Consider the following 72089-nt stretch of genomic DNA (forward strand, 5'->3'; position numbering starts at 1 on the left):
TTTTTGGTATTTTTATTCCAAATAAATAATTAAATATGATTTTTTTACCAAAATTTTTTTGGAAAAAAAAAAGTTCCGTGTCTGACCACCTTAATTAATAGAAAATTTTACCAAATTTAATTTTATTTTATTTTTTCTTATACTAGGCGAAGCATAGAATGTGACGCAACTTTTAGATTTAAAAAATGTTATACCGTTTGAAAATTATAGATGTTTTTCAATCAGTATGTCAATCAGCACTTTACAATAATCTTCATTGATAATTAACTAATAAATAGTTATCGATCTCAGAATTTGACAAAAATTATATTGATGGAATCTTCAGAGCGATATTAAAAAACCCTTTTCATTTCATTCAATTTCAATCAAAATAACATTGTCAGACGACTACCCAAAGTCTGAGTATCACTAAAACCCTCTTCAAACATGTCTTTTGGGTTGACCGGGTAGGCTTGGTAAATACCAAGCCTAATCGGATATCGAATTTGAAATCGGATATCAAATTTCAAATCGGATATCGAATTTCAAATCGGATATCGGAATTAAAATCGGATATCGGATTTCAAATCGGATATCCGATATGGCTAGGTGAATTTTGGTGAGAAATTTGAAATCCCAACCCATTTTGGAGGGAAAACCGGATTTAAGACTTATAGCTTATGATTTATAAATTATTTTTGTTATATTACTATGTAAATATGTATTATAATATTATATATATATATATACAATAATGTAATGTAAAGATATAACATATAATATATTAATATATAATAATATATTATATTATTCTCATTATAATCTATAAATATAATTTATATTATTATTATTTTTACTAAAGATAATAACGTTATATATATATATATATATATAAGTATGTTATTAATATATATATATATAATAACGTAATATTTTTATTAAATATAATAACCATATATATATATATAGATATATAGATATATATATATATGTGTGTGTGTGTGTGTGTGTGTGTGTGTGAGTGTGTGTTATTAATATATATTATTATATTAATATGTATGTTATTAATATATATGAGTCAAAGGGGCTCATAGGTTGACCTATGACCCCCTTCGACCCATTACATAACAACATATTTTCCTAGGGGTCTTAGGAACCCTAGTGACATATTAGAATCGTTCTTATGGGTCGAAGGAGGTCACAGGTTGACCTATGAACCCTTTCGACGCATTACATTACGACATATGTCCCTAGGGGTCCTAGGACCCCTAAGGACATATTAGAATCGTTCTTATGGGTCAAAGGGGGTCATAGGTTGACCTATGACCTCATTCAACCCATTAAATGATGACATATGTCCCTAGGGGTTTAGGACCCATAGGGACATATTAGAATCGTTCTTATGGGTCAAAGGGGGTCATAGGTTGACCTATGACCCCCTTCGACCCATTAAATGATGACATATGTCCCTAGGGGTCCTAGGACCCCTAGGGACATATTAGAATCGTCCATATGGGTCAAAGGGCATCATAGGTTGACCTATGGCCCCCTTTGACCCATTACATGACGACATATGTCCCTAGGGGTCCTAGCACCCCTAGGGACATATTAGAATCATTCATATGGGTTGAAGGGGCTCATAGGTTGACTTATGATCCCCTTCGACCCATTACATAATGACATATGTCCCTAGAGGTCCTAGGACCCCTAGGGACATATTATAATCATTCTTATAGGTCGAAGGGGGTCATAGATTGACCTATGACCCGCTACGACACATTACATGATGACATATGTCCCTAGGGGTCCTCAAAACCCTAGGGACATATTAAAATTGTTCTTATGGGTCAAAGGGGGTCATAAGTTGACAATTGACCCACTTCGACACATTACATGATGACATATGTCCCTAGGGGTCCTAGGACCCCTAAGAACATGTAAGAATGCATCATATGGATCAAAGGGTGTCATAGGTTTACCTATGACGCCCTTCGACCCATTAAATGATGACATATGTACATAGGAGTCCCAGGACACCTAGGGACATATTGTAATCATTCTTATGGGTCAAAGGCGGTCATAGGTTGACCTATGATCCCCTTCGATCCATTAAATGATAACATATGTTCTTAGGGGTCCTAGGACCTCCAAGGACATATTAGAATCGTTCTTATGAGTCAAAGGGGGTCATAGGTTGACCTATGACCCCCTTTGACCAATTACATGACCACATATGTCCCTAGGGGTCCTAGGACCCCTAGGGACATATTAGAATCGTTCTTATGGGTCAAAGGGGCTCATAGGGTGACCTATGACCCCCTTCGACCCATTAGATGATGACATATGTCCTTATCGATCAAAGGAGGTCATAGGTTGACTTATGACCCTCTTCGACACATTACATGACGACATATGTCCCTAGGGGTCCTAGGACACCTAGGGACATATTAGAATGCTTCATATGGGTCAAAGGGTGTCATAGGTTGACCTATGACCTCTTTCGACCCCTTAAATGATGACATATATAGCAAGGGGTCCTAGAACCCCTAAGGACGTATTAGAATCGTTCATATGGGTCAAAGGGGGTCATAGGGTGACCTATCGCCCCCTTCGACCAATTACATGACGACATATGTCCCTAGGGTTCCTAAGACCCCTAGGGACATATAAGAATCGTTCTTATGGATCTAAGGGGGTCATAGGTTGACCTATGACCCCCTTCGATCCATTACATGATGACATATGTCCCTAAGGGGTCCTAGGAACCCTAGGCACATATTAGAATCATTCTTATGGGTCAAAGGGGCCCATAGGGGTACCTATGATCCCCTTTGACCTATTAAATGATGACATATGTTCTTAGGGGTCCTAGGACCCCTAGGTAGATATTAGAATCATTTTTATGGGTCAAAGAGGGTCATAAATCCACATATGAGCCACTTTGACCCATATGAATGATTCTAATATGTCCCTAGGGATCGTAAGACCCCTAGGGACATATGTCATCATGTAATGGGTCGAAGGGGGTCATAGGTCAAACTATGACCCCATTTGACCCATATGAACAATTCTAATATGTCCCTAGGGGTCCTAGGACACCTAAGGACATATGTCATCATGTAATCTGTCGAAGGGGGTCATAGGGGTCATAGTTCAACCTATGACGCCCTTGAACCTATAAGAATGATTCTAATATGTCTCTAGGGGTCCTAGGACCACTAGGGACATATGTCGTCATTTAAAGGATCAAAGGGGGTCATAGGACAACGTATGACCCCCTTTGACCCATAAGAATGATTCTAATATGTCCCTAGAGGTCCTAGGACCGCTAGGTACATATGTCATCATTTAATGGGTCAAAGGGGGTCATAGGTTGACCCATATGAAGCATTCTAATATGTTCGTAGGGGTCCTAGGATCCCTAAGGACATATGTCGTCATGTAATGGTTCAAAGGGGGTCATAGGTCACCCTATGACCCCCTTTGACCCATAAGAACAATTCTAATATGTCCCTAGGGGTCCTAGGACCCCTAGGGACATATCTTGTCATTTAATGGGTAAAAGGGGGTCATAGGTCATCATATGACCCCGTTTGACCCATATGAAGCATTCTAATATGTCCCTAAGGGTCTTAGGACCCCTAGGGACATATGTCATCATGTAATGTGTTGAAGGTGGTCATAGGACAACCTATGACCCCCTTTGACCCATAAGAATGATTCTAATATGTCCCTAGGGGTTCTAGGGATATATGTCATCATTTAATGGGTCGAAGGGGGTCATAGGTCAACCTATGACACCCTTTGACCCATATGAAGCATTCTAATATGTCCCTAGGTGTCCTAGGACCCCTAGGGACATATGCCATCATTTAATGGGTTGATGGGGGTCATAGGTCACCCTATGACCCCCTTTGACCCATAAGAACGATTCATATGTCGTCATGTAATTGGTCGAAGGGGGTCATAGGTCATCCTATGACCCCCTTTGACCCATAAGAACGATTCTAATATGTCCCTAGGGGTCCTAAGACCCCTAGGGACATATGTCATCATTTAATGGGTCGGAGGGGGTCATAGGTCAACCTATGACCCCCTTTGACCCATATGAAGCATTCTAATATGTTCGTAGGGGTCCTAGGATCCCTAAGGACATATGTCATCATGTAATGGCTAGAGGGGGGTCATAGGTCACCCTATGACCCCCTTTGACCCATAAGAACAATTCTAATATGTCCCTAGGGGTTTTAGGACCCATAGGGACATATCTTGTCATTTAATGGGTAAAAGGGGGTCATAGGTCATCATATGACCCCATTTGACCCATATGAAGCATTCTAATATGTCCCTAAGGGTCTTAGGACCCCTAGGGACATATGTCATCATGTAATGTGTCGAAGGTGGTCATAGGTCAACCTATGACTCCCTTTGACCCATATGAACGATTCTAATATGTCCCTAGGGGTCCTAAGACCCCTAAGAACATATGTCATCATTTAATGGGTCGAAGGGGGTCATAGGTCAACCTATGACCCCCTTTGATCCATATGAACGATTCTAATATGTCTCTACGGGTCCTAGGACCCCTAGGGACATATGTCATCATATAATGGGTCGAAAGAGGTCATAGGTCAACCTATGACCCCCTTAGACCCATATGAAAGATTCTAATATGTCCCTAGGGGTCCTAGGACCCCTAGGGAATATGTCATCATGTAATGGGTCGTGAACAATTCTAAGACGTAATTGGTCAAAGGGGGTCATAGGTCAACCTATGACCCCCTTTGACTCATAAGAATGATTCTAATATGTCCCTAGGGCTCCTAGGACCCCTAGAGACATATGTCATCATTTAATGGTTCGAAGGGGGTCGTAGGTCAACCTATGACCCCTTTTGACCCATATGAACAAATCTAATATGTTCCTAGGGGTCCTAAGACCCTTAGGGACATACGTCGTCATGTAATATGTCAAAGGGGGTTAGAGGTTAACCTGTGACCTCCTTTGAGCCATAAAAATGATTCTAATATGTCCCTAGGGGTTCTAGGACCCCTAGGGAGATATGTCGTCATTTGATGGGTTGAAGAGGGTCATATGTCAACCTATGACCCGCTTTGACCCATATGAAGTATTCTAATATGTCCCTAGGGGTCCTAAGACCCCTATGGACATATGTCGTCAAGTAATGGGTCGAAGGGGGTCATAGGTCACCCTATGACTCCCTTTGACCAATTAGAAGGATTCTAATATGTCCCTAGGGGTCTTAGGACCCCTAGGGACATATGTAGTCATGTAATGGGTCAAAGGGGGTTATAGGTCAACCTATGACCCCCTTTGACCCATAAGAATGATTGTAATATGTCCTTAGGGGTCCTAGAACCCCTAGGGACAAATGTCATCATTAAATGGGTTGAAGGGGGTCATAGGTCAACCTATGACCCCCGTTGATCCATAAGAACAGTTCTAATATGTCCCTAGGGGTCCTAGGATCGGTAGGGACATATGTTGTCATTTAATGGGTCAAAGGGGGTCATTGGTAAACCTATGACCTCCTTTGACCCATATGAACGATTTTAATATGTCCTGAGGGATCCTAGGACCCCTGGGGACATATGTCATCATGTAATGGGTCGAATAGGGTCATAGGTCAATCTATGATCCCCTTTAACCCATATGAATGATTCTAATATGTCCCTAGGGATCCTAGGACCCCTGGGGACATATGTCGTCATGTAATGGGTTGAAGATTCTAATATGTCCCTAGGGGTCCTAGGACCCCTAGGGATATATGTTGTCATTTAATGGGTCAAAGGGGGTCATAGGTCAACCTATGACCCCCTTTGACCCATATGAAACATTCTAATATGTCCCTAGGGGTCCTAGGACCCCTAGGGACATATGTCATCATGTAATAGGTCAGAGGAGGTTAGAGGTCAACCTATGACCCCCTGTGACCCATAAGAATGATTGTAATATGTCCCTAGGGGTCCTAGGACCCCTAGCTATATATGTCATCATTTAATCCGTCGAAGGGGGTCATAGGTTAACCTATGACACTGTTTGACCCAAATGAAGCATTCTAATATGTCCCTAGGTGTCCTAAGACCCCTAGGGACATATTTCGTCATGTAATGTGTCAAAGAGGGTCATATATCAACGTATGACCCCCTTTGACCCATAAGAACGATTCTAATATGTCCTTAGGGGTCCTAGGACCCCTAGGGACATATGTCATCATCTAATGGGTCGAAAGGGGTCATAGGTCACCCTACGAGCCCCTTTGACCCATAAGAATGATTCTAATATGTCCCTAGGGGTCCTAGGACCCCTACAGACATATGTCATCATTTAGAGGGTCATAGGTCAACCTATGACCCCCTTTGACCCATATGAAGCATTCTAATATGTCCCTAGGTGTCCTAGGACCCCTAGGGACATATGTCATCATGTAATGTGTCGAAGGGGGTCATAGTTCACCCTATGACCCCCTTCAAACCATATGAAAGATTCTAATATGTCCTTAGGGGTCTTAGGACCCTTAGGGACATATGTCATCGTGGAATGTGTCGAAGGGGGTCATATGTCACCCTATGATTCCCTTCGACCCATATGAATGATTCTAATATATCCCTAGGGGTCTTAGGACCCCTAAGGACATATGTCATCGTGGAATGTGTTGAAGGTGTTCATTGGTCACCCTATGACCCCCTTCGACCCATATGAATGATTCTAATATGTCCCTAAGGGTCCTAGGACCCCTAGGGACAAATGTCGTCTTGTAATATGTCGAAAGGGTTCATAGGTCATCCTATGACCCCCTTCGACCCATATAAACTATTCTAATATGTCCCTAGGGGTTCTAGGATCCCTTAGGGACATATGTCATCATAGAATGTGTCGAAAGGGGTCATAGGTCATCCTGTGAGCCCTTTTGACCTATATAAATGACTCCACTAGAAATAATATAGTAAAAATAATAATAATATAGTATAAAAATCATATATATATATATATATATATAATTTATAGATTATAATAATAATAACATAATATATTATATATTATAATTTACATATGATAATAATAATAATAATATATTATAGATTATAATTTATATATGATAATAATAATAATATGTATTAATAACATATATAATATATTACGTTATTATATTTAATAAAAATATAGTAAATATAATAATAATATATTATAATAATATATATTATATTTATAGATAATAATAATAATAACATAATATATTATTATATATTAATAGATAATATATTATATCTTTACATTACGTTATATATATATAATATTATATTATATTATTATATAATATATAGATTATATATTATTTTATATATAATAGTTATGTTATTATATTATATATTTATAGATTATATATTATATCTTTACATATTTCATAACTCAAATTAGTTATATCACTTACAAATTTGTTTTTCCCTCTAATTTTTGTCCCTTTTCCCTCCAATTTTTATGCCGCCGATATCGGATATTGGATCTCATATCGGATATCCGATACGAGATCCGATATCCGATATGAGATCCGATATCCGATCTCATATCGGATATCCGATAAGGCTTGGGTCTTACTTTCTAGGTTTGGTACCTGGATAGGTGAAAAAAAGTCAGAGCAGATTTTGAAGCGCTTTTAGACGTGTTCAAACTCTATTTTTTTCACATTGCCACTTTTTGGCACACCATGATCCTGCACATACCCATTGCAAGGGAGGAGTTTCTAGAGAGTGCATTAATTATTGGAAGGGGGAAGCTTCTAGCACTTGCAATTAATTAATGTTTTAGTTCCTTCTAGAAGGGTGAAGGAAAAGGATAAATAGGGTTGAGAGTCTCATTGTTGAGCATCGAATTTTTGTGAATGACATTTGATAAGAGCTTGGATGTGTGAATCACATATCTTTCTTAGCAATAGAGGACATTCATCCTCTCTTGTAACATTCTAGACATCATTCCCTTGGGGTTTGGCCTTTGGAATACATTGCTTTGTACTTGATTTCATCATTTTGAGAATTAATATAATTTCAGTATCGGTTCCATCTCTAGTTTGCATAAAAAAATCTATTTTGGCAGTTGGTTTAGTTTTTTGGGCATTTCAGGGTGCCCATTATAGTGAAATACTTAGCTCCACTAAAACAATCCATAATATCATCCATCCTTGGCAATGGAAATTTATACTTTATTGTGATCTTGTTGATAGTGTGAGAATCTGTGCACATCCTCCATTCTCCATTCTTTTTTGGTGCTAATACTATTGGTACATCATGGACTCAGACTCTTAAATCAACCCCTTTTGCAACAACTCATGAAATTGCCTATTCGACTGTTCACTTTTTACTGGTGTCATTCTGTGTGCTACCTTGCTTGACAAAGTGGCTCCTAGAAAAAAATCTATTTGGTGACTGATCTTCCTCATTAGGGGCAATCCATCAAGTACATTATCTGATACAATATCAGAAAACTCTTCCAACATATATGTAACTTCTATAGGTACCTCCTTTACTTCTTCTTTACTATCTTTAAGAATTATAGCAAAACACATGTGCTCATGCTTCATACCTTTAAGGAACTCTTTTCCATCCACAAAACATATTCTAGTAGCACTACATACCTTTTCTTCTTTATCCTTCAATGGCTTCAACTTATGTTTCACTCCATCCTTAGTTCAAGTGTGGGTATTTGCTCACCCATCATATACAACACGCTTGTCAAACTGCCATGGCCTACCCAACAACATATGACATATGTCCATAGGTATGATATCACATAGTACCTCATCCTAGTAACTTCCAATCTTGACCTTTACTGAGCACTGCTAATTGACCATAACCATGTGGTCATCTTGCACCCAAGCAATATGGTATGGATGTGGGTGTTTCTGCCTCTATAGCTTCAACTTGGTGACCATTATTTCTGACACCAGATTGTTAGTACTTCCACCATCAATAATCACATCACAACACTTATCTTCACATTTGCACCTTGTGTGAAACAAAATCCTTCTTTGATTAGGTTCATTCTCACCACTTAGTAGGACTCTTTTGTTAACTAGGATTTTTCCTCTTTTAGCATCTTCAAAATGTGAAGATCTGGCAGCTTCATCAACATGTGCAACTCTTGCCTAACCTTCTGTCCTTCCTTGGCATTGGGTACATTCAAATGCTCTATGCCCTTCTTCTCCAAAGTGAAAACATTTTCCATGGAAGCCTTCTCTTCTAGATCCTTGTCCTCTGCCTCTTCCTCTCTGATCTCTATTGTTCTGATCATGGAAATGATTGGAATTGTTTCCCCTTTGGTTCTAATTACTACTTCCAACCTCATCCTTGTTCTTTTGATCATCATTACGACCTCCATAAGATCATCCACTAGATCTTCCACCATGACCTCTTCCACTATTCTTATTGTCAAACTTCTTGTTCAGTTTCTCCTCAACTCTTAGGGAAAACTAGTATGCCTCCTCAATACTTTTCATTCAAACCAAACTCATCTCATCCTAAATGCTTGGCCTTAACCCATTAAGATAACATGTGACCTCCTTATCAGCTTCTACATGGCCGGTTCTAATGAGAACTCGACAGAACTCTTCAGTATACTCTTGAACAAATTTTCCCGCTTGCTTCATTCCTTGCATCTTCTTTAATAGATCAAGGTCATAATCTATAGGAATGAATTTTTGCTTCATTTTAGCTATCATTTGATCCCATCTGGTGATCTTTTCGTTTCTCTTTCTATTTCACTCCAACTGAACCTCTTGCCACCAGATCTTTGCATGTCCCTTTAGTTTTTCCTTCACAAACTTGACCCTATCTAGATCCTCAATATCTTCATACTCAAAGTACTCTAGTTCATTGATCCAATCGATCAACTCCTCTAGGTTAAGATTTCCCAAAAATGTGGGAACCTCAAACTTAGGTCTTTTTCCAATCTTGAAGATGGCCCTAAAAAGGCTCTCTTCCTTTGGATTTAGAACTACCTCTACTTCGACATTTTCTTCTACTTCATCCTCATCCTCACTTTTGTCTCTTATGGGAAGATTCATTCCTCTACGCATTTGTTCTTCCAATGCTTGCATTTTTCATTGGAGGGCTTGAAAACCATCAAGTGTAACACCTGCAGCTCTTTTGCCATGCTCTCTTCATGGAGGCATTTTCATGCTTATGTTGAAACCCTAGTACAAACTACCTCACAATCAGCAATTTGTCTACACACTTAGCCCAAACCACAGTCCTAGTGTGAACTACCTCTCAGTTAGCGATTTGTCCACACACTCAAGAACTCTAGCTATGATACCACTTGATGCAGGAAACTCCTCTTAATACCAAAAGCTCATAATAAAAACAAAGAAACAAATGTGAGAACAAAATATGGACTTCTTATTATCATTGCAAATGTAGAATTATAGAATTCTCAATTAATGCGAGAACAAAATATGGACTTCTTATTATTTTCACAAATGTGGAATTACAGAATTCTCAATTACAATATGCTAACCCAAATGGGTGCCTTCATTAGAGTAATTTGCAAGACAGTGTTGTAAACTATCACCCAGAGCTGCTCTAGACAATGTTCAGGCCTTTCTTAAATAGATAGTTTTATGCCACTTGGGAAGGTTCTAGATGCTCAAACTTAATACCTAGGGCTGAAAGACCCTAACAAAACATATAGAGTTGGCCAAATACATTTTTGACAATTATTTTAGAAATTTTGGGTAGCCCAACTTCGGAAGGCCATAACTCACGAACCATTGCTTTGATTGGCTATTATAACCACTTTTTGAAAATTCCAGCTCTTGATCTATAGGAATGGAATGGTGCAAGCACCCTTCCATTGAGTTTTCAAACCTCATATGGGCACTCTAAGGCCTCCAACGGTGAGCTTGAAGATTTTTCTACAATTTTTTTAATCGAAAATCTTCAATAACTTCTCTGATACTTAAGCTAGAGCAATGAGATATTTATGGTAAGATTACATCTCTAAAATGAACCTTCCTATAGAAAATGAGAACATTCTGAGCTCATATGATGACTTTAATAAAAAAAGGAAATTCTCATAAATAGTAACCACCCTATCTACTAGTGCTTATTAAAATAGAAAGGGCTAGAAATAAAATATTTTTGGGTGATGCAAGATTACCCTTACACCCAGGATGCTCCTGCATTACATACATCCATCTGGAGGTAGATCTTACGAACTTGGAAGATGTCGAGTATTGCCTACCTAATTATGAGAAATCAAGCAAAGGAAGGTTTGCATATGAATTTCCCCTGGGTTCAAAGGCCAAAAACCTCCATGAAGCCTCAAAAATTATAATGGTTTAAAAAAAGTAGTACTAAGGAATAATTCTTGGAAGTGGGAACGATTTTTTGGTCTTGTATATATAGCTCCCCGATAATTAGGTCAAGTCTGTTTAAGTATCATCCAGGCTGCATTTTCCTTAAGCAACATATAACTTACATATGAATGATGTATGGTTGTGTCCTACTAAGCAGTCTCTATAGTTTTTTGGTTTATTCCTGAGGGTCCTTTTCTCACTTGATAGTGTTTCACATGTATATAGTCCTAGTTTAGTCTTAGCTACATTTTTCTTGGCAGCATATTCCATGCTTAAAATGTATAGATTTTGTATCATTGTGCATTCCAAAAGACAACCAAGATAGTAGTTTTTCAGCTTATAGGATTGGTCAGGGTGGTCTCTAAAATTTGATGATATTAATATATAATCCTTATTTAGTTTTATCTTGGCTTTGTTTCAAGGTGGTTTTGGCTCTCGGCTGGTGGCTCTCTATCAGTATGATTTTTGTCATGTTTTCATGTCTGGAATTCTTAACACACATTTCTAAATCATTTACCAGATTAAAAATTGCCACAAGTAGACTAGATATGTTAATCATTTTCAGAGGTTATAGTGTTATAATGTAACATAGGTAACACTTTAATTAAAAAGCATCAACTGACACAAATATTACTAGCAGGAGTACTTGTTTAATCTTTTAAAATTAAAAAATAATAAAAATTCTCACTCTTATGTCACTTCAGTGTAGCATATCAATTAACCTAGATATACTCTAGTATTGAGTCTAATATGACATAATTCTGAGACCGATTCTTGACATTATTATTTTGTACCAATCACTCTTTTTTGAGGATTCTTTCGACTGGATCTAGATAGTTTCTTTTCCTTTTTGGATTATATTAATTTGGTCTATGTTTATCTCTCATCTTGGACTAACTTTTAACAAGGTTTTGTGGTTAGTTTGTGGTGCTTTTGTTGTATTCAAGGCTCTTATTCTAAAACCAAGGCTGCATTACTCAGCGCTCTATGGGTTTTCCATCCCCTCATAACCAAAGTAATTATGTATGTAGAATGTCTAAATTTTTTGATTAGTTTATTACTGGGGTATGCCCTTTTTTTGTATAATAAAGGACTTTGGTCCCGGGCTAGACTGGAGGTTTTCTTCTCCGTTCTTTCCTACCAGTGTCTGTCAGAACAAAGAATTTTGTAAACTTTTATTGTTCCATTAATATAGTAGAAGGCTTCAGCTCTTTACCAATAAGAAATATATAAAACATTTCCAATCACACTCTGTGATCCATCATCAAATGAGAGAATGCAAGCGTCAAAAATATGCAATCAAATCTAATCAAAGAATAAATATAAAATAGATTATAAATAGTCATAACATGACTAACTAATGCACAAAACACAGAAAAAATTAAGTAATGAAATTAAATTACTAATACATACATACATACATACATACATACATACATACATACATACATACATACATACATACATACATACATACATACATACATACATACATACATATATATATATATATATATATATATATATATATATATATAGAGAGAGAGAGAGAGAGAGAGAGAGATTAAAAAATCATGAACAACCACATCAAAAAATCTATCAAAACAAGAAATAAGAGAAAAAAAAAACCTAAATAAAATACACACGCGTGCGCGCGCGCGCACACACACACACACAAAGAAAAATTACAAAAACATGAACAACCACATCAAAAAAATATATCAAAACAAGAAATAAGGGAAAACAAAAAACCTAAATAAAATCTAAAAACTAAGAACTAAAGCAAATAACTACCCAACCTAAGAACATAAAAGTAAAACACTAAAACTAATACCACTTAACCTATAAATTTATATAATTATTATATTTTATTACTACAATTTGAATTACTTAAATTAAGTTATAATTACATTTATGTAATTTGTTAATTAAATTAGAAACATAATTTTTATTGATTATAATTTAGTAGGGCTTTTCTTTTTTTACGTACAACAAAATCTCCTAATGTGTTTTCTGTTAATTTGTAGTTTTTGAAATATTAGAAGACTTTTCATCTATTTAGTAACTTCTTTAGAAGTTTTATTTAGATCTCACTTCTTATATGGTGGCCTACCTATCTTTCTATTTATATCCTTCCCTGCATTTTGACCAAGGTATTCTTCTAATGCCAATGAAGGCAAAGGCATACTATTTTTCTTTTAGGGAAAACCATTGAGACCCTTTATCACTTAACAAATCAGACGCAACTTTGCAAAAAATAGAGATTTTGAAAAAAAGAACTAGAATAATATTCTCAATGTCTTGTATGTCAAACATGAACCAAACTCTTTGAACAATTCAAAAGCCCAAAAAATATTAGGAAACAACTACCATAAATCAACAAACTGCGACTACTATGCAAATATGTCTACACGTGATATTTTCAGATAAAAGACTTGCAATAATTTAAAATAAACATTTACAATCTCTTCAAACAATTGTCAAACTTTGGAATACCATAAAATAATTTTTGGTTAGGTAACCACAAATCAGCCAAACAATCAAGGGATCACAATCATTATTCTAATTAGAATTTGCTGAAATATTTTCTAACAAAAGGCTTCCAACACTTTCAAATATAATCTCAAATGCTCTAAAGAAAAATTCTAGACAACAATTCTAAGGCCTCCACTAATGACAACTAGCGATTTTTTGAATTACACGTTTTTAATACTTTCGAGACAAAAGGCTCAAAATACTTTTAGACAAAAGGTTGTTTGCATGAAAAAGGAAGATTTCCACACTCACTCTCAACATTCTTATTAAAAAATTCTGTTTGATTGGTTTTCTGTTGTTACCCCAAGTCGAGGTTATACCACTACTATTTGTCATGCAAGAATTTGTCAACAATCAAAATTATTTTGACTTTTATTGATTACTAGAGTGGGTGTATTAAAGATATTACATTTTCTTACTTTAGTTATAATATACGACTTAGGTAATTTTGTAATTTTTCTTATTTCACATATTTATTACCATTGTTATTTTGTTTTAGGACTTTGCGCCTTAATGGGAAAGGCGCTAGGGAAACCAAGCGAAGGGTTCCATTTAAAAGTGATTTTGTAGTGGTTGCCGTTGGAAATAGGTCCCGCCAATGAATCCCACCTTAAATATGTCGATTCACTTACTATTTTGTTTGATCTCATCTCTACACATAACCAATATATAAAATATGTTTTTTTTGTAAATTGGTCCAGTACTTATTATACAAAGATGATGATAAATTATATCTATTTGGTTAAAGAGGGTTTAGTAAAGTACAATTAAAAGAAATTATAAAAGATAGATATTTTTTTCTAAAATCGAACAATTATAAAATAAAATTAGTATCAATATTCATATTAAATCTATCATATATTTGAAAATTTGTATCATTTCTACTAATTTATTTATTTGTTTATATATTTGAAATAAATTTAGTTAATATCAATATTCATTTTATATATAAAAAAGTTACAAAGTTCATTAAGAAAAAAATATTTTCATAAATTTATAAATTTTCATTTTATATTCTTTTCATTTCTATTTCATCTTTTCTTGTATTAAAATATTATTTAGTAACTTTCTTATATAAAACTATTGTTTAATTATTAAATAATCAATTATTTTGGGTAAAAGTACAAACCTGTGTCACCTTTTGTGATATCTAGAAGGGTTGCAACTAAAACACTTATGGCCATACGGGTTACATCTGAACATGTTCCAGCCGTATAGACATGGTAGGTTTCCCTATCAATGTGGCCTGCATGGTTACGACCGAAACCCTTTCGGCCAAAAAGGTTTCGTTTGTAACCTTGACGCTTTATATAAATGCCAAAAATCACTTGTCGGCTATCATTTTCACTATAGTGGTTACGAGATTCTTGGAGAGCGGTTAAGGTGTTTCGGCCATAACAGGTTAGAGGTTTTTTTTTTTCATTTTTTTATTTTTTAAAGTGTTTTTTGATTAGTAAATGTTAATGGTAGTAAAATTAATTATTTTTTACGTGTTTTATTAGTGAATTATTTAGATTTGTTAATTTTTTAATATATTTAAATTATTTTTTAGATTTGTTATTAAATTATTTAAAACATAAGCAAGAATGTAGTCAAAGATTGGGTAAAAATGTAGAAAAGCATTAAGTAAAATATAGTCAAACATTAGGTAAAAATAAACAAAATTAACTTTGTTCTATTCAAATTTGAAATTAAAACCTATCATTAATTTCTAAAAAATTATACAACACTTGTATATTTATATGAAACTTAGAAACACTTGTACATTTATATGAAACTTAGAAAAATGTTTAACCTTGTAGCTAAATCAAAATCTAATTTCATAAAAAACTTAAGTTACATGTGTACACTTGGTTATAATTTAATTAAGAATTTTAATATTTTTTTATCGCATATACATGTACATGTACGAACATTTATTATTCACATTTGCATGAGCACGTTAAAATACATTAGATATGGTCTCTAAGATAATTTGTTTTAAAATACATGTACATGATTAAATAGCACCATACATTTAATGTTGTGTATTTATATATGTGGGTTTCCAATTAAATTTAACTTTTAATTATTTTAATTTATACACTTGTATGTTTGTATGTGTATATATATATATATATATGCATGTGTAGATCTCTAGATATTTATAAGGTTTTGTCTCTTGTAGCTTCACACTCATATCCTCATACATTATATACATATATACATTATGGCATCTAGTTTAGGGCATTGTGCTCCTGCATCCTTAGGGGATGCTAGTGTCCATAGAAGGGGTCAGAGTGCTGAGTCCTACACAACATGCACATCCACATCCTCCACTAAGGATAGACAACAGTTATTTAGAGATACACTTGCTAGATTATCTCATGCTATAAAGGTTCTAGACTCCTCACTTTCCTCTTCTACCGCCCTCCCTAATAGGGAGAGGATTATAGCGATACGAGAGGAGTTGTTTTGTATGATTCATACCATTGAATCATACAACCCTTTTGATTATATCAGTATTGAGACATTTTATTCTTCTTTATCTCATAGTGTCACTAGCACTGTGAAGTATAGATAGGTTAACACTAAGGTATCCATTGCCATGGTGAAGACTATGTTTCATTTTATATCTAGATAGAGTTAGAGTTAGAGGCTACTCTATGATGAAGTGTACTAATGAGCTCATCGCACCATTTATATATCCTTGCTGGTTGGCTACTCATCATAGATGGTCACAGAAGGATGAATTCCCTCTGTATTTTTGCAAACAATTATTTGCAAAATTTCATTTACAACATGATGTTGGTTAAAAAGATTATCTAGGTCATGTTGGGCAGGGTCTGGGTACACTTTTAGAGAGATTTAGACTCGTGGACACTCTTGTGCCTATTAATAAATGGGCAATGGTGGGTCCAAACCTTTTGGTTATGTCAAGAGGTCCAGAGATGGTTGATGTAGGCCTGAGTGTTCTTGATGGCACAATCAGGACACAAATTTATTCAAGCATTGCCAGCATCACTACAAAATTGTAGGAGATTTCTTTTGATCGGTGTGGTAGATATATGTTATGGTCTCGAGGTAATGTTCCCATAGCTACATCATCTAGCATAGGTGTTGATGATGCATATGGGGTAGCAGACACACCTTCTCCACTAGAGGTTTTTGCAGTCTCAGATGTGGAAGCATTGTGTCATTTGGGATCCTATTTAGCATATGATCTTTTGGATTCATATTGAGCATTATCTACAATCACAGGGATTCCATTTCATGGCATCGACACTCAGATCAGTCATATTCTATCACATACATCAAGATCACAGGGTTCACAGAGGTAGGAGGACATTCCTACACCTTCTACTACACATAATGCTACACATGCCCCTACAGCACCGACCCCTGCTACCTAAGACCCTGTAGCACCATCCTAGCTACTCAAGACCCTACAACACTCCCCCACTCAGTATTCCACTGCTAGACAACCTGGTCTATTTACCTCTATGCTTTTAGATGACATTATCGACTTGGACACTGATAATGTTTTTATCATTGCATGATTTAAATATTAGTCAGATCAGTAGAGCATTACATGACACTACAGTAAATATATCTATATGTTTAAATTTATTTTAATTATGGTAAAATTTACACTTAAACATATAGGAACAAACATATATTCTTGTTACAATCTAACTTGTGTGTGTGTGTTTGTGTGTGTGTGTGTGTGTGTGTGTGTGTTATAGGGTTTGAGTGATAGTATGTTACATTTTGGTGATCTATAGACATCGACAAAACATCGTGAGTCTCAAGTATGTTACAACTTAAATATATATTTGATTTATATGTATGATATAATTTGTTTATATACATAATTTGACACTATCATTTGACATAGGCTTCAAACGCAGCTGATAGACCCTTTTGGGGACATGGATCAGAGGGGATGTAGCTGATTAGATGGATTTTTATTTTATATATTATTTTGGAGACATTTAATATAGTATTTTGGATGTACATGTTTATATGGACACTTTGATGTTTTATATGCTATTTGGATACATGTTTATATGGAGACTTTGATGTTTTATATATGTTATTTGGATACATGCTTGATATGATATTTTGAGACATTTGATACATGATATGGGTACATTATTCTCCATATATACTTTATTATATATATGCACATGTCTCAAATGTTATTTCATAGATGCATATGTACATATGTTCATGTTGAATGTGCATGCATGTTTTCAATATTCATGTTTATGCATATGTTATTCATCTTAATGCCTTAATCTAAGTGTAACTAACTATATTTAATGACATGTCTTAAGGGGAGATCCTAAATTATACATAAGAATGTAGATTAAAATGTACATATTCTATTTCATAGATATATGTATATATGTTCATGTTAAATGTAGACATGTATGTTTTCAATATTCACATTTTTATGTATATGTTTTTGATCTTAATGTCTTTATCTAAGTGTAATTAACTATATTTAATGACATGTCTTAAGGGGAGATCCTAAATTATACATAAGAATGTAGATTAAAGTATATTTTATTTCTTAGATGTATGTAAATATGTTCATGTTAAATGTAGAAATGTATCTTTTCAATATTCATGTTTATGTATATGTTATTATTTTTAATTCCTTAATCTAAGTATAATTAATTGTATTTAATGACATGTCTTAAGGGGAGATCCTAAATTATACATATATAAGAATGTAGATTAATGCATAGGTAAGAATATAACATATACATGTACATAAGAACATACAAAGAGTATGACCTAAAGAATAAATGTTACAACATTTAATTAATAAAATTTAATACATATAAGAACATAAACATTATATACATAAATACATAAGAGCATTAACAATCATAAGAAAACATAAACAATGTATATAAATATGTACAAATACTAAGGGGTTGTCTTAAGGAGAGGTCCTAAAAGGTGGTACTAAGGGGATGTCCTAATAGGTGGTCTTAAGGGGAGGTCAAGTAATAGGTGGTCTTAAGGGGAGGTTAGGTAATAGGTGGTCCTAAGGGGAGGTCCCAAGAGGTTGTCTTAAGGGGAGGTCCTAAGAGGTTGTCTTAAATGAGATATCCATGTCTAATTTAAATGAAAATAACAAAACATGTCCAATTTCGCATATCCAAGATAAATGATCCAATGTATACAAATTTACAAAAAAAATGTCCTGTCAACATTAAATGTGAAAGTTTAAGAGCTATATAGACATAGCTGAACTAGAGCTCCACAATAAGTAAAAACTAGAGCTTCACGAACATTGTATTGTTAGGATCCTCTCTAATTTTTATTATCTTTCAAAGTTTTCCATGTTCTTCAATAGATAGTTTCCACTTTTTATTTCCACAACATCCTCTTCTTTGTATTGCTTCAAATTGTAACTTTGTTGTTATAACATGGTTATTGTAATGTAAAACTTTTTCTCCAAGCTTGTATTCAATAAATTAAATACCACTATCAGTTACCCTTGTTTGTTGATAATATGTTCTTTCAATAACAATTGATCCAATTGGATATGATTGTTCATTAGTAGCATCTATAGTTCCTTCTAGCAACTTGTGTTTTGCTTTTGTGCATCTTAAAAGATAATAGTCCATATTTTCTGCATTATCTGCTAAGGCTTGAACTGCAAAAATATCTTCTGCATGTGTGTGTGTGTGTGTGTGTGTGTATATATATATATATATATAAATTAATTTTAAAATGAATATACATTTCTCTATGTGTGTGTGTGTGTGCGCGCGTGCGCACGCACAAACCTGCCATACCTAAATCAGAAATGCACCCATAATCAACTGAATATACAGGATCATGAATGTCAATGTCAATGTCAACATCTTCAAAAGGAGGCTTTCTAACTATCTCCTTCAAATTCCAATGTGAAACATATCCATTCACACTATTTTCACATACACTCATTGGATTGTCCTTAATGCAGTCATCACAAAAACATGTTTTCTCTCTTACTTTAATTACTGGAGGTTTCTGGTTTCCTGTAGTCATCACTTGATGTAAACTTCTAATACCAGGAATGGTTTCACAAGTGTAAGGATTAGATCGATCTATATTTGTTACAAATACAAAAAGTAATTGCCATATTTCAAAATAAATATTTTTAAAAACTTGAATTTGAAAATACATTAAAAATAAATATAAAGTTCACCTTTCACTTTCCAAAAGTAATGCTTATTGTATTTAGTATCTCGAGTAGCAAAATGAACTTTGCACCATTCAACAATTTAATTTGCACTCTCTATCCTATTCCATGTATGTACATACAACATGTAGATATATAATTTAAATTACATACCATATATATATATATATATATATATATATATATATATATATAGAGAGAGAGAGAGAGAGAGAGAGAGAGAGATGCTACTAGTATTAAACATGCACATTAAATGCATATTTACCTGCAAGTTCATGTTGTTGAAGCACATGCTTTATACATGCTCCTACTCCATCATGCTCCCCTTTTCCATGTCCACTTTCAAAGAAATTCCATAAAAACCTAACATTGGTCCTAGCATGTTGCATTGCTAACCAATTAAATGCTTTTGCAAATTTGAATTGTCTTGTGAACATAAAATGATAAGTAGAAAAAATTATCTATGTACATGTATCAAATTGAAATAGGCATGTACAAATAAATATAAGTTAAAATAAAGTTAAATAAATGTGTAAGTTCATGTATACTAACCTGCACAACCATCATACCAAATCCAGTGCTTTGAAAAATTTATGCCATGATTTTTAAGATCTTCAGAGAACATTGCAAAACAATGAGCCACATAACTCCTATCATGAACTCTATTATCACTAATATAGAAATGAACCTCTTTGATGATGATGCATTCATTTTCATCCAACCTTTCTATCTCATCCACCTCAAATTGTGCGTTTCTATAGGTCACTTGCACAATTATTGCAACTTGTTTAGAATGAAAATATTGCCCTTGAAGCTTTATTTGAGGTGCAAATGTATAATTCTCAAAAAAATCTACAACTGAAAGTATACAACCAGGTGGAAAACAATTTTTTGAATCACAAAATTGTTTAGCTTGCCATCGTGCACCATGACAATGTTGGACATGTGAATATATCAATGGATGAAACTTGGTCATAAACTCATCATAACACAATTCACTCTCCTTCAATACAATTTTTTTGGATTCATCTCCTGTCTCATTTTGGTATGTCTCATATTTATATCTCATCCATGAAACTAGTGTCAATTCATTAATATTCTCAATTTGCATTGAAAATTTACATAAATCTCCACAATCTTCACACTGATTTTTGATGCATTGCACTTTAAACTAATCTAAATCTTCTAATTTATCATATAATCAGGATCAAGTACTGCCATATCATTTTTATATGATTGCAAGTGTAGACCAAATTTAACATGATTTCAACAACAAGAAGTTTCATGTATCTTATTTATGTGTACAAAGAAAGGATGCAAACTCTCAAACATTCTCTAACATATTTTGACATTTGAAAATTCTTGCTTGAATGTTTGAAATAATTCACTTTGAGTTATATCTATGAAATGTTTTGGATGTTCAATTCTAGCCCTTGTCTCTTGATCTTTAATTTGTATAGTATCACGTCTGTTGGAAGAAACATGATAACATGTGGTCCAAAATTCAATAACTTTTTTTTTTACATCTTCAAAATTTTTGTCTTTTCGAGGAACTCTACAAATATTCACCCAGTTATTCTCAATGTTATCATCTAGCATATTTCTCCTTTTGATGTATCTCTGAACAATTCTTTTAGATATATGTAGTACATAAAAAATTGCATCTACCTATTTTCTATGTGTTAATTTTCTAATAGATATAGTAGTCATCAATGCTCTATGTGCATTACTCAAATCACCTCCTCGAGTTGTGTTGTCAATTTTGTTATAAGCATTTTGCAAGTTTTCAACTATGGTTTTATTAATATTATACACATGGTTTTTCTTGTTATCAACACCCAACAACTCCAAAATAGGTCTCATATCTTTTCTCCTAAATTACTTGACAAATAATTGTGCCTGTCCAAATATACTTTTATCTTTGAAATATTCATCCCACATGTTTTGACAATGATTTCTAATAGTGTTATCATTTATCATATGTTTAGATGGAATTTGGTTAAAAAGTAGTTCCTCATCCAAATCCATCAAATTTTCTATGCCTTTTAATTTGTTTCTATTATTCGAATTGCCAATTTCTTCCTCTTCATTACTTTCATCCTCTTCATGAATCTCATCCTCTTCAGGAATTTCAGTAGGTTGGTTTTGGTTACATTTTGTCATCTCTTATTCTATCATATTTCCTTGATCTTTTCCTTGCACTACCCATTGAATACTTTAATCTATAGGAAAAATAATAATTTAGATTTCACTAAATACTAGCTAATGCTTCAATATAGAATACATAAAATAATTAGATGGGAGAAAAAAACTTTAAAAATATTCGATCCTTTGCAGTTGTGATTAAATCCACGAAATAGTTGCTGAAAATGGCTTCAAAAGTCATTGTCTTCTAAAAATGCTCTTTTATTTTTCCTTGTTTTCTATATTTATTTTAAAAAGGAAAAAAATATATTTTATTTTATATAAAACATCCAAATTAATCGCTAGTGGTTTGATAGGCTGACGGAGGTTACAGCTGAAACATTTTCGGTCAGAACAGTTTTGGCCAAAAAGGTTTCGGCCATAACTATCTATATGGCATCCTAAGTGGCAGCCACACAAGCAAAAATAAGAACTTCTATAAACATCTCACTTTGAAGGCCAATTTGACCTACTAAAATGAAGTTTTTTTTAAAACTAAAAATATACTTTTGTAGATCTCGGTCTCAAGATTGTGATCATATAATTTTTTTATTATGTTAATTATGGATAATTTGTTATAATTTGAAAATATTACAAGTAGGTATTTTAAGATTCAAGAAGTTGTCTATTCAAAAATAGAAAAAAATAGTAAATCATGTTCAAACATTATTATTTTTTAATGCTACACTAGAGGAGAGAGTCTTCTTTAAGAATATGTGATTTGTTTTAAAAAATATGTCGATTTGATGGAAAAAGTATGATGGGAGAAAAAAACTGTCAATTTCTGATATCTTTGACTTTGACCAATTATAACTTGAAAAATATTAGCCAAATTTTAATTTTTCTTTTTTGATGCACTAGGTATATATGTCAACTCTAATATATTCCATAATCACACCAAAATATGATCATTTACATATATTTGTTTGATGAGAAAAAAATCTATATTTTCAGCATTTAAAAAAAATTAAAAATTAGACTTTAAATATTCAAAATAAATAATTTTTTCACTCAATTTAAAAAATAAAAATTACAAACATAAAATTCATCCAATTTTACACATTTTATTAGTTTACATCATCTTCAAATTCTAAACACAAATGCCCCTTTTATGTCATTAAAGTTGAAGAGTTTAAACTATGATATCACTTTCCTTTATAAAAGATGACACAGGTTTGTGCTTTTACCCTTTTATTATTAATAAGATATTATTAAATAAATAATGTATCAATTTTTAAGAACTATAATTTTTCTATTTGAAATAATACAAATATAGTTAATAAATCATTTCTATTAATATATATATATATATATATATATATATATATATATATATATATATATATATATATATATATATATATATATTTAATTATTTACCAACAAAATTTCAGTCTAAGAATTCATATTCTCTTCTATCTAATAATTAAGCTCTTCATTAATATTATATATAGAGAGAGCCGTCCTTAGTAAATCTGCTAAATAGCTTTGAGAATCTTAGATTAAAATTAATATACTATAAAATCATGACATGGTCTAAAGATTTACATGCAATCCCAGTGTATATACATTCTAAATGAATAAAAAAATAGAAGTGATAATCTAATATCACAAAAAGATTTATACTCAATAAAAAGAGAAAGGCTACTTCTTTTGAAGAAATTAAAAACCTACAAGATTTCAAAATGATGGAGTAAAACAAAGATTTTTTGCTCACCTTCTTAATGTGTTCCAGAATGTTCAACATGATTATGAATTCTTATTAGAACATTTTAAAATTGGATGGCATAGTACTTGAAGATGCAAAAAAGTGGAAAACACAAACAATCATCGCGAATTGTTTGATAAAATGCCAAAAAAAACATGAAATTGAGGTTTATAAACTCTCAAGCGAATATGGTTTGTAGGGGTAAAACCCATTTACATGGCAGAAACCACATAGAGAGACTTGCTAACCGCACGGATAGAAACAAGTGATTGCTATAGGAGTAACAGTGAGAACTTCTAAACAAAGCATCCATGCCATATACAAAATGACATTATTTAAAAGATCAAAATGAGATTCATTCTTAAAAACTCAAATTAAATAGTGCACAATTTTGAACTTATCTATAACACTAAATCTATTATTTAAGTCTTAAATAATATTAAACTGCTAAACCATAATCCTTAAAGATGAACCTTAATCCTTAAGGATAAACTTGAACTCCAAGCAATCAATTAGCAATTAGAAAAGAAAAACTTGTACTTTGATAATTTAAAATGATTACAATAGATCTCAACCATACAAAATCACACGCAAAAAATGTTTGGCTAAAGACTTAATCCTTTTACATTTAGTAGACATACAAAGATCTAGAAACTTACCTGTCAGTCCTATGAAACCTTCTTTACAATGTCATGAAGCCTTCTTTATATCATCATGAAGTCCTACAAGAACAGACTAATCCCTAGCTTCTTCAGTCTGCAACAACAATGCTACATTATAATTAAATATTAATAATTATATCATCTAAAATATAAGATAAGCAAAGATGATTAGTAAATATAATATATATATAAATAATTGAATATATATTATAAATATAAAATTAATAGGATAAAGTGGATGATATAATTTGTTGTTATTGTATATTTTAATATTTTAGAGAGCATATTAGAATTTTCTATTTGCCTTTTTCTACAATAGAATTTACTTTTTTAGATTTTAATAATATATACACATTTGTAAACTTCAAAAAAATACTAACACATGATTGTTAATTTGTATCTAAATAGATGCATAAATATTCCTGGGCTGGATAACTATAAATTTACTTACCATTGATACGTTGCAGTTTGTAGGCCAATTCCTTACAAGTTAAGACCACTAAGATTTATTAATTATTTCGAAACCCTTAATGCAAAAAGGAAGATTTCCAATAAATTTCAATAAATCCAACAAAATGAGACTAAAAGATCAGATAAATATGCATCCGGACTGATTTCAATAGAACTGAGAAAGTACTGTTTAAAGCCCTCCAAATGATGTCTGCCCACTCAATTTAAGAAGTAAACCAAAATGCCGCCACAAAATAACATATAAATATTATTATATTTATTGTTGTTGCCTATTGGCTATGACAATGGATTATGGTATGGACTTGCACAATATCACTATTAAAATCCTTACATTTACTGAAGGATCTTAAAATAGGGCAGAGGCAGGGCACACAGGGCATTCACATTGTAAACACAAAAATATACAAGCACAGATAGATAGACAGAGCTCTGCTACAGCAGAAATCAAATTCAATTTTTATTATACCATACCAAAATTAATTACATTACAATCAACTGTTCAGAATCTCTAGAATTTTCTACTCCCTCTTCAGTTAAGCAAATTATGAAGGAAGATCTAATTGTTTGCATGAGATTACAGACTTAGCTTTGAATAGAAGGACTGTTGTTTACATAGGATTGCTACAGATTAAGTTGGGGTTTTTAACTGATGATCCTCCTCATTATTTATATTTATATAAGTCTCCGATTTTATGTAAGACAAATAACAATCAGGCAACTGATAACCGAGAGAAATTATCTCCTTCCCACATTTACAAGGGCTACACATTTGGTAGATGAAATAACAAAATCACTGGTTTAAAAATGTCCTGGGCAAGTGACCACTATCGTTGTTGACTGCAATGTCCAGCTACCAAGAATCTGTCTTTAGCACAAGGCCTAATTGTCAGGATAACCCTTGTAAGGAAGGAGAAGCAAATTGGACGAACATAGAATACTACCCCTGCCTGGGTTGCTCGACACCATTTGGGATTAATCAAGAGAAGCGATGATGCAGCAGGGGTGGGAGGGAGATTAAGTCACTATGGAAGGAGTTATAAAGAAAATACCTATGGAAAGCAGTAATTGTTGGATATGCATAGAAATGTGATTTTATTCAGAACTTACTAACTTTGCCACAAATCCGGCAATACTCTGCCAAGTGCCTCCCACAGTATTTGCTCTTCCCCTCTCACAACCAATCCTTTCTCCACTTCATCCTCTTCTCTGCACACTTCCTCGGACGGGCGACAATGTAAATAGAATGTTGTAGCCGAACTGTAATCTGAACATGGTGCAAAGACACCTACCCATGCCCATCTACCCTTTTCAAGTTTGGTCCTTCCAAAGGCTGCTTCATAATTACAGGACCCTGATTTCCCACAGATAGTCGTCGACATTTGCATTTGTGAAGAAACACAATTTATAATAAAACAGAGCAATAAGGCATCGCCACTGGACGAACCATTCTGCACCAATTTTGGCCTGGACGACTTAATTTTTTGTTTTGAAATGGAGTCAACAATCACCAGGTTCGGAGACAGCAAAGAGTCACCAGTGACCAAATTCCGAGACAGCAAGGAGTCTACAAGCGAGGCCGCTTCAGGGACTGTCCGGGCACATATTTTTGTTTCTGCTGGCCTTACCTGCAAATTCCATTCACAACATTCAGTCAATGCCCAAATAGAAAAAAATAACTCGAAATTTTTACTCTTAGAAACCATTATTACCTCCATCTTTTGAATACAACGTTCAATGACTGGCCCCTTGTTTGCACTGAGTTCCAGCTTCCACAATTTCTGCAGGCGTTCCAGGCTTTCTATAATTGGTACCTCCAATCTGGTCTCAACAATTAACCCTCTCAATCCTGTGCAATTTCCTAAACCTTCGATTATCTCAAGCCTGTTCCAACCTTCCAGATGAAAGTATGTGAGAGAAGTTAATCTTGCAAAACTCGACATTTTCTTCAGCATTTCACATTTCTCCACAAATATCCTCTCGAGGGTACTTGGCAGTCCTTGGATCACCTCTAAATGATTATTCTCCTTAATTTCGAGCCTCTCCAAGCTTGGATAACAGTCCTCAGAAAATGAAATCCTGCGCACTTCTGTTTCTCTTACACATATAGAATACAGGTTGCTCAATTCAAAAGGTAATGATACCGCCCCGAAATCCAATTCCCTGATTGGACAACTTGATATGTACAACTGTTGAAGATTATAAAGTTGCATAATTGATTTTGGAAGAGTTTTCAGCTTAGGACAATATATAATAGAAAGACTGGTCAAGGACGACAAATCTCCAAGAGAATCAGGTAGACATTGCAGCTGAAGACAATAATAAATTTCAAATTCTGTCAATGAAGACAAATCTCCGATAGAATCGGGTAGAAACTTTAACTTCAGACAACCTCTAATATAAAGTGTTGTCAAAGAAGACAATTTTCCAAGAGACTCGGGTAGGCAATCCAGCTCAGCACAATTATTTATGTAAAGCCTAGTCAAAGAATACAATCCTCCAAGAGATCCTTCATGAGATTCAGATAAACTTTTTAGCCTAAGACAATTTTCAATATCAAGATTTATCAAGGAAGACAAATCTCCAAGTGAATCAGGTAGAAATTCCAGATTAGGACATTCTTTCATATGGAGTTTAGTCAAGGAAAACAATCTTCCAATAGAACTAGGCAGACTTTCCAACTTATGACAGTTTCGAATAGAAAGATTTGTCAAAGAAGCCAGACCATCTAGAGAATCAGGTAAGCATTGCAGCTTAGGACAATCCATAAATTGAAGATTCTTCAATGAAGACAAATCTCCAAGAGAGTCAGGCAGAAGTTCCAGGTCAGAACAATTTTCAAGCTGAAGGCTCGTCAAGGAAGACAAGCCTCCAAAAGAGGGTGGCAAGCTCGTCGACAAAACATTTACTATTGCCATCTCTCTCAGCCTGCGGAGTTGGCCAATGTTTTCTGGTAGCTCCTTTATGCTGGTATTGCTGAAATAGAGCTCTTTCAAGGAAGTCTGATTTGTGATGTGACGAGGCAGCTCATCCAATTTATTGCACCAGCGAAGATCCAAAAACACCAGCTTTTTTATATTTTGCAGGATGTCGGGCATGAATTTGAGTTGACTGCACCCCCGTAAATCGAGATGTTCCATGAGCTTCAAGTTTTTGAAGGAAACCGGTAACCCCCTCAACTTGATACAACCCTGCAAGCTTAGATGCCGCAGATTGCTCAAATTACCGAAAGTGCTCGGTAAGGATAACAGCATCTTACAATGTTGCAACACCAAGTGTTCTAGCGATCTGAGAAGGCAAAATTCATCTGGGAGATCCCTCAGATTGTAACCATATCTGATTTCTATCTTTCTCAAATGGCTGAGATGCCTTATTGATTTCGGAAAACCTCGAAGTTCGTGGCAATTAGAAATAAGCAACTGTCGTAACTGCGCAGGGGCCTGCAACACATTTGCACTCAGAGAAATGTAGATCTTTCAACATTTACAAAATGAATCAAATATAGATTTAAAAAAGAAAAACCGAATGGTACTTACCTCACTGTCGCTCTCCCACAGCTCCTCTAACTGACGGTAATCAGATTTTGCATATTCTTCTTCTTCGTGCAGTTCTAAAACCCTCAATCTTTTCATTGATAGTCCAGACAAGAGATTCCGCTGTCCCATTTGAAACCAACGAAGCCAGACCAAGTCTCTTGTTACTTCACCCATTACTGAATTGAAAGAACCTCCCCTAATTACTAAATACTTCAGTCCAGCAGAAGAGGGTGAGAGCGGCCAATCTCCTCCCGTTGTCTTAACAATTAGTTTCCCGTCCCTGCAGCAAACACCAGACTCATTGTCCTCGCTAGTATCGGTGTCATCTCCTTCCTTTAGAAAAGTAAAATAAAAAATAAAATTCAGAAAACAAAACAAAATATAAATATAAAGCTGCAAAATTCTACAGACAATTAAAATTTACTACAAGTAGAATAAACATAAGTCATGGGCAAACAAACCGAAGTAGAAGCCTTCCATTTTATTCGATTTGAGCTCGCCATTATTCCATGAATGCCCCTTCTATTCTGCACACGGAAAAAATACTAAATCAAGAAGCTTAAGAATAGATGAGCTACTACAACCAGAACAAGATACAATGAAATTATTTTTTTGGCTGTTCAAACACATAAATTTTTAGTATACTGGTAGATTGTTTAATAGGCATAGCTAACGGGATTTTCTTTTTATACAGACTATTTAATCCTAAAGCTTACGAAATTTCGTGGAAACAAATACTGTGTAGCAATAGGTATTGTTTTTTCATTGATTATTTAGATTATTTCAATATAATAATAATTTTGTTTCTATTAAGGTAATGGTTAAAAATAGTCTTACCTCTTTTTGTTTCTCAGCGTGAATGTTAAGCTGGGGGAGAAGACGATAGGGTGATTGTTCTTTGGCAATAGCCCTTCCCAAATCTCTGATGTGGTCATGCATTGTTATTCGATTGTCTTTGTCAAGCTCAACCAAGTTCTTTTGCAAGAGTCCTTCCCAACCATGTAGACCACTCCAGCCCAATCCATTCCACAGATCAATTGCCAAGCTATACTCCTCTCCAATAAAAAAACATGCAACATCATGAAACATAGCTCTTTCTTCACTATCAAGAGAGTCATAACTTATTTTGAGTATTTTCTCGATATCATTGGGCATTAGTCTTTTGATCTTATTCAACAAAGAGTTCCAATATTCTTTACTGAACTGTTTACAGAGTTGTCCTCCAATTACCTTGAGAGATAAAGGCAATCCACAACAAGCCTTTAAGAACTTTTCAACCAACTCCTCAAATCCATGCAGGGGAGAAGGTTGTATAAAAGCATGCCAACAAAACAATTGTTTGGCATGAGGTGATTCAAGCACCCTCATCTTATATATCGAGGTAATGCCCCAGAGCGCAAGGACATTATATTCCCTTGTTGTAACAATGATGAGGCTACCCTTTTGAAGGCTGTCTTTTACGGGCACCAAAGCATCCAACTGATCCACATGATTCACATCATCCACAACAATTAACACTTTAGCAGATCTCAAGTATTTTGAAAGATCTCCCTTACCTTCATCGATATTGTCAAATTTCACATTTTGAACACCAAAATCTTGAAGGATTTTTTTCTGCTTCATATGCAATTCATGTTTGACAGTGGCTTCTCGAACATCAGATACAAAACTGAACCATCCAAATGCAGAAAAATTCTTATTGTATAACTCTTTTGCCAAAGTGGTCTTTCCAGAACCACCCATACCCCAAATTCCAACAATTTGGACACCCTGATCGTCGACAGATTGGAGTGTATTCCTCTCAAAATCTTCCACCATTTCTTCCAGACCTACTGGATGCTTTGCAACTACCAAAGGCACATTCTTTATTTCTTTCGAAATAATCTCCACAAGCTTCCTCCGTAGTTCCATCTCATCGCTTTACAAGAACAAAAATAGACATATCTAAGTATTAACAAATCATTATTATTATGCCATGGCAAAGGTCAATATTTGAATAGGGAGGACGAATAAGTGACACTTACCCAATATTTTGTACGATTTGACCAGAGTAAAATGAGACTTGGTGGAGTGCCTTTTTCCAGTCCTCAAGCAATTCTGGGCTGTATCTGGCCTTCAGCGTATGGTCCCTGAAGGCCTGGGCGTAAATTCCTTTCTCTGCCCATCTGAGATCAGCAGGATCTACATGGTAGAAGATAGGAACAATTCTGGTGCCAGTTTTGAGCATAAATGCTAGTTCTGCTAAACACCAGGGTGATTTTGCGTACCCCTTGGAAAAAATAGCAATATGAAGCATAGCGCTGGCCATTGCCGCTTCGATTGTTCGGGGCAAGTAATCACCATATTCCAACTCTGGTGCATCCAAAAACACAGAGAGTGTCATAGCGGTGAGCATATCATAGAGAGCGGTAGCTAAGGTGGATTTTACGTCTGGCCCGCGATGATTGATAAAGATGTCGTAGGAAGGCCTTTTGAATATGGGCTTCGAAGCAGGAGTAGGCGCAGATGGTGCGACTCCATGAAAAGCCCCTGCTGTAAGATCAGTGGTCAAAGTAGATGCAGATGGTTTTTTCATGAGTGTTAAAGGAGGAGAAGATGCAGATGTTGCGAGTTCATCAGAAGCGTCCATACCGCTGGCAGAAGTAGATGCAGATGGTCTTTTCATGGGTTTTAAAGGAGGAGAAGATGCAGATGGTCTTTTCATGATTCTTGAAGGAGCTGGCAGAAGTAGATGCTATGGAATCGAGTTGCAGGGTAAAGCGATGAAGAAAGCTACGAGTTTATGAAATGATAACAGCAGGGTCGCGCGTGAAATCTGTGGCTGTTTTTTTAATGAAAACAAAGCCTTTTTTTAATTTTTTTTAATGAAAACAGATGAATAGCAGCTACCCTGACATTTTCACTATTGAATAGGTGTTAAAATCTTCGTTTTATATTTGAAAGGGTACCATCACGATAAAAATATACAAAATCCAGCTGGCTGAAGGGATTCTTTATTTGAGTTCGGTGAGCTGATTTCTTTGGTCAACGGTTCAGAACGCGTGCAAATCGCGCAAGTCGATTGAAAATGAACCGGCCATTGGATTTTGCAGAAACTTTTCCTTTTCACTTTCAAATGGATTATTTTATTCCACTTAAGTAAGGTTTCAAAATATTTTTTTATTTCTGCTTTTTTTTCTTCTCTTACACATTGGATATAATAGGCCCAAATGTCAAAACAATGACAGCGTAGAAATTGGCGTGGTTATGGAATTTTTAATAATCTAGATTTCAGATTTTTTTTTGAAACTTTTAGGCCCGTATGTTTGGGATGCCTCAACTCTAGTTTTGACAAAGTTGGTGTTTGGGGCGAAATTTTCAAAACGGAATTAGAATTTCAGTATTTTGAGTTTTGGTCAAAATGAGGTTTCTAGTCTTCCATCTAGATAGATGGAATTGGGAATTCAATTCGAGGTTCCATATTTTGAGGATTAGACGAAAATTAGAATGAATGGTTTTTTTGAAGCTCGACCATTCTCTGTGGCACGAGCTATTGTTTTGGTAATTTATTTTCCATTTCTTCCACTATAAAGCAGGGGTTTGAGATTTTATTCATGGCATCTTCTCTACCGTGCAGGTGTTCGAAATTTCCCCTCAACAACGGCTTAACAAAGTGTGTTTTCAGCTCCATTATCCAACTCTGGTTAAGTTTTCAACATTCTCCACTTCTTTCATTTTGTTCCATGCTTTTATGTAACCCGAGATCATATATTTTTGCGGGTATTTGGTGGGCATTGTTGATTTTTGCAGGCATTTGCTTGGCATTGTTGATTTTTAAAGGTATTTGAAGGGCATTACTAATTTTAGAAGGTATTTGCTGAGTATTTGCAAGATGGAAGAGGCGGATTAAAGAAGCCCAAAAGTATTTGCATTAAAGAGGTGGATTAAAGAAGCCTAGAAGCATTTGGAATTTCATCCGCCATTCTCTGAAATATCTGCAGTCTTCTTCTTGAAATTCATCTGCCATTGTCTGGAGCATCACAAGTACAATCCGTTTCTTAGCATTATATTCCTCTTTTAAAATATTTTGATTAAGATCTTTATTTGCAATGAAATGAAGGTTTTTCCACTTTTTTATTAACAGTGGTGGAGGTTTTTCCCCATTTTTATCACATTTCCCGTATTCTCGCTTTTCATCACATTTCCATGGAAAGGCTGATACACTTGTTTGTGGATTTGTGTCTACACCTAGATTTTTCTGTTATTATTTCTCTATTATAACTAGAGGCTGCATTAAATATAAAACCCTTCTTTGTAACCTTCGAAGTCCTCTTAGATTTTTGGAATATGTTTGTTTGGCACTTGACTCTCCGTATTAAATTTGTCCCACAAATCTGGGCAGTTTCTCATTAAAATTTATTAGGTTTGAAAGCTCTGAGGATTTCTTGGACATGGTCTTTAGTATGAAAGCTTCGAGGGTTTATCGTATGTCAGATTAAGAATTGCAAGTCGAATATAGGGAAGCAGCATTAGAAGAGAAAACAAATATCCAGATTTTAGTTCTGGGCCATTTACATCTGCTGCTGTACATTTACATCTACACCAACGATTTGACTTGCTGTGGAAATTATCTCCTACTTATCAATTGATGAGCTTAAGGGGCTTTCTAATGAATGGTTCATAAGGCACAACACTTGGTGAAGGTTTTGCAAATGGCGTTGCAAGCTTTGGGTTTAACCATGGAGGAAACTCCGTGGTTAAGCTCGCTCAGGCTGGAGTAGTACTGGGATGGGTGACCTCCCGGGAAGCCCTGGTGCTTCACCCTTGTGAGTATCACCTAGATCCAATGAGTGCTAAGTGTTCCATTTATTCTCATGAGTGATGGATTCATTTTGAATCACTACTCATGAAACATGGGTCAATGAGTTTGACTCAAAAATCTCACACTTAAATCCTGATAGCAATATCACAATTTGACTTGCTGTAGAAATTATCTCCTGCTTATCAAGGATAATAGTTACATTAGAAGATCCCTGCGCCCACATGACCAGAGGCTAAGCAATTTTCTGCTACTACTTGCCAATAGTTTTCCTCACTCTCTTCTCCTTGTTCTAGCACAAAGTCTTTTTTCTCCACAACAAGGATCATCGTTGCCTTTAGACATATTTAAAAGATCTTGTGGATGTTGAAGAACAGTCTGTTGGTAATTTGTCAATATTAAGGGAATTTCTGGATATACAAAATGATATAGTTAGTTTGGATTCTGGTGAGCTTCAGAATAAAATAGAAAGTTTGTTAGGGTAAATATAAGTGCGCAGGGTATGTCTCTTTTATCCTATCAATTGGTAAATTAGCATGTTTTGCTTTGGACACTTATTACAGTGATCTATGTGAAGAAAGATGTAAATAGGACTAGGACCTGGTATTTCAATTTTAATTATGTTCTTCGATCATAATAGACTCTTTATTTGAGGGAGCTATATATCTGAATATAATTTGTAATTATTTCTAAATTAAATGAACAAAAAGAGGTGTATTCACATTAGCATCAGTGATTTATCCATATTCACATAATAGAAGAGATGTTATATATATGGCTGTTACATAATTTGGGAAACCAATACAACCCAAAAGAACTAATAATCCTAAGAAAACTAACTACGCTTGCATATACAAACTACAAATCAGCAAGTGGACTCTGTTGAAGAATTGAGGGGAAATAGGGGAAGCAACTCTGGCTGCCTCTTCATACTCGTTGCTGACCCCTCAAAAGAAAACTTTTGTTCTTCCTCTTCCAAATGTGAGGATTGATTGCCAGATGATAGAGTAGAATCATAATAATAGTAAGTTGCTGGAGAATCGAATCGATCAGAAGACCCAAGTAGAGTGATTGGGCTACAAATCAATGGAGGAAGAGTCACACATCGAATCCCATAACTATTTCCTCCTACTCTTTCTCCATAACAATGGTCATTCATACCCAAATTCAGATTATGATCATTCAAACCCAAATTAAAATGTTCATCATTTAGGCCCAAATCAATATGATGATCATTCAGGCCTAAATTTATCTCCAATTTCTTTTGGAATTTCCTTCTGTGCTGAAGCTTGAAGGCTGGTTTCTGAATACCAACTTGAAACCCACTCTTGACCAATGGAGAACAACCCCAAACTGATATGAATCCATCTTTCTTTGAGCTTCTTACATGTCTGGTTTTTCACTTGAGAATCCTCTGTCGCACCAGTTAGTTTTTGAACAAGACCCTTGAAACAATGGCTCTCAATCTGAACAAAAGTGTTTGGATGCACAATCTGATTTATCACTTTTGGGCACTCATAATTTGCACATCCCCATTTTTTTGCCATGGCTCCAGAATTAGAAATACTTTTTTTTTTTCCCTTAATTGAATCACTGGATGGACTGACTTAATTTAAATAAAATCTAGATTGCAACTGCAAATTCCTAAGATACTTTCTGAGCATTGTATTCCGAAGACGCAACAAACGCTACGAGAAGAACAATTGTTGCAAATATATTTAATACCTTGAACTTGTTTCTTCAGTTTTGGTCACCCACCGTTCATTGCGAAAGCTAAAACCAATGAATTACCAAATGGAAAAAAGAAAATCAAAGTAAAATGACTTTCAGGTGGAAATAAGAATGCCCATTTAAGTTGATACCTTCCAGGAAACAATAAATGGTTTTGAACTCTGAAGCAGTATTAGGAGTTCATGGCTTTTCTCAATGGATCAAACTTGTCAATGATCTGTATGTAAAGTAATAAGTTTTAATATGTTACAGATTGTAGTCAATGTATTTGTAATGATTCCTCTAAACAAAAAGCTAATGCTCAGTAGGATTACCTTTCGACTTTTGGTTTAATTAGATTCAAAATATAAAATATTCTAGCAAGGTAAGTGCACCAAGTTTTGGTGCCGAAAGGAGGTATCAGCAGACACCTTTTTCCTAAAATCAACAATTTCTAAACTTTAACAAGAATTTGAAGATAGTTGCGCTCAAAATTTTAAGCTTTGACAAACACAAAAATCGTAGTCCTTTGAATCTAGTTTCTGAACTACTAATTTTTTTTCAAAATGGTGTAGTGTTAGGTCCTCAAAAAAGGGGCTATAGAAAGTGATATTGTTTATTCCAAAAAAACATAACATAGTACAAAGTGTAGCCCACCTAAAATTTTAACTTTTTTTTTGAAATTCTTTAATTGTTCTGGTTAAAAGTTACTTAACACTATATAGTTTATCCTAGATTTTTCAGGTAATATTATAATGTGTATTTTTTTTTTAATGAATTTTTTAACTAGACACATCCCAAAAACTTGAAATATTTGTGTGCTCCCCTAGAAATGATTGAAAACTAATCTAAAATGCAAAACTTTTTTTTTTTTTCGAAGTGTGTAAAATGGAGTCTAGTTTCTAAAAAACTAACTTGTTGCAAAATTTGATAAACGAACTAAAATCTACAACCCAATTAGTACATGGTGGTTTTTTATTAAAAAATGGACATACATTCAAAAGAAATTATAGATGAAAGACTTGAAATAGTTCAAATTAAAAATGAATTATATAGCTAACACAGAGACCTATAATGTCATGTAACCTGATCTTATCGATGCCCAATCATAAGGAATCTTGAAGGAGAGCACACATGAAAAATCAATCATTTTTTGCATATTTGTAGAAAAACACGTCTCAAACCTATTTATAAACTCCAAACTTTTGGATTGGATCTCCAAGGAAAAACCAAGCCTTAGGCGTGGTTTTAATGCAAAGCTTTTAATAGCGCGTACGCCCTATAGCACGTACACCTTATAGCGTACACACGCTATTTAAAGCTTTTGAATTTTGGTCTCAATAGTGTGTGTGTGTGCGTGCTATAGTGTGCACACACTATTGAGACCTAAATAGTGCATAGAGAAGGAAGAGGAGATGCAAAGCAAGAGCAAGAGAGATGGGGGGGGGGGGAGGTGGCGGGGTGGGGGGATTGCTATGTGTGCATGAGAGAGAGAGAGTAGGGGATGGGAGAGGGGAGAGAGAGAGTAGGGGATGGGAGAGAGAGGAAGTGAGATAGAGTAGGGGTGGCAAAGAGAGTACAGGATGGGAGAGAGAGTAGGGGTGGCAAAGAGAGAGTACAGGATGGGGGAGAGAGATTGACAGTAGGGAATGGAAGAGAGAGGAAGTGTGAGAAAGTAGGGGGTGGCAGAGAGAGAGTAGAGGGGAGAGAGTGAGAGAGAGTAGGTGGTGGGAGAGAGGGGGGGAGAGGGAGAGCGAGTGAGAGACAAAATAGGGGATGGGAGAGGAGAGAGGGGGGAGGATGAGTCTGTGTGTGTGTGAAAGAGAGAGAGTATGGAATGGGAGAGGGGAGAGAGAGATATAGAGAGTAGGGGATGGCAGAGAAAGAGAGTAGGCAGTGGGAGAGGGAGTGGGAAAGGGAGAGGGGGGATGGGAGTGTTTGTAAGAGAGAGAGAGTGGGGGATGGGAGGGAGTGTGAGAGTAGGGGTGGCAAAGAGAGTGTGAGAGTAGGAGATGGGAGAGAGAGAGTAGAGAGGGAGAGAGTGAGAAAGAGAGAGAGATAGTAAGCGGTGGGAGAGGGAGTGGGAGGGACAGAGGAGGAATGGGAATGTGTGTAAGAGAGACAGAGTAGGGGATGGGAGAGGAAGTGGGAGAGGGAGGGGTGGGAATGGGAATGTGTGTTTGTGTGTGAGAGAGAGAGAGAGTAGGGGATGAGAGAGAGAGAGAAAGAGATTGAGAGTAGGGGATGGGGAGAGAGAGATTGAGAGTAGGGGATGGGGGAGAGAGAGAGTAGGCGGTGGGAGATGGAGTGGAAGAGGGAGAGCGAGAGAGAGGAGGATGGGAGTTCATCTGTGTGAAAGAGAGAGAGTAGGGAATGGGAGAGAGGGGAGAGAGAGAGTAGGTAATGGGAGAGGGAGAGGGGGGATGGAAATGTGTGTGTGTGTGTGTGTGTGTGAGAGAGAGAGAGAGAGAGAGTAGAGGATGGAAGAGAGTGAAAATGTGAGAGAGAGTAGGGGGTGGGAGGGAGAGAGAGAGAGAGAGAGAGAGAGAGAGAGAGAGAGAGTAGGCAGTGGGAGATAGAGTGGGAGAGGGAGAGCCAGTAAGAGACAGAGTAGGGGATGGGAGAGGAGAGAGGGGGGATGGGTCTGTGTGAAAGAGAGAGTAGGGAATGGGAGAGGGGAGAGAGATAGAGAGAGAGTAGGGGATGGGAGAGAGAGAGTAGGCAATGGGAGAGGGAGAGGGAGAGGGGGGATGGGAGTGTGTGTAAGAGAGTAGTGGATGGGAGAGAGAGAGAGAGAGAGAGAGAGAGAGAGAGAGAGAGTAGGGGATGCGAGAGAGAGAGTAGAGAGGGAGAGAGAGAGAGAGGGAGAGAGAGAGAGAGAGAGAGAGAGAGAGTAGGCAGTGGGAGAGGGAGTGGGAGGGAGAGAGAGGGGGAATGGGAGTGTGTGTAAGAGAGAAAGAGTAGGGGATGAGAGAGAGAGAGGGGGGGAATGGGAATGTGTGTAAGAGAGATAGAGTAGGGGATGGAAGAGAGTGTGAGAGTGTGAGTGAGATAGTAGGGGGTGGCAGAGAGAGATCATACAGGATGGGAGAGAGAGAGAGAGAGATAGAGTGAGAGTAGGAGATGTGAGAGAGTGTAGGGGATGGAAGAGAGAGAGTGAGGGTAGGGAATGGGAGAGAGAAAGTAGAGAGGGAGAGCGAGAGAGTAGGTGGTGCAAGAGGGAGTGGGAGAGGGAGACAGAGGGGGGATGGGAGTGTGTGTGAAAAATCTAGAGAGTAGGGGGTGGGAGAGGAGAGAGAGGGGGAGGATGAGAGTGTGTGTCTGTGAAAGAGAGAGAGTAGGGGATGGGGGAGAGAGAGTAGGCAATGGAAGAGGGAGAGGGAGAGGGAGAGAGAGAGGGGGGGATAAACAAATGATTAGGTATTGAATTAAGCTTGATAAACAAATGACAGAGAAGGAAAACTTTAAACATGAACAAGATCATAAATCATATGACGATGACATATTGGAAATGATAAACTTATGCTTAAATAGTGATAAAGTTTATTGTTAATCAATATTCTATCAAAGTTTTTAATTGATTAGGTATTGAATTTAATGTCATACATGAACAAACATATAATATAAAATGATAACCAATAATGTCATAAGTCTAATAATGTCATGCATCAAATAAATGTCATACATCAAATATAAAATAACATATATACATCAAATGTATATCGAATATGTCCATTGACATAAAATCCAACATATATGTCTGTTGATGCCTATACATGTACATGTCTATCAACTATATCTTCTCCTTCCCATGAGGGGAAGGAAACAAATCTCTCAAGGTCTTTGGTCATTGTGTAGAGGGAGACAATGGCAATGATGGGGTCTTCCTCACACACTCGTTTTTTCTCTTGTTGAAGCTCTTCTCTAACTTGAGCTAATACAAACAAAGTAGATCTGAATCAATGATTATTATACATTGAAATCAAATATATGTACACATAAAATTAATTATTTTCTTACCACCATCAAATAGTCACTCTGCAAGTCCACCTCGAAGACTTGTAGGCGATCAGGTGTAACAAAACCCTACAACAATTCAATCAATATAATCACTTATAAATAACATTAGAAATTTCGATATTAACTATTATAAAAAACAACTAAAACCAAGAAAATTCTTTTATACCTCAGTCAATGGTTGTGAACTAACCATAGCTACAGCCACTCCATGATCAATAGACTATTGGAGATGAGAAGTCTTTGATGTCAAGAGCCGCATGTCATACAATACATGTTACATGTAACATGAAACATGAAACATGAAACAAATATAATCAAATGAATTAAATTAACATGAAACAAATGTACCTCTACGAAGCTTGTATCACGTTTACGCTTCGAGTCTGTAGTGAATGTCGACAGTCCTGTAGAGAACTAATGCACATGCATAATTCTTTTTGTAAATGCTTAATATGATTACTTAATAAATATATGTATTAATTTAAATGATTAAATCAATACATACCTCTAGATTTGTCGATGGGACGAAAAATGGGGCTAGGGGATCGCTACTAGGCCTGCCAACACTTTGACCCTGAATTTTGAACAATGTCAATAGATGCTAATTAATTAATCATTCACTATACATATGAAATGTGATCAAATTAGTAAATTGTAATTGTAATTTACTTGTGTGTCAATGCCAAATGTCTCATTCAGGAACTAATAAGTGACAAACCCATCATCCACACCATCTCTAGCATGAGTGCCAAATGTGCATAAGGATCCGCATGATGTGTACATGTGACCATGACGCACAGAGGGCTCCTTCTCAACTAATGGACTCATGTAATAAATGAGGGTTTATGTCAAAGCATTAATAGTCCCTAGAGCATTGGCCTCTACATGTTCCTTCACAACTGAAGGAATAGTCACATGCTCACCCTATGGCTTGACCACAGATGACCTAACTACATTAGGGTCACAACGTGCCCCCGACCTCTCAAATGATGATCCCCCACCTCCACCCTAGGAGTCTAATATATCAAAATAATTGGGGATCTCCCCAAGGACAAAATCATAATACAATTTCTTTAAGAAATACGTGGGGACCTTGTGATTGTTGCAAGGAGGGGCATCAAAAAGCATCCACCATCTATCCTAAAAATTATTTTTAATAGCATCATGTATGCACCAATGGATGGGGAACCATTTAGTACTCTCTCTAACAATATTTTGTTGACCAGGTTTTCTAAATTATACACATATTGTACCTTTTGGTATATCTTTTTTTTTTAACATCTTGATATGATAATTTATTTGCATAATATCTTTTTTGTTCATCCCTCTTAACCTATCAAACATCTAACTAACCACTAAAAAAAGCTATGTGGGTCTTAATGGATTCGAGGGACGATGCTAATTGAGCTCTCATTGGATTGGTTTGTCCACATTCTTTCAACCAACCAATGAGTCTTTCTAATGCAGTTTTACCTCTTTCTATTTCATTTATTATATTTTCTTGTGTGCCAAGAGGAGGTCTTGCGATTGGTTCAGGCTATGGAATTTGTTGTTCTTCTTATGGAGGGTTTTGGTTTTGAGTTTCTTGAGAGTTTTTGTTTTGATCTTGTTGAGGGTTTTGGTTTTGAGCTTCTTGGGGATTTGCTGGTTCATTATTGACATTTCCTGATAAGAAATCAATTGAAATCTAAATAAATAAACAAATTTAAAGAAAAAGTGTAAAAAACTTACAAAATAATATAAAAAACATATCAAACAATGCAAAAAGAAAGTTAGATAACATACAGCGTGTTCATGATCTTGAAATTTGAGGGCGAGGAGGCATATTGGCAAGGCAGGTGGTGAAAAACTTGTCTTGTTGCAATCCATGTACGCGCTGCAACGAGAAGTAGAAAAAATGAGTTAAAATGAATGGGTTGCTGGTATGCAGCCCATTTATAATATTTTTTCTTTTTAAAAAGTGTGTACACGCTATAGCACATACGCACTATGGCTCGAGTTACCCAAGCCATAACATGTACACACTATTGAAAATTGGAAAAAAAAAAAAAAAACATGTCACCTTTTTGGCACCACAACTTGGTGCACTTACCCAACATGTTGTTTACATGATATGGTTAAACTAGGTCATAAATGTAACTCTCTTTTTGAAGAGTCAGAGAACATATTTCTATTTAGATTTTGCCAATAATTGAATGTTGGCATTCTTTTCAATATCTAAAAAGATGGCCCTCTTAGTTCCAAAATGCTTTTGTAGCATGTGTTGTGTTGAAAACATATAACAAGATTGAAGGTTTGTTTTTTTCACCAAAATGTTGTAGTTGCAATAATTGAGATTTGGAACCCATGAGATGCTTCCATGTGCAGGCTAATGAAAACTAACAAGAATTGGTGTAACCTAAGAGTTGCTTGGTGGGTGTATCATGCGATCGATTCAACTTTTTTGTATTCAACTTTTTTGTATTTAACTTGTTTCTACTTTTCTCATCTGGTTTAGTATTATTTGTTTTTTAATGATCTCTTCTTGCTATGGCCTACTATGCATTCTTCAACTTAAAAAAGTTTGTATAAACTAGCTAGGCAAGGGGCAAACATACAAAGACGTAGAAAAATTTCAGGTAGAGAAATATAATTTTATACCAAAAGCAAATGTTGAAGTGATGAGTTAGTGATTTTGCTTCACCTCTGACCGCATAAGCTTAGAATAGAATAGAAGAATTTTAATGTCCATAAGGTTAAGGATAGCCTATAGGACAACAAACCCTTTCATTGTAGCATTCTAAAGTGCCAACCTTTTGCAATTTAGTTTAGTAATGAGCTCTTCCATTTTCTCCACCCAATCTTTGCTAAATAAATATTGAAATAAAGTGATATTAAAGTAGCTTTATAGGTGATCCTAATGTCATTTTGTGCTTTACAATCTAAAATAAAGTGCTTTTCTGTTTCCATTGCTCTTGTGTGTATTAATTAAACTCTCTTCCCATAGTCTCCCTCCTTGTTTCACACTGAAGCAATGCAAGTTAGTCATCAAATGTGCAATAAAAATCTTTTACCTCCATGAGATACTGGCCTATATATAGGTTGCTTTTTATCATCCATGCTTCATTAAATATTTCACATAAATACTTCTTTCTTCTAACTATTTTTCCTAGTCTTGCAAAAAATTTCAAGTCTTACTTTCGTTACTATTTTTCTAAGAGTTTTATGAGAGAAGAATCCAAAGTCAAGATTTCACCTAGTCAATTGATATTGTCAATCTTGTGGGTCCAAAAAAGTATTGATTGAAACATTGAATTCTCTGTAAAAAGGGAATTTGGCTCAAACAATTATGAAGTAATACATAATTCATCTGTGAGATGTATTCTTTTCTTTTGTTTCAGTGCTATTGATTCCAGAGAAAGGGAAGGTTGCTATTTATAGTAAGGTGACTATTAATGAAAGTGAAATATTTAATACACTCTGAAGGAGAGAAAATTATGTTGATTTCAGTAGAGATGTGTAGGCAAACATGAAAGTTTCTATTGAGATTTTAGAATATTGTGATGTATAGAATATTGTAATGTATTCCAGGGGCTAAAGAGAAAAAAAATTGCAAATTAAGTAGACTACATTGTTGGTTAGACGAAGATGTAAGGGTTCTATTTGTAGTGTGATAAGGCAGATCCTACAATAGCTACTAATCTAAATGATCTGTAATAGTCTTGGAATGAAGCTTAGTATGTGATGTTTAAGCCATCCATAAAATTAATCAGCTATCAGTGTGTTGTGATGATTATGGTACTCAAACTATTGAATTAGATGAAGATAACGAAATAACCTAACAATTTTTCTTTTATAACCCTAAAAAAAAAATTCTTATTGAAAACTGCTAATATTCTTTTATCAGAAAATGAACTTCATTGTTTTAAATCTATATAGCTGAACTTAGTAGTATTGATTGTATGATTAACTTAACTAATGACACTTCATTTATGACATCTATTCAGTTTCTTGTCATAGTTTTATTTTACGGTCAATGACACTTCATATATGACATCTACTTAGTTTCTTTTCATAGTCCTAATAGTCCTAAGGATTCAATATTGGATTTTTTTTTGGTTATTTCTATATTCTTTTTTGCTTTTGCTCATTTATGTATAACCTCTTCTCCATCAAGCAACCCTTGGGTCAAGATTAGATGTATCCTCAGAGGGCGATATATAAGGAATCTTTTGCCATTCATCCATCCAAGAAATAACCTTCTTCATTCTTCCAAGAAGCAACAAGTCAATGTGTCACCTTCATTCTAGTATCATTTGTTACTTATTTTCAAGTTATTGATGGATCCTATTAAGGATATAAGAATCCACGTAGTCATTGTTAGGAAGACTAGGCTTATTTGTGTTATTGATGCTATTCTTGCCTACCTTGCAAGTCATAGCAAAATATTTACAAGAAGGTGAAGAGAAAGGGGTAAGCGCCAAAGAGATGAAATTCCTTTTTATCACTCCAATGAGACAGATTGTCATGATCAAATTCATATGAGCAAAGGAGCTTCCTTTAAACTAGCCAATATTCTAAGGAAAAAAGGAAGCATTGAAGATACACTAAACATAGTGGTAGAGGAACAACTAGTGATGCTACTCCATACCCTTGGCCACAATTTGAGGAATCGTAAGATATCTCACAACTTTGGTCACTCATGAGAGACAATCAATATCTTCATAGGGTGTTGAAGGGTATCTTAAGTCTCCATGTTGATTATCTAGTACCCCCTGGTCCTGACACTCCTACAAAGATTGTTGGGAAGGATCGTTTTGATCCATATTTCAAGGTAAATTTCCTAGTGCCACATATTTGTTTGTTTTACATTTAATCATATTGTTGCACATTTGAACATCCTAGTGGTTATTATAGGATTGTATTGGAGCAATTGATGGATCCCACATACTAGTTACTATCGATGTGGATATACAAGCTAAATATGATGATAGAAAAGGTCACTTGTCACAAAATGTTTTGGGTGTGTTCATTTGATTATAAGTTTCAACACATTCTTGCTAGTTGGGAAGGATCTATAGTAGATAGTCGTGTTCTTGCTTTAGCTCTCTTGAGATCATATTTGCTAGTAGTTCCTCTTGATATGTCGAGTCATCTTGCAAATGGTTATAAAGTCACATTTATGATAAATGAGGTAATGATTATCAAAGTAACCCAACTTGTGCATTTTTGTAGGAAAATTGTATTTAGTGGATGCTGGATATCTAAATGTACCAGGATTTTGCACCCCTTTTCGGTCTACACATTATCACTTGAAGGAGTTTTCAAGAGCGAACCCAATAAAAACTCCACAGGGGTTATATAACCACTGACACTCCTTGCTTAGGAATATAATTGAGTGTACATTTGGGATTTTGAAGTAGTGTTTTCCTATCTTGAGGCATACAACATCTTATTAAATCATGACACAACCTAGGATTATTTTAGCATGTTGCATTCTACACAACTACATTACAATAGAGGATGGTGTTTCACTTGAAATTGAAATTGAAGAGGATGATGATTGCAATGCGATAAATGTACCAATACTTGAGATGTATGGAATGACTCAGTGAGATAGAGATGATTGGGGAAAATTTTGAGATGAGATAGCACAAAGAATGTGGGAAGACTACAAATCTCGTGCATAGTTTTGTCAAAAAAAAACATGAACATTGCATTTTGCTAGTGAACACTTTAGATCAAGCATTGCTACATGAACTAGATATAACTGATTGCCAAATGAGCCATTGGAGACTTCACCTTTATAATTAAATTTAGAACACACTATTTTAGAGCATGCAGATTCATCCATTTCACTTCATTTTATTCCAATTTGATGACTTGTATTGCAATGTAAGCAGCATTCTTGTTTTCAAATTCATAGCCTATTGGTAGTACCGAGGACAAATAATGATTTGTAGTGATGAAATAGGTTTAAAAATGTGGCTATTTTCATATTCAAAGTATAATAATGATCATATTTTTTAAATTTTTTTTAAAGAGGCTGAATCTCTCTTGAAACTTTTTTTCTATATAAAGTTACAAAAAAGAAAATATCATTAATTCAAATCCTTTTAGGGAGTAGGGTATGTACAATATGTAAACCCAATAACACATGACTAATATTATGAAACCATAAAATGACCTTTCCTTAGCTGCTTGAAAGATTATTGTCTAATAAATCTACTTGACATTGCAATCTAAATTAGAACCTTGTTTGTTGTATAGTTTATATTGCTAATCATGAACCTTGTTTGTTGCATAGTTTATATCGCCTCTTCTCTTTGAAAACTAAAGCATCATTACAAGCTCATAAAAGTTACTCTCTTTCTTGTATTCTTGGTTTTTTTGTAGAATGCTTGACCGATCTTAATATGATTTCATAGATCTTTATGGTTGGATTTGTTGTAGAATGCTTGATTAATCTTAATATCGTATGTTTCCTTAATAAGAAATTGAGTTCATTGTCTAAAAAGACAATATAGGTCAATAAAATAGATAGCATATGTGTAGAAAACATATCATCATAGCCCACATCAAACAGAGTTGATAATAGCTTAAACAATAGCCGCTATGGGTTTCATTACTTGGGTATAGGGAATGATTCTCATCATCCTTTGGCATATTTTTTTTTCTAGTGCTCAACCAGGTTCATTATATGTTTTCACCCAAAATACTTGGATCATGTTTTCTTTATTTACAGGACCTTCATCTAATTCTACCTTGTTGTCTTCAATGGACAAATACTGAACTTTACAATGAAATTATTAACAGGATTTCTTGCTATGCATTGTTCCTCTTATGATTTTGACTTACTCTTTTTGTTGTAAGGTACCAACAATGTTTTTGTACATTACATTGTTTAATAATGAAGTACAATGTTTGATATGTTGTCTTCTCTATAAGAATATCTTCTAGCTTCTTTGCAGTCTCCCAAAATTCTTGTCTAAGTGTTTGTTTCATCTCTTTGTCATCCTCTTCCTATTCATACATCTTTGGTTGAGTATAACAAAAGTATGCAGTTTATCACTGAGTAAAATATTGTTTAATGAGATTGTAGTTTTTTAATGCAATTTTGACTCATTATTCCAAGTTATAATTTTGTTCAATAGCATGGATGGAGAAATTTGTACAACCCATGTACCTCCTTGTTTAAGGAAGGTATTGTGAACATAGGAAATGGAACACAAACATCTAGAATTATTGCAAGAGAAAGTCTACCTTGGTAGATAAGGAGAGGGGGATTTAGAAAAGAAGCGTGGACTACTATCAAAAGGAAGTTAAATGTAGAATTGAACCTTCATCTATCAAAAGATAATTTCAAAAATAAGCTAAAAACATGGAAGCTTGGCTATAGAGTTATGAAAGAATTAAAAAATATAAGTGGGTTCGCATGGAGTGAGGACACTCAACATATGGATGTCAATGAAAGTGTCTGGGATGAGCTTCTCAAGGTAATATGCTATTTTAATTTTTTATGATTTAAAATATAAGCTATCTTATATAGTATTTATTCAAAAACTAATTCATTAATTATGCCAACATGTAGCGAAAAGATTTCAAGAATGTGAAAGTTTATAAGAGGCAACCACTTCAATACTTCAATGAGTTAGCCTACATTGTGGGCAATGACATAGCAAGAAATATTTCCCTTACCTTCCTTAATACTATAAAATTTTAAATCCTAAACACGAAATTCATTGAGGATTTTTTTTACTTCTCAAACAATAGTGCATTAGTTGAAGTGTGTCGAACATCATACACAAAACTAGATTTGCATCCAACCTGAAGAAGAAATTATATTGTATAATTCCTTTGTAAGAGTGGTCTTGCCAAAGCTACCCATGGCCCAAATTCTAAAAACCTATATACCCTAAACATCCTCCTTAAATTGTTTGTGCTTACTTGAAAATATCTCACCATTTCATCCATACATATTGGATAATCTACAACAGTTAATGGCATATTCATTTTATTCAATATAGAATTCACAATATCCTCCAGATGGTCATTTACATCATTGATCGAATCAACACATCAAAAATGAAATTACCATCAGATTATTAACCCATGCCACATTACATATAAATGAGATAAAACAAGTTTATTTTTTAAAAGGATATAGAGTTCAAATGTGTTTTACTAACTCTTCAATTCGGATGATCTGGCCATTGTAAAATGAGATGATGTAGTGTGCCTTCTTCCACTCCTCCAGTTTCTCTCGGATGTATCTCCTCTTCCGCTCGTTCTTTCCAAAGGCTTGGGCATATTTTCCTTTCCCTTTTTGAACTTATCTGAAATAACTACAATTGCGAGATCATAAAGCAAGTTGCTAGGGCATATGAGGCTACAATAGATAAGGTTAAATGTAGGCCTATGTCTCTCACAACTATTAGATCTTCCTAGATCAATGATTGGCATATGTACACTTTCTGAAGTTGCTCAAGATTTAGCCATAGCGAGGAAGTGACAGGGTATCCTTTGGACTTATGGGGCCAGATCTAGTATGTGCACTGCAAAATGAGAATATGTTAGAGTGGGTGACAGAGAGGCAATGCCTGATTGATCAAGGGTGCTGACTATGCCAAAGGAACTTAGTTATATTGCAACCGTTAAAATCAATGTCTTGCATATTCCCACATTTTCAAATTGCCCAAACTTTAGCCATTACGAGATATGATCTTTGGACACATATCCAACTAAGCCCAATCTTTTGAGTTCCTTTTTGCATCATCATAGAGTTAAGGTTAAAAGTTTAAGTTGTGATACTATGACAATGAAAAACTCTAGTCAAATTCAGTGCCTTCGCATAATCGCACATAGTTGTCACCTAACCATGGACAGAGTTACAAAGTGGTGATCCCTATTGTTCGCATGTTCACATAGAGTCAAAAGCAAACCTTGGCTAAATTCGTGAGGTAGTGATACATATGGAGCACATCATTATAGAGTTAATATTAAGGTTGAGAATTTAAGTTGTGATGGTGTGATGGTGGTTAGTCTAATGGTTTCACTCATTTGTAGCAGTTAATGGTAAGGATTAGCTGGCAATTCTACTGGACTAATCAATGGTAAAAGGTATTTGTGCAACCTCACAGAATCCAAGCTACGATTAAGGAAATATGTTGTGATGTTGTGGTGGGGCATCAAGTAGTCACTAGGGTAGTCTTTGCAAGATCACAATCATTTGATGTTAGCTAGGAATATTGCAGTGATGGTGTGAATTATTAGTTTCAAATTGTCATAGGGTCACAGAGGTTAAGGGGCCAAGGTGATTTCAGGTTGTGAAGCCATGATCTGAGGCAGTTAGTAGGTAAACATAAAAGAAGGATGGCTAGGTAGGGTGGCAAAATACTTCAAGGTCATAGGGCCATGTGATGAGGTTTAAAGGTCAATTCCATTTGATTTAGTGACTTGGCATGTTGAGAACAAAGAAGCAACACTTTAATGGAAAATACAATCCTTTTGATCACTAGCAACCTCTTTCAAATGTTCTTAATGTTATTCAATGCAGTTCCATTCCTCCTGTCACTTGGTTCATTCATTTACCCAATCAGTAATAATGGTTGTCATTTCTATCTTCTCAAGGCTCGCAAAGATCATATTTCCTGCATCTAGATATGTACCCTAATCAGATCTTCCCTAGATTTGTAGTGATTGTTCTCTGTGACCTTAATGGCAGTAGTTGGCTTTGGCTTCTAGTTAAAGTTATCTTAGTTATGCTTGAACTATAAAAGAAAGTTTGTAAGCCCTTCAGGGGTTGATCTTTTCTCTGATTCTATAGCAATAGTATTCTATGCTTTGTTACTGTAATTTCCCTTTTGCTGAAGAATGAATATAATTCTGAATTGTATCTCCTTCTCCCATTAGTTTATCGTGCAACATCGTTTTCCTTATATTGATATATTGCTTTCATTCTTTAGTTATATGTTGTGTCTATTTATCTTTGAATGATATTGAGTGAAGTCTCTTCCTTATGTACCATTCCATTGATCTCTAATTTGTGCATGATTGTTGAGTCAAAGCTAAGATATAATATTTGTATCTAAGGATTATATTGATGAATTGTGCTTCCTTGGGAAGGGATAAGATTGAACAATACTATTTGGTGTATCACCCCCTCTAGATCAGAATAGGTAGTTTTCTTTCATGCATTCCTTCTCCCTTTTCCTCTCAAGAAATAGTTAGGTGCACCCTAATAGTAAGGAAGTCGGTCTTCTTTGGAGACTCAATCACTATTTGTAAAGTCCCACACTTTCAAGATTATTTCCATGTTACATGAGGTTTCCTTTAGGCAAAACCTTTACATACAAGGGTGAAAACTTTTGTGTCAACATTTTTTGGCATGCCCGATGGGACTCATAATTGAAGCATTTCTAAGTCTACTAGTTCATTGGTGTCAAAGAAAAGAATTTTAAATACATGCTAAAGAGATAGTGTTTCTCTTAGCATTTTAGGGCTTCAAGAGGATCACTTTCAAGCACTTGGCGACTCTAGTCCAACTCTACATCTTGGTTTCCAAAGAAAAGTTGTGATTCATGCCCAAAGCTCAAACAAGGGTATCTTCTAGAGGTATTTTTCAATATAATAAACTTTCATTTTCAAACCCTAGAAGAAGAAGAAATAGGCTCTCTCTATCGCCAGTTAGGAGTTCGGTAGTAGCACATACACTTGCAAGATCTCTTTCTACTCCTCTTGTTGATAGGTCACAACCTAGGCTACCATGTATCCATTTCAATAGATCACTTTTTCACATGGCCCTACCTAGAGTGCATACTTTTTCCACCTTTAATGGTGGGAGTCCTCTTGTCTTTCCCCAAAGGCATGATATTTCATTATCCACTCTCAAAAGTCTACTTGATTTCACTAGCTAAGACCTCCATGGTGTTCCCTATGCAGCCCCAAATTAGTCAAGAGCAATTGTTCATCAGAATAACCTCGCTCAAGAACAACAAGGATACACGTATGATTATCAATCCAATGATCAAGATGCATTTTCTCGAGCCTTGATTGTACAAGAAGAACCAACAACTTTAGGACACCAGTATGATATAAATCACTCCAATGTTGGATATCAAGCTCAAATGCAAGGTGATGATTCTTATGCCATCTTTGGTAGAGAGGATTTCGGTGGTAGAGGTTAGAAGAACAACAGTGTTACAAATATGCATGCCATGGAACCATGAATAGAAAATGGGGCAACTACACCAGTGAAAAACTAGAGCAAAGGACAAAGTTAAAAGAAGGAAGAAGAGTCTAAGACTACTCCTATCTCAACAAAGGGTGAATCTTCAAATTCAGCCATCCATACACAACCCAACCAAGAAAACAACCAAAGTAAGAAAATGATGTCTCCTCCCTTTTATATCTCTTTAATGATAGGAGATAAAATGTTCATAATTGCATGATAGACTCTAGTGTCATTACCTCAGTCATTCCTAAGAGGATTATTGGTTAGCTAGGTATAAAGTATGAGCCTATGACTAATAGGATTGCTCAATTGGATGACAGTCCTTGTAGAAAAGTAGGGGTATTCAAAGATTTAAGAGTGACCCTACATGCATGTCTTGGCTACACTATGTTGCAGGATATAACTATTATAGATCTCCCTACCCACTTTGCCATTTTCTTATCTAGGGATTTCGTTGCTAAGATTAGTGGTGGCGGTATTGCTATTGATTGGTCCCAAATATCCTTTAGAACTAGAAATGGCACAAAGACCTTCATTATGGTAGAGGCATTTAATATTATTATGCTAAGCCTTACATGGTTGACCCCGCAAACATGAATGGTACTCTGTTTGATAGGAGGCAAGACTATTTGGATCCATTCAAGAATGTAAATGAAGTTAAACTAGAGGTCTATGTCATCCATGAACAAGATGTTGTCATGCCAAATTTGATCCAAGGAATGAAGAAGTAGTAGGGGTAGAAGATTATGTTAGTTCATGAAAAGGATGAGATGGAAAATGTTCATTCCAATGAGCTCCCTACCTTTGCAACTAAAAATGGAGAGGTCCTACCCAAGTCAACACTATCTGAATTCTTCAAGCAATAGGAATAGACAGAGCAACTGGAGGAAATATGGTTCTCTCAAGGATTTGACGATGACATTTTTCTCTTCAAAGATATAAAAGATGATTTATTTAATCTAGGTGAGAGATATGAATAAAAAGTTGAGCCACCTCTTGTGTCAAATTCTGGTGGAGTGTGGTATTGCAATAAGCCATGTAATGGTGAGAGGATGATGTTTGAACATGTCAAGCATTCCAAAGTTAAAAAGAAGGGAAGCTACTTCAACAAGCTAGTCAACAGCTTTGTTTGATTTATTTTCTATATAAATTTAGTTATATATTAGAGTAGGTGTTTTTCCCCTTGTAATCAATAAGTGCACGGGCACAAGATTTCTTTGCAAAGAGATAGCAAAGTTTTGAAGTTTTGTAGTTGCAGAGGGGCAAAGACATAATTTTGTGGGGTTCTGGACATAATGTAAAGTTCATTATTTTTGGTGACTTTATAGTCCAATGGAATTTTTAAGGCCACTGGTCCATGCTTAGTAGGCAAGCATCCCGTCTCAGTCGCCAGAAATGTTGGCTATTTTAGCCCCCCACCCTACCCCCCTTAATTTTTTTGACACCATCATCAAAATACAAACAGAGATACCTTTCATGGTGTCAAGATTGCTCAGATTATCAAAACTTGCTAAACCCTAGTTTTTTTGCGTCATATTTGGACTGTATGTTATTTTTCATATTTTCATCTTGAGTTATGATCTTACCATTGAGGGTTTTATCATCCAGTCATAGGTCGTCAATGTCTTTCCTTCGATGTTATGAAGCATGTGCTAGTGGGTCAATGTAAAGTCAAATGATATGCCTCCTGATCTTATGATCTTCTCTTGTCATGGTATTGCCAATGTATGTTTTTGGGCCTCCTAATCTCACAATCTCCTCTTGTCTCAGCATCACAGGCATGTGTTTTAAGGATTGTGATCTTACGATGGCCCCTTGTTGTGTGATCGTAAGTTTTGAAAGTTGAATAGACTACTGTAGCAATGATGTCTACAATGTTATGGTAGGTTGAGAGTTTTGACCTCACGATGTGATGAAAGATCATGAAGTTGATTTTTGGTTCTCTTGATGTTATAATAATTAGTTAGTGTAGCATCAGAGGGACGTGTGATCCCATTAAGATTGTAAAAGGTTTTTGATCTTATGATGGGTGTTGCGATTGTAAGATTGTGAGGTAGAAAAGAGACATGTCTGATGCTATGAAGGATTGATAATCATAAGATCATAAGATTGGCAGGGTTGTTGTGGTTATGGTGGAGTTTCAATGCTATGACAAGGGTTGATCATGCTATCACCATGAAAAAGAAGATAACTATGATCATGAGATCAAAAATTAAGTTGTTACGGCATCCAAAGCTATGATAGATAAGGTTAATCATGGGATTCAAACATTCACAAATGTCAGATCTTCCCAGATCAACGATTGGCATATGCACATTTTCTAAAGTTGCTCAAGCTTTAGCCATAGTGAGGAAGCAATAGGATGTCACTGGACTTGTGGGACCAGATCTATTAAGTGGGCCACAAAATGGGAAGATGTCAGAGTGAGTGATAGATAGATAGCTATATGGACTAAAGTGCTAGTCATTGTTGTCACTAATGTTTGAGGGAAGAAATCACCATATTCTAACTCTATTTTATCCAAAAAAACACCAAGATTTTCCTTTGAGTGAGCATGTGATAGAGAGCATTAGCATAGTGGATTTGATGTCTGGCTCACGATAAGTAACGGAAACTTGGTGGATAAACGTACAAAGTTGTGTCACCTTTTAGGCTGACTTATCAGAATGACTGGATTTGAGAATTTCTATCTAAAATTTAACATTTTTTAAAACATATGGTCTAGATAAATTCATTCTAGGTAAGTTATATATGGTCTCACACTTTTCCAATTGGAAATGTCTATTAAGTGCATGTTTTATACTAGTTTGCATCCAATTACTAAAGAAATAAAATTATTTCAAAAGAGTGGCGTTTCAATAATTATTAATATTTTTTATGATATTTTTCTTAATAACATATAAATACCATTTTATAGAGCTTAAAGCCAAGAATATTCTCATGTAGAGTTTATAGTGTTTTAATTAGATTTAGTATATTGAAATTGAAAAATTCTACATCCACGTATTTTAACATTAAAAAAGATGTGTGTTTTGAGAAAGAAAAAATATTAAACCATACAAAAAAAATCTTTAAAAAATTATATGATGTTCTAGAGGAGAGAGTTCTCTTCTAGAACATATAATTTTTCTTCTGGTTAGAATAGATTTGTTTTGAAAAATGTGGTGGGAGATGAAAACTATCGATTTCATGCAAGTTAAAATTTCAATCCTTATAAAAGAGAAAATATAGTTCTAAAGCCAATTTTTATTGTTGATTGTTCTAGATATATATGTTATCTATAAAATAGTCTAGGATCAAAGGGAAATACATTTATTTGTATATAGTTTTGTGGTGGGAACTAGACCCCTAATTTTTAGCATTTTTCAGCACCAAAAAAATTATCTATAAAAATTGGAAAACTATATCAATTCTTATTCCAAATAATTATTAAAAATTATAATCCTAAAATTCATCCATTTCTACAAATTTTATTAGTTTACTTCATTTCTAAATTCAAAATAATAATACCAATTTTATGTCATTGAAGGTGATGACACATGTTTGTGCTTTTACCTTGGTAGGAAGGCCTTTTCATGAGTTTTGAGTAGAAGAAGATGCAGATGGTGCAAACTCATTAAAAGTGTCCATGCTGTCAGCACTTACTTTTCTTCCAATCGTAGAACTAGTAGACACTGTGAAATCAAGTTAGAGTGAAGAGGAGTGAAAGAGGCTTAGCATTGGGAAGGTGAAGGGCCAAGTATGTAGGCTAGGAAGTATGATACATATTAGAGCTAGATAAAGCTAGGATTGGCATTGTGGTAGAGAAAGCACTCTTTGGGTAAGAGAAGAGGGTACGAAAAATGGTGAAAGCACATGTATTTGTGGTGTAGATTGAGTGGTATTTGCAGAGGAAACCACATGGAAGAAACACATAATGATGGGATAGGTAGAGGTGCCTTGATGTGGAAGATAATTTTGCATGTGATATCACAGTATTGTGCAAGCTTGGAATTTGATGTGGAAGATAACTTTTCCATGTGATATCACAGTACTGTGCAGGCCTATAATTTAATGGGTGACCATTTTTCTATGTTTGAGGCAAAATTTGTGGGACCCTATTGATTGACATGTTAAATTTTTTAAAACCCTCAATATGATACTTAAGTTATAAATAAACCATCAAATTTTATTATACAAATATTTTTTAAATATACTATATAAAATTGTATCACCCATTAGAAATATTAGTATGAAAAATATAAACTTAGATATATTGTTGAATTATAATTACTTTCTAGAAATTAATATTATTTTTAGAATGTATGAATTTAGAAACTTATATAAGATTTTTGTAATTATTACTAACTTTTACATATATTATATTAATTTTTGGAGATCAATATAACACATTAATATGAACACACTATCATAAAAAAAACAAGATGACAGGTAAGGGTGGCCATCAAATTCTACTACTGTGGACTAAAAAAGATAGCTATATTTTCACTGTTGTTTAGAAATGAAGTGACTTGACTAGGTATAAGGAACAAAAGCTATAGAAGAGCTTGAGTCCAAATTATAAACTATGTTCATACAAAGAGGTTTTATGCAAGAGGTAATTATAAAAATATATGATATTCACAAATAGTTATAAAAAAATAAAAATAAAAATATAATTTTACATAATCAATGAAAAAATGCTCAATTTTTTTAATATTATATAATACTATTTCCAATTAAAATTTAAGAAAAACTAAAATTAAATAACAAAACTTAATTGTTTTTAATAACTAAAAATAGTTTAAATAAAAAATAGTCAACAAAAATAAATCTAAATTAATAATAAAACTATATAATTTAAAATTAATCTAAAGGGAAAAAATAATAATTATTGATAGTCGTATGAATTCTACTTCTCTATATTTGTCAAGTTGTCTTCGAAGTGGTCAATAATACCAACCATTATTTTATTCGTTCAAAAAATAAAAATCAACAAAACATTAATCTTATGAATCTTAATGAAGTCATTGTATTAAATTTTATAAATCATTCTATATAAAAAAGATAAATTTACCTAATATCTTGACTTAATATAATAAATCAATATTATCATAAACACATTTCAAATTTTAATAAATCATATTTTTTTCTTAATCAAAGTTGCACATATAATAATATGATTTCAAAATAATCTTGAAATATATACCAACCATGTAGAAATAAAAAAAGGTCTAGGAAGCGCCAAAATGTTGAGTATGGTGGAGGGCTTGGACTCCTTACTTCATCTTAGGTTTTTTATTGAATCTTTCAACTGTATTTGTACTCCTTACTTCTACCACTAGAATCATGGTCAATGTTTTGTGCTTATGTTGCAGTTCCACGAAATGCCTTAATTTCACAGGCAACTCCTATTGAAAGCTTGGTTTGGGAAGACCAAAATCCTTTGGTTGCACAGTTGGCATAATTATCTTCCTCCCTCTAAGGATTTGCTTGAATCAACTTCGTTGGGAGCTACATGAGCCAATAGGGGTGATGAATCTAAAGGTATCTTGTCCAAGAACTATTTAATTTATTCCATGTGGTGGCTCTCAAAGAGATTATAAATTTCTTTTGCACTATTTTCTTGGAGGATGTTTTTGTACAAAAATTGTCATCTTACTCTATGTTTGTTACTTCTTCAAGGTTAGCACTAAAAACAAGGGGAACTTCTGACTGTGAAACTTCCAGTAGAGAAAAAAAGTGAAACATTTTGTTGAGCTATGTTAGGTTGAGGGGCCACAAAATGCTAAAAAGGTAAAAGATAGAGAATACACAAGAATAAATAAGTTTTTATTCTTTCCAAGTTATAAATAATTCTCGAAAATAAAAAAATGTTTCTTGTGAAATAAGGTGATTTATCTCAATGAAAGCATAAACTCATCTGCATAAAAGAATATTATAAGTGATCTTTGTAGCCACAATTTTTTGATTTTGGTAGAGAATTTAGAATTGATTAGGCAGCTGACAAAATCTATCATTTGGTTTTTAGATTTCTGATAGATCATGCAATGTTGAGACAAAAATTTAACAAAGTTTTTTTCTGAAAAAACTTATGAAAGAATTTGAAGTTACCTCTAGCAAGCTAGACCATAGACTCAATTGTGACCAATTTCACCTTTACTACTATGCTTCCAACATTTAATGGGTCATCCAAGTCCAACATTACCAAAATATAAACCATTCTTTTAATATGCTTACTCAACAACTCATATCAACAAACTCTATGTCAATTGCTTCCTATAATACACCTGTTTAGAGATTCATGAACTTTTTGGAAACTATAGTTCTTTCCAAAAATTGTTCTTTGTTCATATTTTTTAATTAGAAAAAATAATACTACTCTAAGAATATTAAGATCTACTAATAAAAAAAAAATAGTGATTAAAAGTAATTTAAAAATAAACATGTTGCCAAAGTTTTAAAATTGAATAATTTTGGCTATAAAAATTAATCTGGGAACATTAGTTCCTTACCTATATATAGGTAGGGACTAACAAAACTTATTAAGTGAAATAATGTGTTGTAGAATACAAAAGAGCACATGTCAAACAAGGCAGATAGTCAAGCTAAATCCTAAATTAAAACCTTATGGCCCTATGCTTGCACGTGTTACCATACGTCCATCTACCATACCATTGTTTGCCAACCCTCACTAGATTCGATGTCTATGGAGATTTGACATCCCATCGAATGTATATTTAATGCACCATATTGGGAGCTACCAAGATTTGATGGCATCTTTAATATTAAAATTTGAGGGAATGGCATACATAGAACTATAGGGAATGTGTCTTTAATATCAAACATTATAGTGATGCTTCCTGTGTTATTCATAGATCCGCCTACACATAAATATAGTTCTTACATTTTTCTTATCTTTTTTATGGGTTTTTTGGCATTTTAATATGTATTTATTTAAATTTAGCTTAAAAATTTTAATGCATGGTTAATAGTATGAAAGTAATTTAAATATTGTTATTTAAATTTAGCCGACATTGAATTTTTGGGTACATAATTTGATAGAGAAATTCACCCAATTGCCTGAAGTTTTTCTCTGCATTTAAAGGTATGTAGAATAACTTTGTTAGCCACATTAGGGTTCAATTTTTTTCTTCACTTTCAAAAAATGTTGTAAATCAATGAACATAAGCAAATGGATCTCTCTTCTATTTGTTATCATTTAATTAAGAAGAAAGGATCAATGTTTATTTGATACTAATGGAGCCATTTTTTTTTTTCAACCCATACTACACTAGCCTACTTCTTACATAGTCACCCTTAGTTACCCAAATTTATCATCTTAATTTCTCTAGTTTAGATTTGAATAATGATATTGATGATAGTATTGCAAATGCATTGACATAACCATAATCTACACTCTAATTAATATTGTGTCAAATTCTTCGCTTCTTCATATGAAATTTGATTAGGATTAGGTGATGTTGATTGGCTTTACCTTTCTTTTTAAATTTTTTCCACACTTGATGATGTTATATTGATGAAGGGTGCTCCCCTTAATACCATAAACACATAATAGAAACCAAGAAATAATAGCAAATGCAAGAACAAAATATGGACTTCTTATTTGCACTGCAAATGTGAAATTATAGAATTCACAATTACAATAGGCTAACCCACATGGGTGCCTTCATTACAATAATCTACAAGACTAAGCTGTGAACTACCACCCAAAGTCGTCCTAGACAATGTTTGGGCCTTTCTTAAATAGGCAATTTTATGTTACTCGAGAAAGTTCTAGATGCTCGAACTTAATACCTAGGGTTGATAGACCCTAACAATACATATAGAGTCAACTAAATATATTTTTGACAAATTATTTTAGATATTTCAGTAGCCCAACTTCTGAAGGCCATAACTCTTGAACCATTGCTATGATTGGCTATTATAACCACTTTTTGAAAATGCCAGCTCCTAATCTACAGTCTCAAAATTGCGCTAGCACCCTTCCATCGAGTTTTTTGAACCTCATCTAGGCACTCCAAGGCCTCCAACGGTGAGCCTGAAGATTTTTCTGCAAATTTTTCCACAAAAATCTGCAATAACTTCTTTGATATGTAAGTTGGAGAAATGAGATTTTTATAGTAGGCTTATAATTCCAAAATGAACCTTCATGTAGAAAATGAAAACATCCTGAGATCGTATGAGAAACTAAAAATAGCAAGTTCCCATAAATAGTAACCACCCTCTCTACTAGTCCTTATTAAAATAGAAAAGATTGAAAATAAAATATTTTTGGGTGACGCAAGAATGCTCTTACACCCAGGATGCTCCTGCATCCGACACCCAAGTTAATTTGAGAAGTGACTCCATCACGTCTCAGATGTTCAGAGGAAAAACAAGTCAGTTAACCTCCTCTTTTGCTAGCCATGATGAATCCTCTACGAGCCTCCCTTTCCATTTGGCTAGATATTCCTCATAAGTTTTGTTCCTGGTACTTTTTCCAATATGACTATCTAGTATCTCCTCAATCTCATTTGTAGCCGAACTAGCTGCTAGAATACTCCACTAAGCTTCTACAACTTCATCTCCATCACCTCCTTTATAATACTCCATCAAATCTGAAATATTAAATACTGGTGAAATATTCAATTCAACAAGAAACTCCACTCCATAAGCATTTCCAGAATCATGCCTTTTCACTATCTTGCATGGTCCAAACTTCTTCATCTTCAACTTATTATATGCACCCACTAGAAAATGATCCTTTCTGAAATGAACCATGCCTTCATCTCCAATCTAAAATTCCTTATACCTCATTTTCACATCTGTCTTAGAAATATACTATGTATTCATCTTTATAATGCGTTTCCTCACCTCCTCATGGATGTTCGTCAAATGTTTAGAAAATTCTTCTACTTTAGCACTACTTATCTCTCATTTATCCAACTGCCTCAATTCAGAAGAATTTTTGGGACTAATCCCATATACAATTTGGAAGGGTGAAATACTAGTACTCTTGTTGAAAGAATTATTATATGCAAATTTTGCCTATGGTAAAATCATATCCCATCATTTTGGCTTTTCTCCAACCAAACATCTTAGCAAGTTTCCCAAACTATGATTCACAACTTTTGTCTGTCCATCAATTTGTGGATGATGTGATGAACTAAACTTCAAATCTATCTTCAAATTCTTCCACAATGTACTCCAGAAATACCCATCAAATTTGGTATCTTGATTTGAAACTATACTCTTTGGTAGTCCATGTAGTCTCACCGCTTCTTTGAAAAACAATTCTGCTACCTGAACAACATCACTAGTCTTCTTGCAAGGAATAAGATGTGCCATCTTTGAAAACTTGTCAACCACCACAAAAATAGAATCATGCCCATGTTGTGTCCTTGGTAATCCAAGAACAAAATCCATACTGATATCCTCTCATGGCTTCTCTGGTACAGGTAATGGTTGATACAACTTTGTATTCTTCTTCACTCTTTTTGCCATCTGACATACTTTGCAACTCTGTACAAAATTTTTCACATCTTGTTGCAACTATGGCCAATAATAATTCTTAGCAACCAAAGCAATGGTCTTATCTTTGCCAAAATGTCTAGCCAATCCTCCACTATATTCTCCTTGATGAGATTCTCTCTCATTAAACTTCTTGGAATGCACAATTGGCTTCCTTTGAACAACATACTATCTTGGATCATGAAATCCAACTACTTTTTCTTGTCAAGTGTAATAGGTTTTGTACAAGCCTTCCACCCTCCACCAAAATCATGATCATCTAGATACAAAGCACTAAGTTCCTTGAACCTCTATCTACATTTTTTTCAGCAAAAGTTGTCTTTTGCTAAGAGCATCCACAACTCTATTAGACTTATTTTAGATATTTTGGTAGCCCAACTTTGAAAGGCCATAAATCTCAAACCATTGTTCTGATTGGATATTATAACCACTTTTCAAAAATGCCAGCTCCTAATCTATAGGAACGAAACCATGTCAGCACCCTTCCATTGAGTTTTCAGACCTCATCCTGGCACTCTAAGGCCTCCAACAGTGAGCTTGAAGATTTTTCTGCAAATTTTTCCATCAAAAATACGTAATAACTTCTTTGATACTTAAATTGGAGCAATGAGATTTTTATGGTAGGCTTATAATTCCAAAATAAACCTTCATGTAGAAAATGAGAACATTCTGAGCTCGTATGAGAGACTTATTAAAAATAGCAAGTTCCCATAAATACTAACAACCCTATCTACTAGTCCTTATTAAAATAGAAAAGACTGAAAATAAAATATTTTTGGGTGATGCAAGATTGCTCTTACACCCAGGATGCTTCTGCATCATATATGCACCTAATCATATTTTGGATTTGTGACTTATAGGTGACTTTGAGAGATTAAACATGCCCCTTCAAGTAAAACCAATCTTGGTTAGGCTAGGCTAATTAAAGAAAGATCACACACCTGTATAATTAATATCCAATCATAAGAAAACAAGATCAACCTCCATAGGCATTAGGAAAATCACACTCTTTTGTGATTCAAAATGGGTTGTTAAATCAAAGAGTTCCTAAAGTTTTTTATTCAATTATCTTCCCCTTACAATTTGATTTCATCTCCCTCCATTATGATCAAAATTGCTACATCTCTATGGTTATTGGTCCTAACTCATCCACATTAAAAACAAGAGTTGCTGAGCAATAGATTTCATGTCATTGCAAGCAAAGTGGGAAAGTAGATTTCAAGAAAAGGTGATCCTTGTTTGGCATAGTAACATATTGTACACTTATGAGAGAATTATCCAAAAACCTTGAATACATAATAATTGACCTGATTCTGTAATGGATTCATATTGTTAATATAGATTTGATAACCCTAACTCTCCATCATTAGTTTCACAATAGATCTCTACCTGCCATGTCAAGCCTATGAATGATGGTGGAGAAGAGTGTATCCTTTGTAGAGTGAAACCATGTGAGTAACACCATCTCTTGAATGTATGACAACTCCTGGATGTAACAGTGATAATCAAAAGTGGCTTAACAGCATTAGTTGAAATTGGATTTTTTTAAAAATTTTAATGGATTGCAAAATATAATTGAAACTCTAAAAGATCATTTTTTTTGTCATGGCTGCAAATAGTTATGTCTATTTTAAAAGGAAGTTGAGTAAATGAGACTATTGTACAAAATGTAAATATTGTTCAAAACTATATAGAATTTCTATGGTTTATTAGTAATTCCCCTTCAATGAGAAGAGCTTAAATAACCTACAAGTTATTTTCCTTTATAAAATTATAGCAACAAAAAGGTTTACTTTTAATCTATTTATTTATCTAAAATAGTATTTGTCATTAGCAATTTTTGAAATGGAAAGGTACAAGAGTTCCCTATTTTCACTTAAACAATGTTATGCTTTCAATAAAGAAGGTAGGAGTAGGGATTAATGAAAATTATCCTAGTAGAGGATACAAGAAGTAGGGGAGAGAGAAGAGGTGTAATAGATTAATAGATGGGACATTTTCTTTGCACTTCAACAAAAACAAAATAATAAGCTATTTAGTAAAGTAGTAGTAGTATAGAGTGCATACACTCACATATAGTGGATGAAAAAGGAAGCCCAACTTGGAGAGTGTACACTACTTTCTCTTCTCATTTTTGCTAGGTGAAAGAAGCAATAAGAAAAATTAATTAGAGAGGAATCTAATAAGGGAATTTATTACATTTCAAAATATGAACCTGATTAGCTATCACTAATCTAACAAGAAAATTAAGCCTTATCAATACACATTTGACAAGTGGAAAAAACATGTATTTTTCTACTTAACAAAAAAATAGTAAAATCACAAGGAATAAATGTCTCGAGAAGTAATTTGAAATGTTAAACCATCATTTTAATAATTATTAATGTTGAAAGAACAATTTGATTGTAATTTGCTAATTTTTCCTTAAACAAAATGCTTTCATATGAATATAAGTTCCATGAACTTGAAAACTGGTAGTAGAATTAGATGTTGCTAAGTAATCCTTCTTGAAAAATTTAGGACAAATGATTTACCAAAATTTACTAAAAAACTAGGAAATCATAAATTTTGCAAATTTCAAAATTGGGGTTAATTCCAATGAAAGATTTTCCCATTTAATTTTGGCTCCATTTTTATGAATCTTGGAAACAAATATTTCATGCTAGTGGTTTGACTACTAGCACAAAAAGCATTGCTTGTATGGAAACATAGTTTGCATGACAATTAAATGCGTCAGACATGATTTTCACCATTTTATTTCAATTTATCCTTGGAATGAGAGGATTCCTAGTTAGAAGAATTTCTTCATGTTATCGCACTTGTTGAGGATGTCGTTGATGGGGTTTGATATTAGTATATAGTTTTTATGGGTTTTATAGTTATTTGGAGGGTTTCTCCTTAAGTTCAAAACAATTTTAATCATATTTTATGTATGTGTGTGTACCAAGTTGGTGTACAAAAAAGTGGACATCCCATCAAAAACATAATCTCAATAACCCGATCAAGTTATTTAAAAATTCAAAGGCTGGCGAGGCTTCGTATCCAAGCCTAGCCATAATAGTAATAAAATAACCTGATCGAGATTTTTTAATTTATATTTCTTAAAAATCTGTAAAATCCAATTGATTTATAAGAAATTTGATTCCCACATTTGAGGACATTTTTATACCCTCAAACGATAGAAGCATGCATCTAGGCGATAGTGACAAGCAAAAACCCAATTGAGTTTGTAAAGGAAGTAGTGGTTTTTTGCATTTTTCTCCATGGTGCCTTAAAAACAAGGTATGTGTTCTTTTTCTTTTTCTTTTATGTATTTTTTCATCATAGTTTGTAATTTTTGTTTTTGTAATTTGTAAGATTTATAATTTGTTTTCATAATATGTAATTGTTTTTTTTTTCCTAAATTAATATGAGATGCATCTAGGAATCCAATAAAATGAGGTAATGTTGAAAGACTACCTCCAACATAAAACATCACAATCAAAACCTCCACCCACAACGACACAACCACAAAACACTCTACCCATTGTGACACAAATACAGAACCCTCCATTTGCTAAAATGCAAGCATAAAACCCTCCACTCAATGTTCTTGTTTAACAACCATCACCGCCTATAAACCCTCTATGCATACCATTACATCATGTAAATACTATGCAAGATAACCTCATAATCTGCCTTACACAAAATAGCACTCACATTACCCAAATGATCTGGTTGCGATCATCTACATTTCCTCGCCACTCAACCCTAGTGAATACACTTGAACAAATGGCCTAAAATGTTAATGAGGTGTCTAGAGAGGATACAAAATAGGATTCATGGAGTGATAGGTGTCATGCATTTTATACCAATGGATTATCATATCAGCAAGTGAAAGATAAGGACATAAAAAAAGATAGTATATCTGCTCTTTTCACTAATCCTATATCTAGTAACTCCCTATTACGTACAACCAAATTTTTTCCTATTAATTGGTGCACTCATGCTAGTATATGATTATGTTTTTAGAATAGTTAGTATATGGTATTTGACATACCACCATGTAATAATTATGAGGTGCCTCTATATTTTTTAAGAAAGTTATACTGTGAGTTCATCCTTGGCAAGAAGCCAAATTACTTTGACATTCGTGAGTTCCAGGGTAGAGGGAGAGACTCTATGCAAGATAGACTTAGGGCTTATAGGGTGATACCACAACATGAGTGGAGATTTAAAACACAAAAAACCATGCCTCATGTTGTGCTTCCAACAATTGTAAAGGAGTCTATTGATTTACAGACTCTTCATGTAGTTTCATCATTGACAAATGTCACCATTGAGCATGGCTCATAATTAGGTGATATTACTTCACCTATGATACCTCAACCATCATCAGATGCACCTTTAGGGTCATGATATCCCGTAACATCTCCATCATCATCAGTTGCACCACCAATGCCATCCCTGCTTATGCCACCTACATCATCATCACATGCATCATAATAGTCTTTGGGGCCTAATCAACATTTTTGTTTTTGTTTTCTGTGCATATGTGATGGGGTGGATAGTGAGGCAAATCTGGATGGAGTGTCATCTCATCCATGTGTACATTGCAAGAAGACATGTTATGTATACAAAGGTGGGTATTTCACACTTACAGATGATTTGATGATGATGGTCTTCAGTAGATATGAGACATAGATTTTTTGTTTGAGTTTTGACATGATATTATTTAATCACCTACATATCGTAAAAGAATTTTTTTTATGAAGCACTCTAGATTGATATGTGAACATGTGCAATATAGGGTGTAGCTAGCGATACATGAACACCAAAGAGTACTTGTTATGTTAGAGGTGGGCAGCTAGGAGCAAGAACACTCGAGGTAAAGTTTTTCAAATATTCTTAAAAGTACAATAATAGATTGACTTTAAAATATTGATTCTTAATCGTTATGACACTAACAATACAAAGTTCACTCAATGTTGTTTCTTAATTTTTTTACAAGGAACACCTAGTCTCCAAGGAGTTTTACAAGGAAGCCAATATAATATCCATGTCCAAGTTAAGTTGACAAGTCATGTCATCTAATTGCATCATGTGAAGTTGTTAGCACATTGAAACATTTCTATCTCCCTCAACAACCATTCATCTTCCATCTCCCATAATTGTCATCCCTCATTCATCCACTCCAGTTATTGATCCTCCTCCATTTCCTACCAGGGTTCACTCTAGTAGCGAACATTTTCCATTTGGCAAGATTTTCTCATCGACCAACGATGATTTGGCAAAAAAAAAATTCATATGTGGTATGGTAGGTCACCCTAAGTTTACCAAAAATAAATCAAACTCCTAGGCCTATCACCACATGATTTATGCCATCAAATCTCCTTTTGAAACCAAATAGCCAATCAAAAATATTTTTTGCATACAACAAATTAAACCCATTTGACTATGATTTACCAAGTAAAACATTTTTTAAAGCCTTAATTCACCCTTGGTTTTAAAAAATGTTTTAGGAGAGGGACGACATTCACCCCCAAAAATGAGGATGTGTGTCACACACTAATTCAATTTGCCAACTATATTATGCATGGACATATAATGGATGAACCATATTCACCTTGGAAATTCCAGAATACATGTTTTTATTATGCAGGCTTCGTAAAATATTTTGTATACACTATAATATTCCTGCAGAACTTCGCCACAAAAGAGTGGTATAAATACATTCATAGGTGAGTAGGTTGTCACAATTGCAATCAATAGAGAATTTTCAACTTCTCAAATTGCCGAGATCATTGTTGGGTGAGTCACAAGTGTGATGACTGTATTTTAGCCAAAGGTGAGTAACTCAGACCCTATATGTATGTTCTCTATAATTTTAGTTCTTTCTTATTTAGTAGACACAAGTTAGACTGATAGTGGTGAATTATCAACTGGGACCAGTGACCAGTACTACTGAGTCATGTAGTAACTAGGAGACCTAGGACATCATATTTTATAGTGTAGGTCGTACAACCAATGAATTCTATTTAGATAAATATATGTAATAGACTATAGTCAACTATCACTTTTTGAACAATTTGAATTTTATGGCAGCCTATATTTCTTGGGAGATTTCGAACATGAAGAAGGATAAGAGTCCTACATGTGGTGGAAGTCAAGAAAGGCTAGCCAAGCTCACTCAAAAAACTATGTCATCATATTTCAATGGCCAAAATCAGGAAGCTACACAAGTACATTTACAAGATTCCCAACCACTTCCATTGCTAGTTTCACAAGAACATATTGAAGAAGTTGGTGAATCTGATACCTCTAATCATGATGAACTTGAAGAAGATATTTAGGTAAATACCTAAAGTAGCCAAGCTCTTCAAGTCAATACCCAGAGCAGCCAAAATAATATAATAGAATTGGATGATAATTCCAAAGATGGTGATGGTGTATGATTAGGAAAGGGAAAAAGTAAATACAGTGCAAATATTGGTGCGAAATCCAAAAAAGATCAAAATTCGGATATATCAATAAGGAATTTTCAAATAGAATGGGCCTCAAAGTATCCATTCATTGAACCTGTATGCAATCCAAAAAAAGGTGAGCCTCTAGTAGAATGCAGATGTATACTATGCACAAGGATAAATAAAAAGGAAAACAAGTTGCAGCTAAAAATTGACACCATAGAAAAGCATATGGGTAAAGTTTATGAGAAGAAAATCATAGATGAAGTAGAAAAATTAGTGACAAGATGATATACAAAGGAAGAAGGTCAACATATTTTTTGATTAAGGAAAACAAGTTTTAATGGTGCCCTGAAACCCTTACACTTCTAAAAGTAAAACATAGATAAAGCACTTAAAGTATCAGACAAACTAAAAGAAACATACTAGAACAACCCCCCATAGGGAAACAAGATATTAACCAAGAAAAAATAGGGGAGCAGAAAAGGAACTAGGAGATGCCCAAAAGCTAGGAAAGTTGCTTAGGTAATTTCTTTGAGTATTTTCGCAACTAGAATTTCTAGCTCAGACATTCTTCCAGCCACCTCTTTCATATCAGCTAGATCTTTATCAGGTTCCTAGATGTCCTTCTTCTTTGTGCTAGGTCTGGTTCTCTTCCTCGAGCCATCCTTAGGTGACCTGTCTTTGGTGTTGTTAAGAGAATGGTCATCCTTCTTACTACCCCTATGTTCTTCAATTTTGTTGAGGAGCACCTTTATGTTCTCATTAGCCTCTTTGAGGATGTTGTATCTTTTCTCAACAATATTTTGCATAGAGCCCTAGTCTTCACTTCCTCCACTCTATTATCCATGTCCTTATCCTCCTTTATTTTCCTATTCTAGAAACTATAATTATCCCTTTCCAATCTTCTCACTCTATATTTGAGCTCTTGAATTTCATGGAAAGTCCATTTTGTGGTTTGATAGCTATCCACCGCACTATTTTTTGCATTGTTAAGCACATCCATTTGAGGGTTTTCCTTAGTGATGTCACTTAAAATGACAAGGGTCAAGTCAATCAACTCCTCCATTTGAATTTTTCCCTCTTTGTTCTCCTTAACCATTGTTCTAATCATTTCTCTATTGATCCCCATCCATGTAGAAACAATATCAAAATTCATCCACACCACATTCATATCTTTGCCCAAAATCATGCATTCATAATGGTTGGATCTGAATTCCTCATAATCCTGCTTGTGCTCTTCCACACACCCTTGCTTCTTATCATCCTCGTCACTATCCTTCCTTGCCTCCTAATTTTCCTCATTGGATTCAAAATCTCTGCCTCTTTTCACACCCATGAAATTCTTGTCCTCGAAATCCTCCTTTTTGTTGGCAGACATTTTTATAGCAATGTTTTTCTTACCACCCATCATCTTGTTGTCCTTCCCCTCTTTGAGATTGGTCTCCTTTTCTCCATTAGTGTTTTCACCCTCTGTGTCCATGCCCTCTGCCCTTTCATTGTAGTCCCTATCAAACAAAATCTCAAAGCCCTATTTAGGTTCGGTTTTCACTTTTTCTCCTTTCTCTCCATTTTGATACTCTTTTTCCCAATATTAAATTGTGGCGTAGCATCCTCCTCCATGTCCACGAGCATCTCTTGGCTATCCTTAGTCTCATGAGTATAGTCCTCTTTTGACTCATCTGATCCATCTCTACCCTTCTTCCTATTCTTAATTTATTTCTCCATAGACCTAGACTTAAAAAATCTGTAGATTAACAACAAGAGGCCCTCATGGAAGGTTGGATTACTTAAATTCTTCTCCTTATAGTCATTAATATTCTCATTAATAAATGAGTAAAGGAAAAAAGGAATAGATATCTTCGCCCCATACCTAAAATGCTTAAGAAGCACAAAATGGTGGGTGCAGAGGTGGTCAAATCTCATGTTGAAGGAAATGTACTTGATTATAACCCTCATCACAAACCTCCATAGTGTCTTAATAGAGCTCGGCAGGTACTAGGTACCTTTCTTCACTAAGGCCTTCTTTTCCTCCAAATCTTTGGTGAATTCAACCATAGCCTACCTAGATTTCTTTCTATCTCTGTAGAATTTCTTCCCCATGATGGCTATGTCAGTCACTGTAGAGATAACATCCTCCATTACCATGAAATCCAATCCATCAATCTTTATAGTCCACTCATTCCATCTCTTTAACATGCTTTGCATAACGGAGGATTTCCACCCATGAAGTCATTTGATGAAAGTGGTAACTTCACCTTTTTTCAAAATGCTCCACACCTTAGAGTGTCTACGCAACTTCTAAGCTTCATCCTTAGGTTCCCTCCTATGTCTTTCCCCCACCTTGATTTCTTCCTCTCTACAAAATTTTCTTCTAGCATTCATAAACTTAAAAGATGGATTATCGTAAACACTAATTGTTTTCACAAAACTCCTTTTCACCTATTATACTTTATGCCCAAAATCGATCCTCAAAGTGAGATGATGGATATTATTGATGTGAAAAGTGCAATTTATGTCATACTTACACATCATATTTGTGCAAATTTCCCATTACTCATAAACTTTCATAATGTACCTTTTATGATTCCCAATCTACAAAGGATCCTTTCCCTTTCTTTTAGCTCAAGAATCTCTGGCAGAAAAGTATGCCCTTTTGTCCACTTTGCCACTTCATTATTATTCACTGTCTAGTTTTCCAGCTTGTTAGCCATGTGGTTGGCTTCCCTATACTCGTGTATCACATAAGTATTATCAAAAGTCTTAAGGTGTTGAATGTAGTCTTCAATAATATTCATGATCATCCACATAGGCTCATTCTTCTCATTAAGAAAATCTATAATATTCTTTGAGTCTCCTTCCAGCCAAATATTTTTGACTCCCATGTCTTGAGCCAATTTTATAGTTTGATGAGCTGCAATCACCTCTACATAATGGTTAGTTTGCATGCCTAGAGCTGCTGATACAACAACAATCCCTTTTCCATTTGTATTTTTGATGATACCTCCCACCCTAGCCTTTCCCAGGTTGCCTTTGGTCACCCCATCAAAATTTTCTTTGTTCCAACCCTTAGGTAGTAGAGTCCATCTACAGTCTTTCCTCTTATTAGTATCCATATCCTTTCTGCTAAGAAAAGGGTTAAGACCTTTATTGGTAGAGTAGTTTTCTAACAAAGCGTTAAGGCTTTTGTGGAAGACAATTTTAGCATTTGTTTCTTTCTCCCTAAATTTTTTGTTATTCTACTATTTCCACACTCCCAAATAGACATGAGGCAAAGTCCATTTCCACAAGCCCTTGAACCCATCCCCATACAACCCATGGTGTCGTTGTTCAAAGAGATCAATAGTGTTGTTAGGAAAACACCAGGTCATATTGAAAAAAGATAGGAAATAAGACCATATATCTCTAGTGAAGTGGCAATGGATAAAGATATGATCCACACTCTCATTGTTATTTTTACATAGAATGCATCTATTGGGCATCATATTTCCACTCTTAGTGAGGTTTTCCAACATCAAAATATGGCACTGGAGCATAATCCCAAAAAAAAATGTTAATTTTTGGGATAAGAATTGGATACCAAGTATTAGCCCAAACAGGGGTAATACCTTTGTTTTGCATGATCTCATAGCCAGAGGTGATTGTAAGGAAACTTGACAACAAATAAAGAATATAACCATTTCCACATAACTCATAATAGATTTGAAATAAAAATGGAATTAAAATCCATATGCAAGAGAATAGACAACATACCCACAAAATTGTGACACAAGATATACCCAGAGAAACCCTCATTGAGGGAAAAACCCAGCCTCCAAAAGCATCCATCACCATGTATTATTTAGCAAAAAATACCATTTCCATACAACCATGAAAGCCTTCATGGCCATAGCCACAATCGAGCAAACTATGTGAACAAGCATGAATCCACACATCCCATGCCATGCTTTCAACCTTCACAAATGCTCCCTTGGCTAACCTGTCAAGCCTTGTCCCGCTCGACTCTTGCCTTTTGTTTTCTCCTTGTCACACTACAACAACTACCCTTGTGGCTACTTATATAGTAGCAAGTCCCACAAAACCACTTAGTGGTATTACATAAACCATGTGCTACCTAACCCACTGACTTCACATTTAATATTGGGCATTTAATTCTTTTCCCCAATATTAAATAATTACATGAAATATTTTCACAATGTTACAATACAACTCATCAAGAATATTCCATGGGAATCTTTACATGTTACACATCCATCTAGGTACAACATTACATAATAAAAATAAAATAATAAAATAACAATATTATGCAATGTGTGCAACACCCATTATCCCAACAATCTCACACTTGTTGTATACATTGCATAGGGTCAATCTGTAGCCACATAAATGAACAAGGGAACAATCCCTCCTAGCACATCCACCATCATGGATCAAAATACACCAAGTGCTCCATCCTGGTACCCGCAACAAAATCAAAGTATCTAGCATCTCAAACATGAATGATCTCACCTCCTATTATGCCACTACCACTGGACATACATAGAGGCTATCCAAAGAGAAAGCCACCCAACCTGTTGCATTAGAAGATCATAAAATCTTGTACCAACTGAAATTCTAAGCACAAAAACCTAATCCAAAGGTAATCACATGTATCCGTAGTTGTCAAAATATCGATAGCTGAAATAGCACCCACAGCAAGTGCCAAACCCATCGAGCTATCCATACCTCAAAGGCATAACAAGTGAATCTTATATCACCAACATATCCAATCTGCAACCTGCAATCACAAGCCTCAAGAGCAATACCTGCCACATATATACCAAGAAGCTCCCACTGCAAAAGATAATGTCAAATATATAACCAATCCACTCACAACATCTCAAAGAAGTGAATCCATGTAGTATCAAGGACATCCACAATACATAAACTAATATCCTGCAAGAACAACTCTCATAACAAGTCTCCAATGCTCTCCCAAGTTCTCCACAACCAATAGAGGAAAGAGATAAAGAAATAACCATGTCATCTCTCACATGACAAACATGAGCACAAACCAGTGATCACAATTTCTAACCAATGTCAAATCTAATGTAAGCAAAACTGAACATCCAGGAAGATAACCAAGACCAAAGAAACCATGCAAATCATAACCTGTATCATGTCTTTCTACACACACCTCTAGATGTAAACTGTGCTAGTATGATCTCCTCCATTAAACCCCAACAAGAAACCTCAACAACACCCAAACCATACCATATAGCTAATCATGGATGTAAGCCTCTCACATGAAGATCAAACTCAATAAAACCATTCCTAAACCAAGGAATATGCCCAATATAAAACCATCTCCCAAACTCAACCAGCATAACAACATATGCACATGGAGATAACCAATGTTAAACCATCTCTCAAATGAACCCTCTAGAACTAACTCATGTACCATAGCTCAGGATCCATATCCATGAAAGATAAGCATAAATATAATGCAACTGAGAGAAAATAATGGGCTATAACTCTCAAGTAGCAAACCGTCAAGTAGACCAAGAGTGGGGAATGAGAATGCTCATCAAGATACCCAAGTCTCCAACCAAGACTCATCTAAGAACAATCTCCTCTCAAGTCCATATCAGGTGACTGCCCCTCGGACTTCTTGCCGAAACCATCAACCGTCTCAACAAATACTTCTCTAATCCAAGAGAAATCAGCGTCACCACCATCTCTAAGTATCCATGAGCACCTGTAACCAATCAATCCATGCCAACT

The 72089-nt window shown here is 34.7% G+C and overlaps 1 protein-coding gene, 1 long non-coding RNA gene and 1 pseudogene across 2 annotated transcripts; 1 reads left to right on the forward strand and 2 right to left on the reverse strand.

The window, feature by feature from the left end:
- Window positions 1-25530: 25530 nt before the first annotated feature.
- LOC149545520 (uncharacterized) lies at window positions 25531-31489 on the reverse strand. Its single transcript, XM_089790686.1, has 6 exons — window positions 30655-31489; window positions 29468-30548; window positions 29092-29157; window positions 28631-28963; window positions 26807-28534; window positions 25531-26722 (listed from the first exon to the last, which is right to left on the reverse strand). Exons 1-6 carry the CDS (start codon window positions 31332-31334, stop codon window positions 26204-26206), a joined length of 4407 nt encoding a protein of 1468 aa, XP_089646812.1. The 5' UTR covers window positions 31335-31489; the 3' UTR covers window positions 25531-26203.
- A 316-nt stretch (window positions 31490-31805) lies between these two features.
- Window positions 31806-32738, forward strand: LOC149545521 (uncharacterized). The gene is made up of 2 exons (XR_016353595.1): window positions 31806-32170; window positions 32247-32738. It is a non-coding gene; the product is annotated as an uncharacterized LOC149545521 (long non-coding RNA).
- A 1555-nt stretch (window positions 32739-34293) lies between these two features.
- On the reverse strand, window positions 34294-34987 carry LOC149545522 (uncharacterized; annotated as a pseudogene).
- Between the last annotated feature and the right edge of the window lie 37102 nt (window positions 34988-72089).

This window comes from Cupressus sempervirens, chromosome 7 (genome assembly GCF_028749045.1).
Source record: "Cupressus sempervirens isolate cs-2001-9-10 chromosome 7, ASM2874904v1, whole genome shotgun sequence".
In the NCBI taxonomy this organism is placed as follows: Eukaryota; Viridiplantae; Streptophyta; class Pinopsida; order Cupressales; family Cupressaceae; genus Cupressus; species Cupressus sempervirens.

Bases quoted from the DNA above. Each gene is read 5' to 3' on its own strand.
- LOC149545520 (XM_089790686.1), bottom strand. From the start codon at position 31,334: ATGAAAAGACCATCTGCATCTTCTCCTCCTTTAAAACCCATGAAAAGA. The intron at 29,158-29,467 runs GTAAGACTATTT...TTCCGTGTGCAG, and splicing joins ACGCTGAGAAACAAAAAGAG to AATAGAAGGGGCATTCATGG. The intron at 28,964-29,091 runs GTTTGTTTGCCC...ACTTTTCTAAAG, and splicing joins AATGGAAGGCTTCTACTTCG to GAAGGAGATGACACCGATAC.